The 58021-nt window shown below is 38.9% G+C and overlaps 2 protein-coding genes across 3 annotated transcripts; one reads left to right on the forward strand and one right to left on the reverse strand.

Moving 5' to 3' along the window:
- Positions 1 to 7562: 7562 nt before the first annotated feature.
- On the forward strand, positions 7563 to 31092 carry b4galt6 (UDP-Gal:betaGlcNAc beta 1,4- galactosyltransferase, polypeptide 6). 2 transcript variants are annotated; one of them, XM_026146993.1, is made up of 9 exons: positions 7563 to 8328; positions 13556 to 13672; positions 18776 to 18889; positions 19005 to 19186; positions 20220 to 20336; positions 24912 to 25099; positions 25221 to 25343; positions 27299 to 27400; positions 30731 to 31092. In XM_026146993.1, the coding sequence occupies exons 1-9, from the start codon at positions 8214 to 8216 to the stop codon at positions 30876 to 30878; spliced, it is 1206 nt and encodes a 401-aa protein (XP_026002778.1). In that variant the 5' UTR covers positions 7563 to 8213; the 3' UTR covers positions 30879 to 31092. The 2 variants fall into 2 exon arrangements, with proteins under 2 accessions (XP_026002778.1, XP_026002779.1); XM_026146994.1 differs by having other exon boundaries at positions 7564 to 8328; positions 19062 to 19186.
- A 6513-nt stretch (positions 31093 to 37605) lies between these two features.
- On the reverse strand, positions 37606 to 55749 carry LOC113009371 (desmoglein-3). Its single transcript, XM_026147635.1, has 14 exons — positions 54984 to 55749; positions 54606 to 54731; positions 53821 to 53976; positions 52618 to 52756; positions 51999 to 52168; positions 51503 to 51637; positions 45907 to 46092; positions 43922 to 44493; positions 42796 to 42938; positions 41373 to 41594; positions 40218 to 40463; positions 39773 to 39906; positions 39252 to 39560; positions 37606 to 39136 (listed from the first exon to the last, which is right to left on the reverse strand). Exons 1-14 carry the CDS (start codon positions 55023 to 55025, stop codon positions 38375 to 38377), a joined length of 3342 nt encoding a protein of 1113 aa, XP_026003420.1. The 5' UTR covers positions 55026 to 55749; the 3' UTR covers positions 37606 to 38374.
- Positions 55750 to 58021: the final 2272 nt, after the last annotated feature.

Genomic DNA, 58021 nt, shown 5'->3' on the forward strand with positions numbered 1-58021 from the left:
TTCTGATTAAGACTTGGGTGCAGTGCAAGGGCGTAGATTTGGCATGGACGGAAGGGACATGTCCCCACCAATATCCAGCGATTATTGAATTGTCCCCACCAATAATTTGATCTCTTCGAGTAAAGAAAAACAAAACCGATAGAAATTTAAAAAAAAAAAAAAAAAGCGATCTGTCAACGTCTCATTCACCCAGCGGTGCAGAAAGAGTTAAATTACGTTCTCTACTGGAGTCCTATATCATGTGACAAATATGGCCAATGTGATTGGCTGTGCCTTTCAGGGAGCTCTGTTTAGTTTTAGCAGCGGCAATCCTGCGCTGCGAGCAGGAGAGGAGGATGGCAGCAAAAAGAACCTGGATATAAGAAAGTATTTTTCAAAGAAACCTGTAAGTCACTTAAAGTCAAGTTCACTCATAAAACCTGTACATCATAATAACGTTACAGGCAATGCAAGGCAATACATGCCAACCCTCCCGTTTTTTCTCGGACAATCCCGAATTTCAGTGCCCCTCTTATTAGGGGAGACCGGGGATAGTTGTAACGTGGGTCAGTTGTAACACTTCCAATTTCTCCAATCAGGGCTAAGTTTCAAATGATGTGACTCATCCTGTGCATGCCCAATTCAGTTCTGCTATCACACGTGAAAAATCAGCACATTTTGTCAAACACAGACAATTTAACATGAAAAAAAGTAATTTGTATGCCAAAAAGTAAGTTTTTCTACTTTATTTCAATTTGTGATAGCATTATCTGCTTTGCAGTTAAACTCATCAAACTTAAATTATGTTATTTGTATGTCTGTGGGGATATATTCTGTGTAAGTCTTTAGTGCTAATGTTTTAGCCGTTGGCTGTAATGTTAGCTAGTTCATGGCTATAGGAGTCTGGGTCAGTTGTAACAGCAACAGTCTGGGTTAGTTGTAACAATAATGCAGATGTTACAACTTGCCACACTATTACTTTAACTTATATTAAACAAGTTGGGGCAACGACATCAGCAGAGAGAGGTTCACTGGTCGCATTTGTATATGCGGTTAATGCCATTGGCAACACAATTCCTCCACTGTTTGTGTTCCCACGCATACATTATGCAGACCACTGTGTCAGAGATGGACCAGTAGGAAGTACTTGGAGTCTTCTCCCACCCCCATTCTCTGCGGCCTGCTGGAGCGGGAGGGCTAGTAGGAGGAGTTGGCCGTCCGACTGCGGTCTGGGGTGTGGGGCCTCCCTGCTGCTGCGGAGTCGGGGTGGTCTGCCTCTCCCCACCGCAGGGAAAAGGGTAACACCACCTGGGTCTGGGTGCAATTCCCTCCAGGGGCGGGGGCACCTAGACCCGGTTTGTAGAGTACGCTTGGGGAGTGTGATCGTGTGTACAGCGTCTCTTTATGTCTGTCTCCACGTTGGTTGAGTGTGGAGTGAGTGCACATGAGAGCATGAGGGTGGGAATGGATGTTTGTGTCTGTGTGTGCCTGTATGTCTGTGTCTATATGTCAGGTTGGGTATCAGACGCCACCTCTCTGGGGACATCTTAGGCCCTCCAAGGTTTGGAGGCCTATCTCCACCCACCACCACTTCCCCTGCCGGTGGCGGACTCCCTCAGGTGTCGGTGTGTTGGTGGTTCTTTGTGTCTGGGGGTGGGCGTCCGGGTACACACCGGCTCACTCCTTGGCGGCCGCTTGTCGGGTCCTGGGGCCTGGGGCTCGCTTGGGCCCCTTTGGAGGTGGGGTGCCCCCGGCCTCTCGGCCTGGGGCTCGGTCACTCAGGCACAGCTGGGGGCCGGCGGAGCTCACGGGCGCGTCACTGCAACTCCCCCTGACTTCTGCTCCGCGGCTGCTGGGCGAGCCCTCATCTGGGACTCTCCTCAGCTCTTACTGGAACAGTGGCGCGGCTGCCCCTCTGTTGGTCTTCCATGGTCTCTTGTGTTCTGGGGGCCTCTGGATGTCTGGAGTTTTGATCTCCTCCATACCCGCTTCACACCCTGGAGGACGGGGCTGTGGCCCCCCCACACTCCCTAGCAGATCATTACATGGAGAAACCTTTGGAATGCAAGCATGCTGATCCACACAGGTATGCACACATGGGTATTCACAGACGCGGACTAAAGCTTTCTTGGCTGCTGCCTCAAAGCACACTGTGCGCTGTCTATCTTGCGTGCTGCACAATATCGTTTATTATTTAGTAAATATTGATATCTATGACTAGCTAGTTTATTGTGATGGTGCTTTGTTTTCTCTATTATTATGTTGCTCTTTGTTGTTTGCTGTCTCCTCTGTTTGTTTTTTTTGTTTGTTTGTTTTTTTTCTCCATACAGGTGACCCAGGAGTTCTTTTTTTTTTTTTTTTCTCTCTCTTCCCCCCCCTTCTCACCGTCTCTTCTCCCCTTTGGTTTTCTTTCTTTCTCTCCCCCTCTTTCTCTCATTCATTCCCCCTGTCCTATTTATTAAAAAAAAAAAAAAAAAAAAAAAAAAGTGGAAATAAATCAGGATGGGTGCAAGAAACAGATTCCCTCATCTTTCTGAAGCACTTTGCAAACCACACCAAGGTAAGCCATGATAAAAAGTAATGGAATTGCGATGCTGGTGAACAACTACATTTTTTTCAGCTTCATTGTTATGTTCAAAATTGGTGCAAGAGTTGTAGGTTATAATGCCCACTGAGCCAATGAGGCCAAACTCAAGGAAGACCAACCAAAATTAATGAAATATTCAGTTGCAGAAAATTCCATAATTTGTCTTTTTTGGGGGGTTGGAATATGTTCAAAAGCTAGATTTCTGCATTCTGTCACACACACACATAGCTACATAAATGGATGTAAGTGCATTCATGTGTTGAATAAACAAAGATTACATGTTAATGTTTTGTTAGTACCCTTATTTCATTGTGTTACATTTTACCCCAGGATGTGTTACAACTAACCCAGACTATGGGGTTAATTGTAACATTTCACTCTTTGTGTTTGAGACCATACCATGCAATGGGTAATTGTGCTGCAGAGAAAATAACTGCACTATTTAATAGTTGAGACATGTAAATACTTTGCATTACATTTTGAATCCACTACCTTAAAAGAGCTTCAATTTACAGACAGAAATGTGAAAAATGTTACAACTATCCCCGGTCTCCCCTACTCTTTCTGGGTTGCAAAATAAACTTTTAAAAAATTTTCAGGCGAGAATGTAGCTGTGCAAACTTCAAATATCTGAACCGGGGAGAACAGCAAACTCCCGGCGCATCGTTTTAGGCTTTGGCCCACATCAGTCTAAAATTGTATGTAACCATGAATAACCTGTTGCCATGTCCACCAGGAGAGACTGGACAGTATAGATGTAAAACAAATATGCCAGCAGTTTCTCAGTTAATGAGAGGAGCAGGCATGTGTTTGGCTCCTTCACATAGTGGACATTGAGTTGTTGTGTGGGACACCAGTAGTCCATGTCTGTTGCTGTAACAGTAGTTCATGTTTAGAGTAAAACACCCCAGCTCACTGACTTGATAGGGGCAATAGTGTGCCTAAAATGTTGCATAATTTTGCTAAGAGATCTTTTACTTTGTGGTAATTTTAGATGAGTAGTTTTATGGACAAAAACCACCAGGTCATTCAGTGTTCCCTTAGTGCTAATGTATCAGAGATGTTGGTGTAGTATAACTGAAGTAATGTTGTTAAGTCCTTAAAGTCATATTCTTTTATTGCCATGACTGTATTTTAAGCTATTTTTATTTTTGTATGATATCTGATTTATATGAAATATGGTTGAAGTAAACTAAAGTATAAAATACTTAGTCATTTGTTTAATAGTAACTTAACATTATATAATTCACATATAAAACTATGAATTGTAATTTTAAATGGTTTAAAAGCACGTAGAATAGCATATGTAGGCAAGTATATTTCTCCTTTTTTTTTTTTTTTTTTTTTTATTAAATCAAGAAGCAAAGACGAAAAGGGAAAAAAAAAAAAAAAAAGAAACGGGGCAGGGTTCGGTGGTTGAATCATCCGTCCCCACCAATGCCAAAACCAAATCTACGCCCTTGGTGCAGTGGAAGATTTATGCAAAGGAAACCTGCATTACAATATTACAATAGTGCAAACTATTCCACCATACAAACCTTAAACAGCTGACCTTTATTTTTACTGCTTTCTACATAGTAGATACATATTGAAGACAAAGATGTGAAGCAAGATACATGGAATTATGCAGCACAGAAAAAAAAAACAACTAAATATCAGAAAACGTTGGAACAGTATGGTAAACACAAATTTTTCTTTAAAAAGTTTTGCCTGGTCAACTTCATTTGTAAATGTTCATCCTTTCCTGTCATTCAGACCTGTAACACATTCCAAAAAAAGGTTGGGACGGGAGCAATTTACAACTAGTAATCAGGTAAATTGGTTAAATAATAATGTGATTTGAAACAGGTGATGTTAACAGGTGATTGTAACTATGATTTGGTACAAAAGTAGCATTCAAGAAACATCTAGCCCTTTAGGAGCAAAGATGGACCGAGGATCGCCAACAAATACGTGAAGAAAATTATTGAAATGTGTAAAAACAATGTTCCTCAAAGAAAGAAGGAAGAGATTTGGATATTTCACCTTCAACGGTGCATAACGTAATTAAAAGATTCAGGGAATCTGGAGGAACTTCAGATTCTCAAGCCCACCACTAATGCAGTAAAACACATCACACAGAGGCACAGTATTACTAATGGACTGGACTTCCACAGCTCTGACATCTTCATTATTAAAGCAGTGTGGGATCATCTTGACAATACACAGAACAAAAGGTGGTCAGCCTCCAAAGGTCAGATTTTCAATAACCTTCAAGAAGTCTGGAGAATTATTCCTGAATACTACTTAAAAAAAGCACAACAAAGTAGCCAATAGTCAATTCACTCTGTACATGACGGAGGTGGCAAAAAATGGTCAACGGCCTGTATTTGTATAGCGCTTTACTTAGTCCCTATGGACCCCAAAGCACTTTACACCACATTCAGTCATCCACCCATTCACACACTGGTGGCAGCCACAGCTGCCCTGGGGCGCACTGACAGAGGCGAGGCTGCCAGGCACTGGCGCCACCAGGCCCTCTGACCACCACCAGTAAGCAACAGGTAAAGTGTCTTGCCCAAGGACACAACGACCGAGACTGTCTGAGCCGGTGCTCGAACCGGCAACCTTCCAATTGACAAGACGAACTGCCAACTCTTGATCCACAATCGCCCCAGACTTTCTTTAAGTAGAAGTACTGATAGCTGTTTTAAAAAAATACTCCAGTAAAAAGTTGAAATACTGAAGCAACTTCTTTGCTCAAAAAAAGTGAAAAGCACAGGCTCTGAAATGTACTCACAGTAAGAAAGTAAAAAGTAGCTTCTTGAAGGACAATTCTACTAAACATCTCTGTAAAAATTTAACTTTGTGCTATGTTAATATAATAATAAAACAATATTAGATAGAACATGATACTACAAATGTTATTCAAATCTAAATTCTAACTCTAAGGACTGTACTCAGCTTGAATCTGTAATGTAGCACACAAGCAGTGAAAGGGAATTTTAAAAAATAACAATTTTCTGCTGTCTACATTGTATAGGGTGACTTTGCATCCACACCTTAAAAGTAAAATGAGTACAGTCAAGGGCTACAGTGGAATTCAGCAGGTAGGGGAACCCTAAGATCTGTGTAGTAGTTCAAAAGAAGGAAAAGAATCACAACTCCAATAATTTCTTATAAGAGCTTCAGCAGATTTTCTTAGTGTACAGGCTGTGATCAGGTTACCCCCTCCCCTTTTTTCTGCTACACTTGATGTAACCTAAATCTGACCACGAGGACCACAGCCACTGAGCACCAGTCAAACAAACAGCATTACCGTGAATTCACCACAGGACTGCATATATTTTTGAATAACACAAAGCTGGTATAGCTTAGTTTGATTTGCAAAATTGTTTACAGCATAAAAATACATAATTTATCAAAACACACCATATACAGATCCAGTACATGGTTAAATTGATGGCTTTACATGCAAGCTTAACATATGCAGTTTATCAAGCATCACTGAGCAGTCCTTACCATTAAATCTAACCTCTCTTCTTTCACTCCTGTCCTCTCTGTCTGCAATCATTCTGGTGCTGTGCAAGAAAAAAGAAAACACAACACAAACACCCTCTTTAACCCCTGACTATAGCACATGATTGTGCGTCTTTGATCTCTTTTTATGCGACGTCCCCTGGTGATTAATACACGAACAGGATTGACTTTCACGTGTTACTGTTCAGGCTTAAATCAGTTTGATTTTTGAAGGCCCGCAGTGACGTGAAATAATGACTTCTCCCATATCCCTTAAACCAAAAATAATGAGCCTCTTTTAAAGCAGTAGAAAGTACAGCTATTTGTTTAGAAATGTAGAGAGAAAAGTAAAAGTAAAAGCTGTCAGAAAAACTCAAGTAAAGTAAAGATACCTGAAAATTCTACTTAAGTACGGTAACAAATACTTTGTTACTTTTACTGGAGTATTGTTTAACAGTAGTATCTGTACCTCTACTTAAGTACAGAATGTCTGTACTCTGGCCAGCACTGTGGAGAACATCCTGTATTGTGCCGGTACAAAAAGTCTCCGGCTGAACTGAACGACTGCAGACCAGTAGTCAGGAAAACCTTAAAGCAGCTGATTATGACACCAACTGAAACTCGAGGTAAAAACCAGACTTCCCCTGCAATCTGCATACAAACAACACATTGAAGTGAATGATGCTGTCCTCTACATGCTTCATCATGTCCTAGCTCATCTGGAGGAATCTGGCACTTTTATGAGAGTTCATTTTTCAAACGCTTTCAATACTATTCAACCAAATATACTCAAAGACGAGCTCACAGAGATGGGAACAGATTCTTCCTTTGTTTTCTAAGTCACAGACTACCTGACAGAAAGGCCACAGTTTGTGAGACTGGGGAACTTTGTTTCTGGAATGTTAATAAGCAGTATGGGAGCGCCACAGGGGACCGTTCCAGGTCTATTTCTTTTTCACATTTTATACAGCACACTCCTGCCACATCCAGAAATACTCAGATGATGCTGCCATTAGTGGCATGCATCAGGAATAGACAGAATCTAAATACAGGGATCTTGTAAAAGCTTCCAGTGACTGGAGTCACAAAAACTGCTATTATTTTGAACACCTCTAAGACGAAGGAAATGATAGGAAAGTTCTGAGCAGTAACAAGTATAAATATCTACGTTTACACCTAGATAACAAACTAGACAGTTGATGCCATCCTGAACAACTCCAATAACCCTATTTATAACATCTTCATAGACGAAAAAAAAACCCAAATCAATACTGGAAGTCGCCCGTCTTTTTGTTGTCAAACGGAGAAATACAGAAAATGATTCGCCCCCACAGCCATCAGGCTTTTCAGTTCTCATACAGTTAGCAGATATATGATTTTTCCCTCTGAGATCAATAGTTATTCTTATTATTTCTTATTCTTATGGCCTGGATGATTGAGAACCGACACAGACACGTCACGCTCATTGGTTTTCATGGAAATGTGGAGGAGCACACCCCCCGGAAACAGTGCAGTGCCAGCAGAAAATGAATCGGAAGTATTACTTTTCTGTTTTCGTGAGTTTATTTTTCAAATCATTCTGCACTTAGTAGTGTTGAATGCCCCAGCCGTGCGAGATCACAGTGTCGACAGTTTGTGGAATGAATAGGCTTATCAGCTTGATTTGATGAAACAGGGTGCCGACTGTGTGGAAAACGTTGCACCGGCTGAGAGCAGACTGATGGAGAAGGCAGAGCGGTCCTGCCCCCCTCAATGACCATCTTCAGCTGCTAGCGATAAAAGTTCTCGCTGGCGACACTCTAACTATGGGCCAGTACCATGAAATCCCTTAACTACTGCTGCCACTAAGTCGGTCGTGGAACTCTTTCACAATGCCCGGCTGCTGGTACAGCTGGAAGCTCACAGTAGCCTGATAGTAACGTTACAGGCCTGCTTTTACCATCTCGAAATTTCTTGGCAGGTGAGAGCAGGCCAGCTAGCACTGCTAGCGTTAGCCTTTTCCGCACTGCACCTGTAGTTTTTGATAGTGCAGTTTTTTTCCTCTGGCCACACCTGTGCATTGACATCTACCAACTGGAGGAACATTTAACTTCAAAAAGTATTTTTATGGGATTCTTATCGGCGAAGAGAGAAGCGGGCATAAGCTAAAATGGTGAACTGGAGGCGGCTGCTGCGAATGTCCAACCGATCATTTTTGGCCTTCATATTCATCTTCTCCATGTCCACCACTTGTCTCTACTTCATTTACGTGGCTCCCGGAATAGGTTAGTAATCAGCAGTTTACGCTAACTACCTAAGACGGTAACAGTTAATTTAATTACGTTTGAAATACCCTCTGCACCTTAACCATCTGCTGCTGTTGTAGTTGATACTAACGGTAAACAAGGTCGCTAACAGGCTCACTGTTTCAAGTGTGATACCAGGCTCTTAGGTTTATTTGGACTTAATAATTTTGCTATGTTAATCAGTCAAATGTGTCTATTGAATTAAAACATTGAAATAATAAAATACGCACAAGAGGGTAATGTTTTGATACTAATTGTCACTACATTGCTGGTTTATGAATGGGATGGAATGATTATTATTTTATTTGTACTATTTATTTTGCACATAGTGTTATTTTGGTGAAATTGAAAAAAGTATTGTTAGGTATGGGCGCTGAATTCTGGAACTGTGTTGTAATGTTTGTTAAACTGATTATATTTTATCCCAGCATTTGAGCAATATTGCTTAAGACTTTCCAAAACTGCCTTACCTGAAAAAACTTATTTCAATATTCTGTTTAGATCTACTTTTGAATGAAGGCAGATTCCAGACTTAATCAACTTAGTAGCATATTTCCAGTCCTTTTATGTATCTGACTGGTTGTATAGTAGCAGCACCACCCCTTTCATGCTAACATGCTCGCACCTAGATTGGGAAACCCTTACTTAACTTACTAAGCTGGCAACCCCCTTTGCTGACAAGTTGATAACTACTTCTGTTGGCATAGCTGAAGCCAGTTAAGGAAAAGAGATCCTGGATATTTTGAACTTGCTCTGTAGTAGGGCTACATCTATTGACTATTTTAGTAATATAGTATTCTATCAATTATGCAATTGATTGAGTAATCTGATAAGAATTACTTTTGTGTTATTTGTGAGCAATAATAAATATTCAAAGAGAAAAAACACGGGTAATGTAAAATCGGCTGCTCATATGTTTGAATTTTAGAAATTGCAGTGCATACATTAGTGTATGCACTGTGGTTTTTATTGAGGGGAACAAATTCTATTTTTACCTCGCTTTAATTGTTTTTAACTACAGCTTGCTTTAAATACAACTGTGTTGACTAGAGAATGGGCTAAATTATTGAAGACCCAAAGTATCAATAACCAACATTATATTGAAAGCACTGCTTTTGTTAGTGGAGAAATTAAGAAAACAGATATATTATCTCTACATAAAAGTTGTCAGCATAAAAGAGCCTGCATGTGAGGGGCGGGTGTGGCACAGCTCTGTCTCACACACACCCGCAGACCCTGGTCTTTGTGAGGATGGTGGAGAGAATTAAATGTTCAAAAGTTTGGTTGTGCTTAGCTGGAGTCAGTGCTGACAGTGCTTATTGCCTCAAATGCAACAGGTCATTTGTTTGTAAAGGCAGAAACACAAGTATTCTGTGGAAACGTTTAGTGAATGTCCATCATATTCAGTCTGAGAAATGTCGTTTTTGACTGCCTACCTTGTAGTCCATCTGGCATTGCTCCAGGTAAGTTATGTTAGCCACCTAGAGCACATGTGCACAATTAACTATATTACTGGTTATTTTATCTAAAATATAAATGTGGTTTATGGTTTAAAAGTAACTACTAGTAGGTTGATTCTTATGAATACGTACATTCAGTATGAGATGGTCAAAATGTCACCTGAACTGAAGTTCAATACCCAATGCCAGTTTCAGATCACTCAGTGATTTGGAGGCTGCAAAGTATGACAACATTAAGCCAATGCATCCCTCTGTTGTGTTTTTGTTTGTTTTTGACAACACAATGATTGTGTCTACACACATACACATCATGAAGAGTAAAGAGGTGAAGCAGGTATTGAGACGTTGAGCTCAGGTGGAGTGAACTAAAACAGTTTTTTTTTAGGGTCCAAAACAGGGGTACTGTAATCACCATTAAAGTTTAGTGGTGGTGGTAGGCCTTTATCAAATGTAAAATTTAAAAAAGCTAACTTTGTAGCTGGTCCTGTCCACCACGTTTAGTTTTACACAGGGAAGATCTACAGTAAAGCTACAAAAGTTGGATTAAAATATGCAGATCAACTGATACTGATTCATCTGATGCCATGTTTAAATTAGCTGAAGGCCAACGACAGCCGCAATGACACCTGCTGACAGACATGTCATGAACACACACCAGTTTTATCCAGGATATAAAATATTGTTTATTTTAAAAGATCTATTTTTTCTCTTTTGAATATTTGTTCATGCTCATAAATAAGACAAAGGTCTTTCATGTCTGATTATATCAGACTCAAATCTTCATGCTTGAAGCATGAACAGGCTCTCAATGCATCTAACCTGGTGGCACACGACATTGCAAAGTTAAAGAAGCCCCATTTGTGCGGCAGTATCACAAGTGATGGTGCTGCCTCCATAACAGAAAAAATCTTGGGGTCATAAGGAGAATCCTTGAGGAAGGTCCAAATGCAACTCGGAACCATTGTTTTCTGCATCAGCAGGCCCTGGCAACAAAGGATATGGTTCCCGAGCTTCCAGAGACATTAAATGATGTCATCCAAGTGGACTACATTAAATGGAGCTTAAGATGTTTTTAAAACTGTGCCAAGATGTTGGCAATGAGCATGTGCAGCTCTTGTATCATGCAGAGGTATGCTGGCTTTGGTGGGGAAAGGTGCTGTCCCGTTTTTATGAACTACAATCGGAAATAGCGGTCTTTTTGGTGTAGAAGAGTTCGCCTCTTGCAGATCTGTTTGGTAATACTGTGCAGTTCAAGCTGCACAACATTGTCATTCAAAAAATTTGATGTTGGAAAATTTGGGGTCGTAGTTTGTCATATGAAGGTGATGGTGGGTCCAAAAGCCAGGTAGAGAACCACTGATCTGTAGAATACGAACTTTATTAATCGATAGCTACTACCCTAAAATGTTTACTTTTAATGTTACATGTTTAATTCTGACTCTGCTGATATCTTACAATAGAATAGAACTTGTTGTTGTTGAACAAGGAGGCACTCCTTGTCTATTGCATAAAAATAACATTAAAAAAAATTATGATGATTTTGGGTTGTTGTTGTTGTTGTTATTATTAGAATATTTTATTTCAAATTTGAATACATTTCTAGATTTTATAAATTCTGTGTATTACTCTAATAATTGCTCAATAGAGAAAAGCGAAATCATAGGTAAGACTTTTGACGCCAACTTCCGATTGAGTGAAAGGTGATCTTCTCACTCATTTCTCTGCATTCAAACATCTTCAGGAAAGGGGCTTCAGTTGTCACGCTGTTAATATCAAGCCACTCCTGAAACAGATGATATCAGAAGTATCTCACTCACAAAGTGGGCTGTTGCTCAGTGATCCAAAGTCATTTTTTAAGATAAAAGTGTATTTTGTGTTCGATTTGGAAATCAAGGTAATGGAATCTGGAAGAAAAGTAGAGCTATCAGGAGATTTTAGACTTCATGTGTCCATCTGCTGACAAATTTTATTAAGATGGTGATTTCCTTTTTCAGCAGGACTTGAACAGAACTACCATAACTACCCGAAGGTTACTGACTATATTATTACTATATTATTACAACTTCCATTAGGGATTTCTGGGACTCTTCACCATGTAGTTTTAGAACTGAAGAAGCTTCTTGGATAAGAAGTGAAACAGCTTAAAGAAGTCCAGTACTCCTGTACTCACTCTACACCTACGACTGCACAGCGACTAACAACTCCAACATCATTGTGAAGTTTGCGGACGACACTACAGTGGTGGGTCTTATCACCAACAGTGATGAGACAGCTTACAGGGAGGAGGTCAGCGCCCTGACCCACTGGTGTCAAGACAACCATCTCACCCTCAACGTCGCAAAGACAAAGGAGTTGATAGTGGACTTCCGGAGGTGCAGAGAAGTACACACCCCCATCACCATCAACGGCGCTGCTGTGGAGAGAGTGAGCAGCTTCCGGTTCCTTGGCGTACACCTGGCTGAGGATCTTACGTGGTCAGTACACACAAACAAAACAGTGAAGAAGGCGCAGCAGCGCCTCTTCTTTCTCAGGAGACTGAAAAGATTCGGCATGAGCCCCCGCATCCTCAGGACCTTCTATCGCTGTGCCATTGAGAGCATCCTCACTGGATGCATCACCACCTGGTATGGCAACAGCACCGCCTACAACCGCAAAGCTCTCCAGCGAGTAGTGCGGTGCTCTGAACGGATAATTGGAGGTGAGCTTCCCTCCCTCCAAGACATCTACAGGAAGCGGTGCCTGAGGAAAGCGGGGAGGATCATCAAGGACTCCAGTCACCCCAGCCATAAACTGTTCAGACTGCTTCCATCAGGAAGGAGGTTCTGCAGCATCCGGTCCCGTACCAGCAGACTGAGAGACAGCTTTTTCCATCAGGCCATCAGACTGCTGAACACGTCATAGACACCTCAGCTTCACTACTGGAACTTTAACATTATGCACTCCACACTGTACAGTAATGCCACTGTTTTGCACATGTCTCACTCTGTATATTTTATTTTATTTATTTTATATATTCTATTTATTGTTTACTCTATTTAATTTGTAAAATATGTGTACACACACACACACACACACACACACACACACACACACGTAGAAAAATATTTAGTATACACATCCGGAAATGCATATACTATTATATATTGTACATATATTTATTAGTTTCAGATGTAGCCATTCTTGTATTTTGCTTGTTTACATTATTGTATTTTGCACAACTCTGTTGCTTGTGAAGCTCACACACAAGAATTTCACTCACATGTGCTGTACCAATGTACCTGCACATGTGATGTGACAATAAAAGTGATTTGATTTGATTTGATTTCAGTGGCTTTCTTTCAAAGCTCCTTAGACTACCATGACTTGGATGACTGAGAACCTATGCAGACATATATGGTGGAGGAGGGGGGGGGGGGGGGGGAATTTCATCAGTGATCTAAGTTCCTTCTTATTAGACTTTGTAATGGACAGGCTGACAGATTAGGTCAGGTGTGAGTCTCCATAGACTATGATGTTTGCAGAGAACATTATGATCTGGAGTGAGAATGAGAGTCTGGAGAGGTGGAAGTATGCACTGGAGGTAAGAGGTGGGCAATAGCAAGAAAGGATACCAAGAAAAGTGAAAGCAAAGATTTACAAGATGGTAATTATTAGTATTTAAAAGTTTGAATGTGTAATTTTTTTTTAATTTATGTAATTCACTAAGTCAATAACACTAAATTCTATATGTCTGCTCTTTCCATCAGCCAACACATACTTCTTCATGGTGCAGGCTCAAGGCATCATGTTGAGGGACAATGTGAGGACCATCGGCCAGATGATCAGATTGTATACAAACAAGAACAGTACTCTTAATGGGACAGGTGGGTTGTATAAGTGCTCACTTTGACTTTGTATCTAGCCAAGAAATGACGTGTCAAAAATCAGTATATAGTTTAAAGAGTGTAGAGCAATTGTTTGCATAATGCTGACTGTACAGACATAGCCACTTAAAATTGCTGGGTGGTCTGTGACAGGACTTTAACAGATTCTTGCCCAATTCTTGGCTGATCCATGGCTGGTACATAAGCAGGATTTTTCTATCCACTTCTTGGATCTACATGATGAGTTCCACAGCTTTAGAAGTAACTCAATAACCTTTTAAAACTTTCTTGATTAACAACGAGTGTGGCAGTAATCAGGCCTCAGTGTGGCTAGAGAAATTGAACTCAGCTTTCCAAAGATGCGATACACCACAGATAATTTATGTGAGAATAGGAGAAAGCAATCACGTTTTCCACCCAGTGTGTTTTTCCCTTAATACTAAACGCCTTCAGTTTGAAACTGAATTTTGTGTCAACTTGTGTTATTTTTGTAATATTAAATTGGAGATTATCTGGGTCTTTATGTCTTTAAGACATTCCTGCAGTTCATTATTTGGTGTTTTAAATCTGGCTTCATGGATGGATAAGTTTGGGTTTCATCTGCATAGCAGTGAAAAATGTATGCTTAGGGAATCATGTAATAATATAAATAGAATTTGTCCTGGCACTGAACCCTGTGGAAACCCATAATTAACCATAGTGTGTGAACAGTATACCCTCGATTTACATGAACAAATTACAGTCTGTTAGATAGATTTGATTCAAGCACTGCAGCAACGTAACTTTAATACCTACACCATGATCTAATCACTGTAATAAAATATTACGGTCAACATTATTGAACTCTGCACTGCTATGCTACTATGAGTCTGCTCTCAGAGACCATAAAACCTTTAGTAACCTTCACTGAAGCCGTTTCTGCACTGTGATGACCTCTAAAACCTAACTGAGACTCTTCAAATAACCCATTGCTTTGCTGATGATCAGTTAGTTGTTTTACGACCATGTTTTACCATTTCAAGAGTTTTTGCAATAAAAGGAATGCTGGAGAATAGCCTATAAAGCCCTTTTTCCATTAGTACCTATTTTGTTCGACTTGGCATGGTTAGCCACAGTTTTCAGGGTTTTCCATTAGGTCACTTACTTTTTAGTACCTGCTTGGATCGCTTGGAACCCCAGGCAAGCAGGTACTAAAAAGTAAGTGACCTAATGGAAAACCCTGAAAATCTGATATCGTCAGACGATTGGCTGGTCATTAGCATCACTTGATGAGTTAGAAAATTTAAACTGTCATTAAAACCCGGCAACGAGGGAAAAGGCTGCAAAAGACTATGCCATGATCCTCAATATTGACAAAAAAACAACAGATCAAGCAGGTATATCAGGAGGTATATTCTTTCCTCAACCTCCACCTTTTTTGTAGCCTTCGTGTCACATATTATTTACATCGTGGGACGTTGCAATGACAAAAGCCATGCGCGTTAGGTAGTACTGGATTATAACGGAAAACCAGTTGATCCAAGTGAAGTTGTAGCGATCCATGGTGAGTCAATCCAAATAGGTACTAATGGAAAAGGGGCTTAATTAGCAGACATCTGGGTCAAGTGATGGCTTTTCCAGTAACAGTTTAACTACTGCCAGCTTGATGGCCTGTTGTACATAGCTGATTAATATAGATCGGTTGATTATATTTAAGATTGTAGCTGTGGGCCACTAGTGTGTCATTGTTCAGCTGGCATGGTGGTGAGGCAAAAGCTAAAGAACTCATAATCATCACTTATAAGGTGACAAGTGATGCCAAGATATACCTGGTAGGGCAGGGCAATATGGCCAAAAATATTTATCGTGATATATATTTGAAAATTTGCGATAATGATATAACTGACGATATAATTGATGCGAGACAAAATACTTTACAACTTTACAACTTTATCAGTGCAAAAAAACCCCATCAATGTATTTTCACTTAAACAAGCAGCTGCTTTTTATGTGGATTAAAGTTATATAAAAATTTAACAGTCCAAATGCAAATTCCTCGCTGACAGTTTAACCAAAAGGCATTTCCAGTGGAAATTGGCCAACATATCCTGATCCTCATAACCATTTATAATATATCCACAAAACTTAAAAAGAGGTTATACACACACAATACGGTAATATTATGTTGAAGCACAGTACGTATCACTCCGCGAGGCTCCTGCCTACGGTAGCCGTAATGCTCCGACAGTCCATCAAGCGGTGCTTTGGTGTGTATCTGACGGACGAAAGCCAAACCAGTTCCACACCACTGAAGGTGCACCATTTTTACAATCCAGTTCTGGTTCGTCTGTTTCATTCAACGATCCGCTTTTACCCTTCTCATTCTTCGTTGCCGCCATGCTTTTTCCGCCATGTGCGTATGAAAACAAAGGCACTTCTTACGTGCGTTTTACCCATATTCTATCATGATATTTCATTTTCTTATCATTGCCTAACGTTATACTGGTATTACCGTGAACGGTATGATATGGCCCAGCCCTAATACCTGGTATATTTAAGGTTTAATTAATGGTTGGACTTTTTTGAGCAGTCTTGTAGGAATGGGGTCTAAAAGACACGTTGATGGTTTGGAGGAAGTAATTACTGAAGTTAACTCAGAAAGACCAATTGGAGAAAAGGAGTCTAAATAAATATCAATGATATTGAAAGTAGCTCTAGATAATGTTACGTCTGTGAGATGAGTATTTGTTTTCTCTAATGGTTACTATTTTATTTGTAAAGAAATTCACGAAGTCATTACTAGTTAACCTTAAGGAATGCTTGGTCACAAGAGCTTTTGTCAGCCTGGAGCAATCGGGGACCAAAACCAAGCTTCTGATTTGTAGATGGCCTGCTCTCCTGAGCTACAGCCACGCCTGCAACTAAAAATTATTTTGGTTCCAAAGTAATCTTGTTGATTTATTTATTTATTTTTGATTAGTCGATTAGTCCTATTCTAGGCTCCAGTATATACTTTATCTCACCTTTTCAAGTCTGCCCACCTGTTAAAATAACCTTATTGTCTCTTCCCACAGCAAACTAAAGTAATCACCCATGAAACATTAATTTGAAACTGATCAGCACCTGCCATGGTACAACAGATGAAAATTAACCTGATGGCTAAATATGACATGTTAAATTTGATTTTAAATGGTCATTAATATGCACCACTAATACTTCAATTGAAAAAAAAAATCATACTTCATTAATTATCAACTGATTGTGTGAATCCTGTTAATTGTTCGAGCTTTTTGTTGAATCACATCCATTCAAGAGTGATTCAAGAGCTCATCAGCTCTCCTATCACCTGATTGTAGATTGTAGGTTGTAGCTTCATCAATCTTGTTTTTCATATTCGCTTCCATTGAATGCAGGGCAAAAGTTTTTATTTTATTTGTGGGTCCAGATAATCGTGGGTCTAGAGCAGCAGCAGCAGCAGGTTTGCTTGGGTTATCATCTTTGATGATGACTTTCTAACCTCAGTTTTATCTGAATTAAGAAGCAGAACATTAGAGTTCATCCTGGTCTTTATGTCTTTAACACATTCCTGCAGTTAAACTAATTGGTGTGTGTTATCTGGCTTAATGGATGGATAAAGTTGGGTGTCATCTGCATAGTAGTGAAAATGTGTGCTATGCCTTCTGATGATACTGCCTAATGGAAGCATGTATAATGTAAACAGAATTTGTCCTAGAACTGAACCCTGTGAAACTCCATAATTAATCTTAGTGTGTTAGTAAGACTCTCCATTTAAAATGAACAAATTGGAGTCTATTAGATAGATATGACACAAACCGCTGCAGCAAAGTACCTGTAATACCTACAGCATGTTCTAATCGCTCTAATAGGATATTATGGTCAACAGTATCGAATGCTGCACTGAGGTCTAGCAGGACAAGCACAGAGATGAGTCCACTGTCAGAGGTCATAAGAAGATAATTTGTAACCTTCACTAAAGCTGTTTCTGTGATGAGCTCTGAAATCTGATTGAAACTCTTCAAATAAGCCATTCCTCTGCAGATCATCTGTTAGCTGTTTGACAACTACTCTTTCAAGTATTTTTGAAATGAAAGGAAGGTTGGAGATTGGCCTATAATTAGCTAAGACTGCTGGGTCAAGAGATGGTTTAAGTAATGGTTTAACTACTGCCAGCTTGAAGGCCTGTGACACATAGACGATTAATAGAGATTGAAGCATTAATTAATGGTTGGACTTATTTGAGCAGTCTTGTAGGAATGGGGTCTAAAAGACATGTTGATGGTTTGGAGGAAGTAATTACTTCAAAGTCAGAAAGATCAACTGGAGAAAAAGAGTAAATAAATATCAATGGTACTGAAAGTAGCTGTAAGATAATGTTACATCTGTGAAATGATTATGAGTTTTTTTTTTTTCCTTTAATGGTTGGAAGTTTATTTGTGAAGAAGTTAATGAAGTCATTACTAGTTAATGTTAAAGGGATGGTTGGCTCAACAGCGCTCTGACTTTTTGTCAGCCTGGCTACAGTGCTGAAGAGAAACTTAGGGTTGTTCTTATTTTCTTCAATCAATGATAAATAGTATAAGGTTCGAGCTTTAAAGAGGGCTTCCTTATAATGGAACAAAATTATTTCTCCAGGCTAAATTATGATCTTCTAAAATTGTGATATGCCATTTTCTCTACAACTTCTGAGTTATCTGCTTTACTGTGTGCATTTGAGAGTTATACCAGAGTATGTGTAGAACAAGGTGACTGTGGCCTGTTGTGTAACGCTCGGTAGCAAAATCCCCAGTAAGACTAGGAAAGATGCCGAACTATTCTATTGTATTGCTCTGTTTCATTGAGTCACACAAGCAACACTAATCACATTTAGTACAGAAGAGGTAGTAAACTTGTAGTACTGGATAACAATTGTACAACAGCAACCGGTTGCGATTGCCTCAGTCATTGTTGTTCATAGTAGTGCTTTTACTTCTTCACTGGAACATTAAGTATATCAATGAGCCAGTGAAAGGGTACTGCTCTGACGCATTTAGCATTTGCTTCGGGGGCCATATTACTATGTAGCTGGGATAAAGTTGTACCTTATTTTGGTTGTTTATACTACAGATTATCCTGATGGCACTAACTCCAGTGAATACCTGGCCCAACCAACTACTTACCTCCCTGAGAACTTTACCTACGCTCAGAACCTCCCTTGCCCAGAACGATTACCTTCTATGAGTGAGTACATTGATATCAGAAGATAAGTGTTAAAGTGGCTCAGTAAGATTTTGGGGGGGAAAGGGGAAAAAATATTTTGTTGTAGTTTTTTCTTTTTTTTTCTTCTTTTTTTTAGTTTTTCATTCCAAGTATATTTGTGGAATAACCTCCCGCTTAAAAATAATCTCCTCAGAGGGCCTTATGGAAGTAAATATGACAGAGGTCCCTATGGAGGTGATAGAAATGAAGTTCTCCAAGTTTTTTGGCGTCGAGTTTGGAGGCCAGTGGAAACCAAAGGACTGTAGACCTCGCTGGAAGGTGGGTTTTACAAGTCTCGTAATTGTATATTGTAAAGACTAATGATGAAACGTACTAAAACATTTGTATTGGCTGGTATGGCTTCTGGCGGAACTGCAGCTATAGATGATTGTAGTAATCAAATAATCTATCAACTATTTCATTGATTAATCGAGTAATTCGGGAAGAAAGGCATTAATGACAAATAAGTGAATCCAGCATGTGTCACAAAAAACAAACCTTTTGATTGTGCTTATGTGGCATATTAAAATTTAATTTTCAAAAATAAATTTAGTATCTTGACTGGAAGTTGGAAGCCGGAAGTCTGCTTTTCTTTTGGCTTTGGATAATTTTTTGATTTGCCTCAGTTGTGGTGGTATATTTAGCCAAAATGATCACCAATTCTTCCATTTCCAAATTTGTCCAGATAGTTTTCTTGGCTTAAAGTGGGCTATATGTAACAGTAAGCATGTGAAGTGTCTATGATGCCTTATTTGACTCTATTGAAAGTGTTTTCCTATTAATTTAAATTAAATAAAATTAAATTGAATTAGATTAAGGAATAAAACATTCAAACAGTCGATGAACAGCAAATCAGTGACAGTAAAATTAATTTTTGTTCAAACTGTGCAAAATCCTGCATGTTCTTTACATGGCACGAGAGATTGTTATTCCTGCTTTGTATGTTACTATTAGTAAATACTCTTGTGGTTGTTCATGTCACATAACCAAAGAAATATTTTACTCTCACAGAGAATAAAAGTAAAGATGGTGTCCATGTTATGCATGCTAATACCTTATTCTACTATAGATATAATCCTAATGATTTTCCTACAAGAAAGCATTTGTTGATAACAGGCAATAAAAACTCCCTTTTAACTGAAGGAAAACTCTGAAAGATCCAAACTCAAGGTGGACAGGCATCTGCCACAAACTTGGTGGGGTGAAAGAGGAAATGAGTAGTGAGAAACTATTACTGAGAATATTTGTTGGGCTACTAACTTCAGTTAATAACTGCACATTGTTGTGCTGATTCTTACCCTGACACCTATAGGTGGCCATCCTTATTCCATTTAGAAATCGCCATGAACATCTTCCCATCCTTTTCCAACACCTTATCCCCATGCTTCAGAGACAGCGACTGCATTTTGGCTTCTACGTCATTGAGCAGGTACAGTGAGTTGTCTGTTAATTGCACTGAAGGGTATACGGTTATTATTCAACTGAATGTGATTCTTCTGAGCTCAGCATGTGCAAAAAGCATTTTCCAAGGAATAGCTCCCAATGAAAACCAATTGTAGGGATGAACCATTACCACATGACATTCTTGATACTAGGATTGCAACTTTTGATTGTAGTAATCGAAATAGCAACAATAAATATTCAAAGTCTTTCAAAGTGAACTTTCCTGGTTGGGTTAAACTTTGTTGGGTTAAATGTTTTCTAAACTAGTTTCCATTTTAGAAATTGCAATGTTTAACTGCATACATCTGCCAGAAAAGTAAACTCCTTGATTGTTCCATATCATTTTTTTAAAGAAAACATTTTCTTAAATGCAAAAATATGTAAATAAAGTACAGTCAAAGGTCTAAGTCAAATATAATAATAAATATATGCAATAGATTTTTTTCTTCCTTTTCAAAATCCTGTTCTGTCTGTCTAAGGCAGAACGGGGGGTAGTAGAGTGGCAGGGGGTAAATGGATACAGATCAAGGACAACCGGGCAATCCGCAGCCCCCAAGAGTACCTAAAACCTAAGGCCATGCATCTCGGCGATATCTGTGCACATGCATCTGAGCAGGAGTAGGACGGGTGCCCACAGCCAAAGGGTGGGAGTCCCAGACAACCAGAGGTCACGGGCAGCTGACTACACTAGAGGCCGGCCACCCTGGTGGAAGCAGGGTCCCAGGGCTCCAGGCGCACAAGAACTGCCTGATACTCACCTTCATCTATGTGCAGGGCATACAGGGAAATATTACAGCCGACCACCTCCACAAAGTAATGGGATTGATCAGTAGGGATCAGAGAGGAACAAATTCTTTCTTTTTTTTCTTTTTTTCTTTTTTTTGAGGAAGCAGATGTTCTCTCCAGACTGATGTGATCTATGAGTACATATTTTTTTATATATCCAGTTCATAATGATAGTTTTCTTAGCAATGCATAAGAAATCAATCAATCACCTTTATTTATAAAGCACTTTAAAACAACCACAGCTGACACAAAGTGCTGTACATTGGAACCATAAAATAAAATTACATAAGATATAAATAAAAGCCAAATAAAAAGAAAAAAAAAAAAATTAATTAAATAACTAAGTCTCACTGAGGTTAAAAGCCAAAGAATAAAAGTGGGTTTTAAAACGTGATTTAAAAGTGGACAGTGAAGGGGCCTCTCTAACTTGCAAGGGCAAGTTATTCCAGAATTTAGGAGCCACGATAGAAAAGGCTCTGTCCCCTCTGAGCTTCGTCCTGGATCTCAGTATGCCCAGGAGCAGCTGGTCAGCTGACCTAAGAGACCTACAGGGTGTGTGGGGATGAAGAAGCTCAGCGATGTAAGGTGGGGCAAGATTGTGAAAGCATTTCAAAACAAACATAAGCATTTTAAAATGAACTCTAAAAGATACAGGCAGCCAGTGCAGTGAGGCCAGGACAGAGGTTATGTGCTCTCTTTTACGAGTTCCTGTTAGGAGTCGTGCAGCAGCATTTTGAATCAGCTGCAGACATGAGAGCAACGACTGACTGACCCCCACATAAAGCGCGTTACAGTAGTCCAGGCGGGAAGAAATAAAAGCATGGATCACTATTTCAAGGTGCTGCCTCGAAAGAAAAGATTTTGCTCTTGCCAGTTGCCTTAAATGATATAAACTGGACTTCACCACTGCTCTGATTTGGTTGTCCAACTTAAAACCAAGATCAGTAACAACAAGTTTAAAATAAACTTCCAGAGGTCCCAAATCTGCAGAGGAGGACTCACAGGGACCACTGGGTCCAGTGGCAAATAAATTTGGCAGTCATCGGCATAACGATGAAATGCGATCCCATGCCTTCTAAGGATAGAACCCAGAGGCAATAAATACAGTAGTGGCCCTGAAATTGAGCCCTGTGGGACACCACATGACAGAGGAGCAGAGGATGATTCGGAACCAAGAAGGCTGACAGAGAAAGTTCGATCTGACAAATAAGACTTAAACCAATTGAGTGCAGTGCCACCAATACCTACTACATCACTTAATCGAGAAATTAGAATATTGTGGTCTACAGTGTCAAAAACAGCAGTTAGGTCAAGCAAGACAAGGACAACATGGTTACCAGAATCGCATGCCAGAAGGATGTCATTAAAAACTCTTAATAATGCAGATTCTTTGCTATGAATAGTTTTAAAACCTGACCGAAAAACCTCAAAGATGCCGTTATCATCTAGAAAATCTTTCATTTGACTAAAAACAGTCTTCTCTAAAATCTTGGAAAGTAAAGGCAGCTTGGAAATAGGCCTACTTTGCTAAAACTGAAAGTAAGGGAACATGTCACATAGATCAGTGTTTCCCAACCTTTTGGAGCCAAGGCACATATTTCACATTAGAAAAATCACATGACACACCACCAAACCAAAATGTGGCAAAAAGCATATTGATAATGTTTCCCTGCGCACCAGGTATCGCTGAATTGGCTTGGTTTGTCCCCAGTATACCATTTTTGAACACACAGTGCTGTCGGCCAATGTTAATTTGGCCGACAGCACTGCACATAAAACTGTACACAACGGTAGACTGGTGCATAATAAACAAGTGAATAATGCAAAAAATAGAGATTTCTTTTATGGTAAACTGAGAGAGAGAGAGATGTGCAAGAAGTGTGATTTTTTTATTGTGGTGGAAGCAAAACAGCGAAGACAAAATTCATGACAATGTTTTTCAAATGTAAAGCGTAGTTTTGATCTTCTAATGCTGCTGGTTCAGTGAATTCTGGTCACAGTGATGAAACCTGCAGCTTCAGAATGTGTGAGATATCTGCTTTCAGCACCGACGACGTGTCCGTGTACGTGACCCGACAGTTGTTTTTACATCTGTTTGCAGAATCTGTTTACCTGCTCTTTAATCGTTTGCTGTTTTTGCTGTTTAGTGGTTGTCAAAATAGTTTTGTGAGCTTTAAGCTGAGATTCTGATGTTTCTGGTAAAAGCCCACCCCTAGTAATTGTCCTACAGACATGTCTATTATGTAAAAGTAGAAAGAGACGTATGTGTAGATACAGATCAGCTGACTCAATACAGCCATGCCGTGTTGTTTTAGTAGTGATAAACCTGCTGCTGGCAGAACTCCACGTGCAGTGTCTAAAAATCTTTATGCAGGATTTCCAGGAATGCAAAGCGTGCGTCAAAGTTGGACTGTTTTTTTGTTTTTTGGGTCTATGGACACCAAAATGTCCACCATGTCGCCATTTGGTGGAGAAGCTGGTTCTGGTGAGTTTTCAGGGGGGCTTCAATTCGAGGACGCTGTTCCTGTGCTGCTGGAGGGAGTCAGTGCCTTGTTACCTGGTTTTCCCATAACAATGCACTCAACACTCGTCAATAAATTGCTGCAAACTGTCCAGGTCTTCTTTACAATCCTCCTGAGTGGTTAAGTCGTTTAGATATGTATGCAATCTAAACTAAGGCATAAAGAAATGTACCTTTACTCTGTCTTCTTGGAAGACTTACTTACTTCAATAGAAGGCAAAAAGTGTTCTAACAATGTTTTATCTCCTGGTAGATTTGTTTAAGTGTGCTAGTGAATGAGTCAGTTTGTGTCTGTAAGCATTTAAAGGTGTGTTGTAGCTGCAGTGAAGAAAAGTGAGCATATCAGTATTCTGAAGTTTTTGTGCAAGACATTACGATAGTCTAGATGTTATTTAAAATTAATAATAATTTAGTGTCCAGCCTAAAAACCCAGTGTCTCAAAGTTTTACTGGCCCATGTGCATTTTTGCTGATCTGTGAAGAAAGTTTTATTTTCATAGATTTAAATATTAATGCAATTTAATTAACGCTGTATTTTTATATTATATCACTTTCAATCTAAAAAATGTTGGGAAAGCTTGTGAAATAAATATGGTCTAGTACACCCATGCTTCCATTTAGAGTTACTCCTGTTTGCTTCCATGTGAAACAGGATAGCAAGCTGTTAACCGTTCATCTGCATTTTTCAATACAACGTCGGAGGCTTACTGTAGATTGCTCTCCGTTCTCTCTAAGAAGTAAGCATTACCTAAGTGCTGCCATGGTTGCATCGGAGAGCACCTTTTTGCTCCAGAGGATACACCAAACATCCTCTTTGCTTTTTTCCCTCATCAGTACCAGCTATACTACTACTTCTTCTCATGAACTGCTCTTTGTGTCGTCCCTGACCCAGGACCAATTTGCCATGGGAGACCCCCCCCAACTATTATAAATACTGTTAAAATCCATGCATCCATCCTCATAGTAGTTTGAGTACAAGTGAGATGAAAATAATCAGTTGTTACGTTTATATCTGTTAAAAAACCAAATGTACTGTCTGCAATAACTTGTCTGATGTAGTGCAAAAGTTACATATAGTTAGGACTGATAATGTTTTTTTGCCTAGTTCATATGTTAAAGTTATTGTTTTACTGTGAGCTATGCAATTTGCTAATTGCATTGTTTCAGATCTCATTTGCAATTCAGTGTGCTTGCTTTAAATAAGTGCTAATGTAGAAAAACTGCACCATGCTCACCAGAAATGTGTACTTTTTAGAGTGGAAGCCAGCCATTCAACAGAGCCATGTTATTTAATGTGGGATTCATGGAAGCTATGAAGGACTTGGACTGGGACTGCTTGATTTTCCATGATGTTGACCATATCCCTGAAAATGACAGAAACTACTATGGTTGTGGTCAGATGCCACGCCACTTTGCTGCCAAGCTGGACAAATACATGTACATGTGAGTATGTGGAAAATTTACCAGACTGGTAGGATAATAATTTAATTGCAACAGACCTGGAATTATTAACCAACTAGAAAGTTTCTGATTTTTATTAAACGTGTTCTTTTGTTGTTTTCAGTCTTCCATATAGTGAGTTCTTTGGTGGTGTGAGTGGGCTCACTGTGGATCAGTTCTGGAAGATTAATGGTTTTCCCAATGCATTTTGGGGTTGGGGTGGAGAGGATGATGACTTATGGAACAGGTGAATTACCAACTACGTTGTGTTCTTACTTTACTAGCTACCGAGGAAGCTGCTAGATAAAATGCTGAGTTTGCAATGTGTGAGCTACTAAAAATCTTGGACAAGTAGCCACTGTCCAAAAAATGACTTTGAAATGCCTTCATAAAGCCTGGACAGCACCTAAAGAAACTAGGTGAAGTTCTGGCCTCCATGTAGCAAAATATAGAGAAATTTGGGGTCATTCAAGACTTTTGCACAATATAAGAGTCTGAAGAAATCTAAAAAATAAAATATTAAATTGCAACCTAACAGAGAAAAGGAAAGAAGGACATACTCATAATTGAAACTGAAGTCTGAAGAAGTAACAGCCCAGCAAACAATAGTCTCAAAAATAACCTCCACATCTGGTTTGGGATCTATGAGGAAGCTTCTGTGCAAGAATATATATTTTTTCTGTATTTAATTTTCTTTTAAATTGTATCTGTTTATTAGATTAAATTAAAATGGAACACAAGGAAAAGCTGTTTACTGGAAATAGTTTTGGTGATTTGCAGTGTAAAATGGTCAAACTGCCTGTTAAGTTAATTTTACTTTTTTTTTCTTTTTTTTTTCTTTACAACGAAAGCTGTCAAAAGAATGTGAAATTCAATTTTATTTATATGGACTCAAAACAGTGGCCACAATGTGCTTTCTATTATAAGTAGGGCTGTCAGCATTAACACGTTAATCGTGATTAACGCTGTGTGTGTGTGTGTGTGTGTGTGTGTGTGTGTGTGTGTGTGTGTGTGTGTGTGTGTGTGTGTGTGTGTGTGTGTGTGTGTGTGTGTGTGTGTGTGTGTAAAAAAAGAAAAAAATGTAAATAATGGTAAATGGCCTGTATTTATATAGCGCTTTACTAGTCCCTAAGGACCCCAAAGCGCTTTACACATCCAGTCATCCACCCATTCACACACACATTCACACACTGGTGATGGCAAGCCACATTGTAGCCACAGCCACCCTGGGGCGCACTGACAGAGGCGAGGCTGCTGGACACTGGCGGCACCACCAGTAGGCTACGGGTGAAGTGTCTTGCCCAAGGACACAACGACCGAGACTGTCCAAGCCGGGGCTCGAACCGGCAACCTTCCGATTACAAGACGAACTCCCAACTCTTGAGCCACAATCGCCCCTAATATATATTTATATATAATATATATATATATAATATATATTTTAACGTAGTTAACCCATCTGGAGTGCAGAATGACTCAAAATCCCTGAGAAGTCTCTGTCAATGCATTTCGGGCAGTTGGTCCATTCTGTGCTCCAGATGGGTTGTTTGCGTTAAAAAAATTTTTAATCGCGTTAATCATGATGATGGCATTGATACGTTAACACTTACAGACCTAATTATGAGGCAAAGACCCTACAGTAATACTGAGAAAATCATCTGCAGCTAACTATCCAAGTCAAAGTTTTTTTGGAAGAAATCTCTTGGTGACACTCTGCAATTAAGTTAAAGGGGCTTGTTTATAGTGGAAAGTAGATACGCACCAAAGGACGGAGGAGGGGACTCCCAACCACTGACTGCTAGCTGAAAGTCGGCTGTCAGTTAACAGACAGCCGACTGACGTCTGGCTGAAACCGGCAATTTTGAGTGGCTGTTTCTATACCAGGGATTGAACCACCAACCTTCCGACTGACAAGCCCCTCCTGCAGTGATGTACTGAAAAACATTTGTTCACACAATTCAGCAACGTCGTTGACATAAGTTCTGAATGTTTATACATTTTGCATGCACGAGATAGAAAACGGAAAAACATATTTTTGATTCCCGTGCTTAAAAAGTCCAATATAAATTCAAACTTGTGCACTCAATAATTAAAATAATAATAACAGGAATAATTAAAAGCCCATAATTATTATTGATGTTATGTATACACTAATATTGGTTTTAATTCTGTAAATAGTGATGCAGCTTGATTACCTTGCAGGGTTCAGTATGCCGATCTGAATGTGACACGACCAGAGGGGGAGATTGGCAAGTATAAATCAATTCCTCACCATCACAGAGGAGAGGTGCAGTTTCTTGGGAGGTAAAGTTTCTTTTTTCATATTAAAAAATACATTTACAAAATGTCCTAACTCTAATGAATAATATCTTTTTTAAACAGCATTAACCCTTTAATTTTAATTTGAGTTTATTTTGTTCTGATTCTAACTGCAGCAGATCTAACATCCTCTAGATAGTGCATACAGTGGGGCAAAAAAGTATTTAGTCAGCCACCGATTGTGCAAGTTCCCCCACTTAAAATGATGACAGAGGTCAGTAATTTGCACCAGAGATACACTTCAACTGTGAGAGACAGAATGTGAAAAAAAAAATCCATGAATCCACATGGTAGGATTTGTAAAGAATTTATTCGTAAATTAGGGTGGAAAATAAGTATTTGGTCACCTCAAACATGGAAAATCTCTGGCTCTCACAGACCTGTAACGTCTTCTGTAAGAAGCTTTTCTGTCCCCCACTCATTACCTGTATGAATGGCACCTGTTTGAACTCATCATCTGTATAAAAGACACCTGTCCACAGCCTCAAACAGTCAGACTCCAAACTCCGCCATGGCCAAGACCAAAGAGCTTTCGAAGGACACCAGGAAAAGTATTGTAGACCTGCACCAGACTGGGAAGAGTGAATCTACAATAGGCAAGCAGCTTGGTGTGAAAAAATCAACTGTGGGAGCAATCATCAGAAAATGGAAGACATACAAGACCACTGATAATCTGCCTCGATCTGGGGCTCCACGCAAGATCTCATCCCGTGGGGTCAAAATGATCATGAGAACGGTGAGCAAAGATCCCAGAACACACGGGGGGACCTGGTGAATGACCTGCAGAGAGCTGGGACCAAAGTAACAAAGGTCACCATCAGTAACACACTACAACGGCAGGGAATCAAATCCCGCAGTGCCAGACGTGTTCCGCTGCTGAAGCCAGTGCATGTCCAGGCCCGTCTGAAGTTTGCCAGAGAGCACATGGATGATACAGCAGAGGATTGGGAGAATGTCATGTGGTCAGATGAAACCAAAGTAGAACTTTTTGGTATAAACTCAACTCGTCGTGTTTGGAGGAAGAAGAATACTGAGTTGCATCCCAAGAACACCATACCTACTGTGAAGCATGGGGGTGGAAACATCATGCTATGGGGCTGTTTGTCTGCCAAGGGGACAGGACGACTGATCCGTGTTAAGGACAGAATGAATGGGGCCATGTATCGTGAGATTTTGAGCCAAAACCTCCTTCCATTAGTGAGAACTTTGAAGATGAAACGAGGCTGGGTCTTCCAACATGACAATGATCCAAAACACACCGCCCGGGCAACAAAGGAGTGGCTCCGTAAGAAGCATTTGAAAGTCCTGGAGTGGCCTAGCCAGTCTCCAGACCTCAACCCCATAGAAAATCTGTGGCGGGAGTTGAAAGTCCGTGTTGCTCTGGGGCGACAGCCCCAGAACATCACTGCTCTCGAGAAGATCTGCATGGAGGAATGGGCCAAAATACCAGCTACTGTGTGTGCAAACCTGGTAAAGACCTATAGTAAACGTTTGACCTCTGTTATTGCCAACAAAGGTTATGTTACAAAGTATTGAGTTGTATTTTTGTTATTGACCAAATACTTATTTTCCACCCTGATTTACGAATAAATTCTTTACAAATCCTACCATGTGGATTCATGGATTTTTTTTTCACATTCTGTCTCTCACAGTTGAAGTGTACCTCTGGTGCAAATTACTGACCTCTGTCATCATTTTAAGTGGGGAACTTGCACAATCGGTGGCTGACTAAATACTTTTTTGCCCCACTGTAAAATATGTTGTACACAAACATAATTTAGAAAAAAGAGCAGAGCAGGCCATCCAGTAATTGAAACATAGGTTTGTTGGATTATGGTTTCCACCGGTCTGTATCTTTGTACCCTGATGTGTTCACTTGTCTATGGGTCTGTTTATGAGAGGAAACTGTATGCACAATTTAAAGTTGCCACAAGAGGTGTTTGTATTAACTTCAGACTGTCTTAAGTCACACTATTGGTAATGGTGTTGAGGTCTTAGAGTACATCTACTGTATCTGCCTTTACGCTGATCTGCACACCATCTGAACTACACACCAGTGTAACATGGCGGAAATGTTATGGCCTGGGAATGTGGAACCATGTGAATTTTTTAATAATCGCATAATAAAATAATGCGATTGCTGATGGAAGTAGCAGGATGAATTCTGAAGTATACAGGGCTATACTCCCTGCTCAGATTAAGCTAAATACTGCAAAATGTAACAAATGGTGCTTCACAGTACAAATGGATAATGACCAAAAGTCTACTACAAGTAACCCAAGAGTTTCTTAGGGCAAAGGAATGAGATATTCTTTAATGATCAAGTAAGTCAACTGATCTCAGTCCAACAGAGTTTATGATTTTCAGTGACTGAAAATAAAGCGACACAGTTCAAATAGTCAACAACTGAAGCTGTTTGCAGTAAAGGCCTGCAACCAGTAATCATTTTCAGTATGATCAGTTTCTCTAAGTACTGTAGAAATTTGGCCGTCTGTACCTGACGTTGTTGAGGTTCGGAACATTTCGGTCAAGTTCAGATCTGGACTTTTATTGGGCTGTTGCAATACCGTGGTTCCTTTCTTTCATTTTCAGTCATTCTGTTCTATATTTAGTAGTCAGAGGGAGAGAGCCCCATGTTTGACTCTAGAATACTTTGCTATACAGAGGAGTTCATGGTTGACTCACAAGTCCTCAATCCTCCAAGTCTGTACTTGATAGTGTGTTTTTTGTTAATATGCTGTTTTCACAAAATTTGGCCTTGTGAATTAGAGCCAATCATCTTCACTTTTGGTCTTATCTGTGGTGTGTTTATATCTAACTTTGCAAAACCGAGCCATGTTTTTTTTGTTTTGTTTTGTTTTTTTTTAGAGAGAGAAGGGGCTTTCTCCTGGCAACCCTTCCAGACAAGCCATACCTGTTTAGTCTTTGTGTAATTGTACTGTTATGAACTCTGGTATTTAACAGTAACTGGGGCCTGTGGAGTCCAAGATGCACCTGAGTGCTCCAGACCAGCAAATTGACTAAACATCTGCTTTTGTAAATGTGTTCACATTTGCTGATGATCAGTTACGCAAGTATATTTGATTAGCAGCACCTGTTTGCTATGCAGTCCATTGGGGTGGTGTAGAGAGGCAGAATTACAAAAGTACTGACCAAGCACTTCCGGACCTGACTATATTTAGATAACCGTTACCTCAATGTTGGACCAGTTTAGATACTTTGGGTCTAATAACCTGATGCTTCAATCTCGTAAATGCCCAAATAGGAGTAGAGCAGGTAGAGTGTACTGATACTGTGTCACTTTTTTGTTTGTAGGTATAAACTCCTAAGATATTCCAAAGAGCGGCAACACTTGGATGGTCTCAACAACTTGCGTTACAGTCCACACATCTCGCTTAGTAGTCTCTACAAGAACATCTCTGTGGACCTTTATCCTGAGCTTGCCCCTATCACAGAGTACTGAACTGACCCAGCCACATCTTCCTGCACTCCCTGAGCTCACCCTGTTCTCTTCCAGTCTGACCTCCTGGTGTTATCTTCAGCAGTTCAGAGGTAAAGCTGTGGAGAAGAGGTGGCACAGGCTCTGAGGGATAAAGAGAAGCGCCATATAATGCTGCCAAGAAATCTTGCTGTGGAAAAAATCCAATCCAAATAAAAAAGTTTTTTTGCGTTTCAAAGGCAGTGGCTAGTTTCTAAAGATGAACAATTCATTCTGTGTGTCAGTTGAAAAATGTGTGGGTGTGCTGAGTGTGAATTGATGGGTTTGTTGCTGCATGTCATTTTGTTTGTACCAGCTTAACTACAAGTCGACATTAATCTTGAGCAGCAGTGATCTCAACTCTAATGTTTACTGCAAAGCCTTAATGTGGCAAAACCACAGCTCCCTGCTCTCGGCTCTGCACTGCTTCACGTCTGATGTATAAAACCATCACCTTACAAGCCAATAAACATGGTTGTTTTTTTCTCAACTTTTATTTCATTTGTTTGATACATATCATTTTATTATAACAGTAATCTTTTTAAAAGAGGGACACACTGTTAACATTTATATACATATATATGTATGATGTACATTTTTTTTTCTTATTTTGATAAATTGTATTTATTTTCTGTTTCAGGATGTTTAGTATTTCTCTTTTGTCTTGTTTTTTCTCCTGCACTGCTGCTGAATCTGCATGAACATGTATGTAAATATCAGCCTCTTAATGATCACAGAACACAGATATGTAAATAGTCTTTGAATGCTTGAGCAAATACAGTGATATTCCAGTGGACATGAATTTTATTTTGGCAGCTACCCTTGATTTGAGTATTTAATAAGAGTGAATCATTCCTTTCCAGCTGGAAGTTCTAACGATGTAAGATGTTTGGGTCAAAAAGCATCCACATCTCATTATTTGTTAGCATCTTTTGCATGCCTTAATTTTTTTTTTTTACAATTTTTTTCAAACATAAATTAATTTCATCAGGTAGAGATCTGCGTATTTAAATGATTTAATTTCTATTTTTTTAAATGTGCACTGTACAAATAAAGGTTAGATAAAGCATGACTAAGGCGCTCCATGACTTTGTAAAAAGAGCATGGCTGGCCATCGTGTCCACACAACATGCTCAGTACAGGTTCATGGTTTCACATAAGTCTATATTTTTTGTCTCAGATGTTTCTGTTTTTTATGATTTTCTATGCTTTTTTTTGTTTGTTTGTTTTTTCCAAGTGCTGGACGAGATGATAGACCTCTTTATTGTACTGTACCATGTAATGAAGCATGGCAATTTGATGTGTGGATGATGTGTCTGGACTGTGGCTTTAAATGTTTTGGGGCTTTTTTTTTTTTATTTCTTCCAAAGTTGCCAAGCAGTGAGAAGAGCCAGAACGAGAGAACATTGGTGTGAGCTTCTCATAGGTATTCATGCTGTGAAAACAGGTTTTTTTCTAAACCTAAGCACTAGAGAGCGTAATGATAGAAATGTGTACACAGAATTTTTGGTGACATGTTGACCGTTATGATTCTGTGTCGCTAGGATTTAAATTTGACCATGATTTGTATGTTTGGAGATTTTATGTTGTTAAATAGTTCTCTGCCCACGTTTGTCCTGGACTTTTTGCTGATTATTGAATCCTGTTAAACAGCTTCAGAATGAACCTCTTACTCTCCTATACATGTGTCAATTTGTTTTTTGGTTGTCAGCCTAAATGGTGTTCCTGCTTTGGATTGCCCACTAATTTAGAGCATTGGTGACCAAATATGTTTACCTCTGTAACTGCGATTCATGCCTACCTAGAGACCAGTTAGTCAGAATAAGATATGAACACAAACTGTCCAGCCTGATTTTGTGTAAATGGGTACCACGTAAGAAAAAAGACCAAATCAGTGATTTGCAAATTAAACCTTGGATTTAATGCAAAATTGTACAACGGCATATCCATATAGTATAACTAATTTTAGTGTTTTGGTTGGCTGGAAATTGTTGAATGTTTCAATCTGTAGATCCTCAGGCAATATTGCAATAAAAGCACACAATTATTTAGGGAAAAATCAAGAACGCATCAGCATCAGATTCATTTAAACGAAAATCAATTCGTTTAAAACTTTTAAACATATACATCGTTGCGTTCTATTTTTTCTATGTGGTTTTCAACAGCTGGTGAGGTTTGCCTCTTGTAAAATTGGAAGTGGAAGGAGATGGCTTATATTATGTTAAAAGTTTGAAATCTGCAGATAAACTGCGTAACAGATGTTTAAGGTACTTTTGCTAAGAAGTAACTCTTAAACAAGAAAAAATTAAAATACATCAAAACAACTGGCAACAGATGATGCATTATTGTTTGCATATTTATATTTTTTTTAAGTTCATAGAAAGTTATCTTGATCGCTGAAATTAAAATATCCCACTGATGGAGAGAATTTTGTTTTATATTTTCTGTATGTTCCATGTTTTTGAGCTGGAAAGACTAGTGAGAACCTACAATCCCATCCAGGCTCAGGTTTCAGAAACACTCTGCTTTATCACAGAGTAGGATCTGCAGGATCTAAAGGCATGCACTTGTCTTTCTTGTGACTCTGCTGTCATGTTTTGTTTTTGGTTATATTTTGTATTAATGTGATCCTCCAGTGACAGTACTAATGCCTTAATTTCCAACTTGTAGAAAAATATTAAAATTTTGGGAAGCAGTATTCAGAATAAAAACCTTGTTTCACATGGGATTGGATTAGATCTGGTACATTACCCATGTCCATTATCAGTGTACAACTGAAGTTTATACCCCTTTGCTGGGATATTTTTTGTGGTGCTAAAGCCTAACACAAGCATGCTAACTGGAAGGAAATGGAAACTGTATGCAGTTCAAACAGCCAGATAGACTAAAGACCTATAGGTAGGTGTGGTTGCTGGCTGAATCCATTGCAAGTCTCTAGTATGTTTTGTTTTTTGCTTTAAGTCAGTCTGTGTAATAAGAGTATTTTCCATTATGAACTAAGAGATGGTCTGACAGGGCAGCTAACATATAGCTCCTTTAGGAGGTGACTTGACTGGCCAAAACTGATCCATATACAGAAGTAGGTGAGAGTTTTCTTGATTGTCAGCTCACTGGGTCTCAGTATCAGGTGAAACTGACTTTTTCATCACATGATTATCAGTAGTCTAAAAGTATGTAAGGTTGTTCAGGTAATGTGTTCACCATTGGGCAATGGTTATTCTATTTGTAGTATTTGTGCCTTGAGTTTTTATGTTACTTTAGGACTTTACATTTTTAGCATAGATATTAAAAAATGTTCTATTTTACTGAATTATCAGTGATTTTCACCCTTCATATTAATTATATGAAGTCTAAAAGAATATGCAGTATGTTTTTCATGTTTCAGATCCAAAAGGTTTTGATGGAATGTTTTGCATACTTTGTCCTCTCTTGCCTTGATGTCCTGTCATCCTTTAATGATCTACCATGACTAACTGTGGGTCATTTTTAAGAAAATCTTGCCAACGATGCACTAAGACTGAGCTGTCAGGGCAGTGGACATTTTATCCATGTCCTTTGTAGCTGAGGTGCCTTTAAAAATGATAAATAAATAAACAATCTGTGTTTCACATCCTTCCAAGACAATATAGTTTGAAGGCAACTACATATTTTGTGCAAAGATCCTCAAGCTTTGAGGCTAATCAAAACAATGGCTACACCTTAAAACATATTTTATTTTCTTCATTCTGTATGGCTCGGTCTTAAAATTCATCTGTGCACAAGATATTGTAGGCCATAACTAGTTTCCATGTGCATGAAGACAAGCAGAAACGAGGTTTTGTTGCTTTTATGGCTGGCACAGGTGGTAACTTTCCACTGTGTAGAAAGCGGTTACTAAGAACCTGATGTGATGACTTTATGACCTTGACAGTTTGGGACGTTCATACCTCTTTGGGTGATTGCCAGTAAGTTCACCATTTTAGTGATAAACCGTCAAGTTCGTTCATATGGTGAAAAAACCCAAAATATGTTAAGTATCTGTTGTTTATAGCTACAGTGGTTGTTATTTCAGAGTTGATAAAGTAGAGACATTTTCTAAATAATGGCCCAATTGTGTCATGAAACTAAGAGTAATAACTGAAATATTAGAAAGAAAACAAAATCACTCCCTGTACGGAAGAAGATTAGGGCCACTGGAAAAAAAATCTGAGAAAAAAGTCAGAATTCTGACTTTAATCTCAGAATTCTGGCTTTTTTCTCAGAATTCTGACTTTTTCATCAAAATTATTTTTTTTTCAGAATTCTGAGATTAAAGTCAGAATTCTGATTTTTTTCATCAAAATTATTTTTTTCAGAATTCTGAGATTAAAGTCAGAATTCTGATTTTTTTCATCAAAATTATTTTTTTCAGAATTCTGAGATTAAAGTCAGAATTCTGACTTTTTTCTCAGAATTCTGAAAAAAAATAATTTTGATGAAAAAGTCAGAATTCTGAGAAAAAAGTCAGAATTCTGATTTTTTTCATCAAAATTATTTTTTTTCAGAATTCTGAGATTAAAGTCAGAATTCTGACTTTTTTCTCAGAATTCAGGAAAAGAAAAAAGAAAAAGACGTGCCCACTTATTTTTTTTCCAGTGGCCCTAATCCTCTTCCGTACTCCCTGCCATGCTCAAGTTGGTCTGAGTATTTTAGATTTCATCCCAGTTTCATCTAAACAAAGTAGCCTGTGTTCTTTGTAGCTCTTTGATCCTAACTGTCTAATTGTCACGTTTTTCATGCCCACATCTCTATAAAAGAACAAATGAGCCAAACCTGTTAAAATGTTAATGTAGCACCTACTCCCTGGAGTTGTGCCTCTTACTAGCAAGTGCTAGAGCCCTTCATATTGTCAGATTTCTGCGGTCTTTAGTTCCAGACAGTATAAAACAATTTAAGTGTTTTATGTTGTTACTTTGTGAAAGCTTTTTTTTTTCTGTCAATCAAAAAGTAAATAAACACATCAGCATATTCTGGAAAGTGAGCTGTCTCATCTGCTTTCTTGTCCTCATAACATTACATGTATTTGTTGTGACATTTATCTCCAGACTGCCTTGGTGAAGAATGAACTTTAATTGGACTTAGATATGCAGATACGTGTGTGTGTGTGTGTGTTTTAACAACGAGTCAGTGTTTGACTTTGTACAACATGAAAGTAGATTTGAAATCAAACAATGAGGCAGGGTCTGTCCCAGCTATCAGTTCAATTCAGTTTTATTTATATAGCATCAAATCCCAACAAGAGTCACTTAAATGTGCTTTACACTGTAAGACAACTTATAATCAGACAGGGATATCAAACTAATTTTACTTTCTTAAGTGAACCAGAGCAGTGAAATTCCTCTTTTGGTCAATGTAAAGATATTTAACTAAACATTTAATCCCTTATATTCTAATAAAAGAAAGTATAAGTACACTTGCAGCAATACGTCTCACAAGTCTGCTCTCTCATGCATCCATCTGAGTATGAAAAAAGAAAGAAAGGACTTACAGAGAAAGAGCATAGGAAAAAAGTGCTGCCATGACTGGGTGAATGAGTCAAGGTGTGTACTCAGAGTAGAAACGCGCTATATAAGAAGCAGTCAGTTTACCAAGTTTAAAGATATCATTCATCTGCTCTTCTTCAGTGCCTTGTGCCAACAGAGTGCAGAGCAGCTAATCTACAGAGGTTGATTATTTTGTTAATAATTTTACATCTTCATTGCCTATAACTCTGGATACTGTAGCTCTTATGAAAAAAGGGAACCTCAAATCAGACGTACTTGACTCCCTGGTTTGACTCTCAAATGCGCACCTTAAAGTAGATAGCTCATAAGCTGGAGAGTACTGACAGAGACTAGAAAGAGAGATCATATTTGTCCTATATTCATTGACTCCCTGTTAAATGAGAGCACTATCACATAATGAGAAAACAAACTCTTGGGTTCAAGAAACATCCATCTATCCTTTGCATGCTAAATGCAACAATCACCACACCTTTTCCCCCGCATTTATATTTTTGGGATCAGTTCATCCTGCGCATGCATTACAGAGTGGAAAATCAATCAAGCTTATTGATTTTAGCTCAGCAACACTCCACTGGGTTCACTGTCATTTTCACTAAGCCTCAGGTTCATGATGAACTCGTTTTGATATTTGATTTGATTTGATATACCTTTATTAGTTTTATAGAAATTTCACAAGGCTGCCGACCTATTGCACACAATGGCGGCGCCATCTTACCCTCCGACCATACATACATTACACAAAACATCATGTGGGGAAGACAGGTCAGAGAGGTATAACAATGGAAAAATGCACCACATGAGGAAAGATAAGGAGAAAAAAATAACTCCCCCCAGACTGAGCTCCAACAGGGAGATCAGTTTGAGAACAGAAATAAACACCTCTGCACATAGCAAATGAAAAAAACTCTTAATACACCAAAGAACACATGACAAGCAACAGGGGTGGGTAAAGGGTGAGAGACAGCTGAATTAGACAGTACATCCGGGCCTGCACCCTTTGCGCTGGTCTCCATGATCCACCGTCAACATCGGAAGGGAATAAGCATCGAAGGCGTTTGGGAAGGGAGGGGGGATGAGTGTGTGCATATCAGTGTATATATGTATGTGTGTGTGTGTGTCCAGAGTTCAGCTGAGACAGTGTCCTTCGCCCTGCCAGGCTAAGTAAACAGTCTTCCAGCCAACCCAGGTGGCCTTGCATGGAATGGGAAGGAACAGTCTAAACACAGTCGTTATCAGGGTGTCGCTGAGAGGGTATCCACGTGAAGTGATGGTGCTTTTTACTTTAGTGCGAACAACTCATATGAATATGGTATTCCTGCTCGGGGCCCACTCGTTCCCATGAGCACAATTGCAATGAACATGACTGGCCTTTAAAAAAAGATTTAAGTTGATGTTATGAGCCAACTTCCAGTGTCAACTTTCACATGAATGCAATTGTCATGCAAGGTTTTTATATTACTATATTTGATGTGACTAGTATTATTTATTTCTTTTGCTTAAATACTGTTGTTGATCATATGACCAAATTATTAAGCTTGAAACTGACTTTCACACAGTCTACCACTCCTTCATGTGTTTTTGGAATACAGTTGACAGCTACTGACAGCCATTGTTTACACCAATGGCAGATTTTCTTGGAGCAGTGTTATGCTGATTTGATCAACTACGTCTGGACAAGTCTGCCTTGTTACTACCACCATCACAAACCTCTTAAAACATAGAATGGTCCTAACCACATCTGCCCATGTGTACTCCATGTGTCTACATACTGCAACAACAACAACCACCACCAACTCTTTTTTTGTTTGTTTTTTTTGTTTGGCAAGAAGATGTCCTTGTAGGCTATGATGCATACTGGACTGCCAAATCTAACACACTCTGAAGGGTTCTTTAACCAGAATAACACCTCTTGTCAAAATGCCCTGAGATGAGATTGGTTCCAACTGGCCTTCCTAATTCCTACTTTTGACTACTTTTATCCTTAATCGGCATACAATGACCATTTAGCTGCATTAGTTTCCTATCCTTCGTAGAGCCCAGGGGCATAGGTGGGCTTATGGGTAGGAAGGCAATGGGGCTGGTTGGAACACTGTGGCTAGCAGGATTTCTTGACCTCTCAATGTCCTGGATAAAAAATCGATTGGTTCCGTTGGAGCCATCTACTAACAAAAGTGTGTTCTGTAGATGTGGTTGAACTACATATTGTATGGGTTGTGATACAGAGCTGGTGTAGTAAATTGGTTCCTGTTGTAGTAAGACAGTCTGAACTGGACTGGGTAGTTTATCATAATGACTAATATGAGAGGAACGTCTGACACTAGTACTCTTAGAGGTAGGAAGTGTCATAGATCGGGCAGTACTTACAGTACCGACAGATGATTGTAGTATATTTGTATTGGACGTTACTCTTTCTGTTTTTATGTCTGCATGCTTTGTTTCAACAATGTGCTCCTGTCTGCTCTTAAAAACTGGCTCGACAAAATCAGCTGTGCTTTTGATAGCACCTGCAACATTTTGTGCCAATATGGGTTTGGGGGACACTGTAGGAAACATACAGATCTCAGCCAGAGTCTTGAACTTTGGCCCAAGTTCAGTGAGGAAATCTAAGTCATTGTCATCCTCCAGAAGGCTGCAGCAACCCACAGAGCCAGCAGAGGAGCCCTGGCCCTCAAAATCATATTCCAAATGGGAATCCTCCACAGGAACAGCACATGCCGCTTTCTGTTTGAGGCAAATAAACAAAACAGTCAGTGGCATCAAAAGCTTCATTACACAGGAGTCCAAAGAGAAGATACTGTGACAAATAATTGCATGTATAGCTATTATACCATAGTACCTGAGAGTAGTAATCATTGAGAAAAGCATCAGGAAGGGCTATGTCCTCATACAGGGCTTCTGTGTGTTGTATACCCATCACTTTTCTGTTGAATGACGCACGCCCTCTGCCAAGGTTCACTGATTCCCTTGAAAATGTGTAAGCATTGTCAACCTCCATTACAGTCTGGACAGCTGCCTGATATTTCTGCTCGCTGCGGATTTGTATCTCATCAATTTCCATTATGTTTGAATTTTTCCTGTTGAAATTTGATGACTGTCCCATCTTAACCTTTTGGAGCATAACAGGTAAACTTTGGAGTGACATTTCCTAAAAGTAAAAGAAGAAGAAAAAATTATCTTTGAACACAACTTCTGTACGAAACGACATTGATTTCAGTTTTCAGAATCATGTTTTTAAAACAAAATTGAATCAGGGATGACTGACAAGCTATCGCATTCCTCCTTAAAAATCAGTTTGTTTTCTACATATCCACATTAAATAAAACAAAAAAAATTTCCCAGACAAACGTGAATGCCCACCTTATCCTCGCCTCTGCCTTCAGTATGATAGGATATGAGGTTTTCTTTGGGGAGAAATGGTAGCTCATTAAATTGGTCAGGAAAGATTTTGTCTGCCCCTGCATACTGACAGACCACCAGAAGAAATGGGATAACTGCACAAATAAAACATAGATAAAAACATTTAAATTCAAATGTAAAGATTCAAACTAAAGCATAAAAGTTTGGGCTTTTCATGTATTTAAACCTTTTTTCTGTTATGCACAGTACTTTTTCAGTATAGGTAAAAATACAATAGGTTGCAACAAACTAGTATTATATTTAAATAGAACTTAATAATACTATAGAATAAATAGCTGTACAGACACCAAATAGTCCTGAATATGTATTGAAAATCTTAAACACATGTTTTTCCCAACTAGGCCTGTTATACATATCATTAGTGGATGTTCTAAAATCAACTCACATAGCAGTAAGCAAAATGCCAGTAACAACAAGCCAATGGCTGGTGTAGCAAGCTTAGATGATGTAGTTTCTAGTCTTGCTGTTCTCAGGCTCAGGCTGCAGTCCTCTGTTTCCGAACAAGTACAAACATTCACCGTAAAAACTTCCTTGGTTGGACAAGACAGACCCTGGGCATCCAACACCTCTACCTGGAGATTATGTTGTCCAGGCCAGAGTGGCACATGAGAATGAATAGCAGCGCTTGTCTCTGGAGATAACAAAGCACAAAAAGTTTTCAAAGACAATTTCCCTCCACTACACTGCAACTCAAGCTTCGAATTAACTTTACTTCAGGATTTATTCTGCCTCCTCAAACAAAGCAAATACTTTGGAAAGGAAAAACCAATTACATTACATTACATTTAGTAAAAACAACATATAAAAATTTGCCCAAATTTCTTTTCTGTAAACTAGCAGCTAGTTTATTTTACTGCATGATATTAGAATAGGGTGAATTGATGCCACTGTAATAGGATTAGAGGAAATAATTATTGTATTGTAACTGAAAATGTACACTATATTTCCCAAACACTTTACACACATATGAACTTGAGTGGCATTGCATTCTTAATCCACAGAGTTTAACATCATGTTAGCCCACCCTTTGCAGTATTAACTCTTCAGGGAAGGCTTTCCACAAGGTTTAGGGGTGTGTTTACTGCGCCCATCAACTTTTATGGAATTGTTCTTAATCTAAATGTTTGGTTTATGATCTCTCTCTCTATTAAAATGGAAAAACTGTTCATTTCTTTGTAAGTGAGCAAACTTGCATATTCTCAGCAGGGGATCAAACACTCATTTCCCCCACTGTATAGATAAGGCTTAAGTCTTTACGGTAAATCACTATAATAATAAAATTAGTGCTACAATTACTAAGGCAAAAATAAATAAATAAATTAAATTAAAATGGTAAATGGCCTGTGTTTGTATCGCGCTTTACTTGGTCCTCAAAGGACCTCAAAGCGCTTTACACGTTCAGTCATCCACCCATTCACACGCACATTCACACACTGATGATGGCAAGCCACATTGTAGCCACAGCCGCCCTGTTGCGTACTGACAGAGGCGAAAATAAACGTTTCCATTTTTTCTTTTGACCCAAACCAGATTTTCTTACCATTGATGACTTCTACAACCCAGCTGCCTTGTGTCCCATCAGGTATTATTCTGAACGTGAATGGAGCAGCATTGGGACTAACATCTTCATCAATGCCCGTAACGTAAACAGATTTCTGATCAGAGCACAGACTGGCATGGTTTGTAGTCAGGGTTGGACAGTGGTCATTGCCGTCAGTGACTTGAATGGCTATTGTTCCTGTTGCTGTCTTTGATGGCATGTCTGAAAAGCAGATATGGTAAAAATGTCAGTAAGAATTTGAAGCAAATGCCGTGATTGCCATTTGCTGGACTGGTATACATAGCACCTTTCCATTTAATAATAATAATAATGATGGATTGCATTTATTTAGCGCTTTCAGGACCCCTCAAAGCGCTTTACAATACCACTATTCATTCACTCTCACATTCACACACTGGTGGAGGCAGCTACAGTTGTAGCCACAGCTGCCCTGGGGCAGACTGACAGAGGCGAGGCTGCCATATCGCGCCATCGGCCCCTCTGGCCACCACCAGTAGGCGGTAGGTGAAGTGTCTTGCCCAAGGACACAACGACCGAGACTGTCTGAGACTGTCCGAGCCGGCAACCTTCCGATTACAAGACAAACACACAACTCTTGAGCCACGATTGCCCTTCCTTAAGTTGAAGGAAGTGCTTTCTACTTTCTAATTTTCAGTCATGGGTACATATAAATGCTTTATACCTAAGCACCTGAAAAGTTGATTCTTTTCATCTGGACGTAGCATTTTCAGTGTCCAGATCAACAGAATCAGCTTTTTGGGACTTCCTTACCTGGATGATTGAGCATGCATCAGGACTATACCTAAACATTTTTGAATTAGGTTTGTAGAGTTTTAAAACATTTTCTTGTTGATTTGAATTCTACTAGTATTTCAGTTTCTGGGTCGGCCTCCTGAACTGTCTCTGTGGACTCTGTTTGGTTATGCTCCCAGCTGTGTCTCCCTCCGGTTTCCCATTCCCTGATGACCTTTAATCCATTACTAATTATTCATATGTTCAATTTAGACTGGTGAAACTAATATTTTAATTAGATTCCACTTATATGTTGATCATATGAAATAAGATAATAAAAGCTTTTAAAATCAAATCCAAAATGTTTGATGACATAAGGGCTTCATATGAAGGCAGGTTACACATTTGTTTTGACTGCCTTAAATATCTTGGCTACAAGCACAACCCAGTAATTCTAGGGGCTTGTTAACCTGATAGGTTAAATACCTGATTCTCCTTGGCCCTCCACAATGAAAATTTTCAAGTAAGATCTGAAAAGTTGTTGCTACCAATATTTTATTGGTAGTTAACTGAAATGAAATCCTTCAGTAGGGAAAAAGATAACCTTCAAACCTAAATATAAGAAGTGGAGGAAGCAGCAGTGAAGTCTTAGTGTTGAAAAGAGAATTACCTTTGGGTATAGCTAGAATCTTAGCGATATAGGTACCATTCTTCAAGTAAGGTGACTCCCTGTCTGGTGTCCTTTTGAGTTTAATTTCAGCTGTTTCTGCATCGATTGTAAACAGGTTATCTGGATCATAAGCTTTGGCATAACTGGAATGAAAAAATATATATAAGAAAGAAGAAAAAACATCAGTAAAGTAAAAACGAGCATCAGTGAAGTAAAAGTTTCCATTTACATAAAACACCTGCTCAACATTATGATAAAGATGAAACCTTCAAAAACAAACAAAAAACCTCTAACACAAAGTAGTTTTTAACTATTTTATTAATTATAATAAATAATAATCATACCTGGTAATGCTTTACATTAAAGACTTTATATTATTAACATAATTTGTGTCTTGATAGGATTAAACAGACCCATCAAAGATATTTTAAATGCTAAGAAGAACACAGCTGTTAACGTTGTTTTATTGTTTTTACAGCTACCCCTGCTACCTGCTACGATTAGTTAATGTATTATTACACCAATTGACAACTTTTGCTGTTACCAGAGTAAAAGTAAGGAAAGAGCCCTCATTAAGATTAATACAGCTATTCAATTTCTTCCAATTCATTTTTGTTCAAATAGCACCAAGTAACAACAGAAACTATATTTTATTCATTTTTCTAAAACTTTAATTTATTTCTTGACTTCACTAGGATACTTTTCTTGTATATTATAGCTAAAATCATAAAATGTTACCAAATTTAAAAATAATTTAGTAAAGTTTAAAAAATGTCATCATTGATACTTTAGTTAACCAGTTATAGTCTTTTTGACACATAATATTTACACATGTGTTAATAAATATCTTGTAATGAATTTTAACCACATTACTGCCTGTTCTTAGAAAACCTTAATGTAAAGCATTAGCCATTATATTATTATTGCCATTACTGCAACACTCTGCTATACTTTGATCAAATGAAATAGGTGTTTGTTGAGTGACATTTTTATATGAATCATATCATTGGTAGCTTTGCCATTAATGGAAATTACTGAAAACTGGATCATTATGACTAGGTCAAAAGCTGATGACTGTTCAATTACTGAACATAAGTCTCACAGATTTTACTGTATCTTGACAAACCTGACATCTTCAGCTGTTTTTCCTGTATCTGGATCGGTGGCAGCAAACACAGCGATCTTGCCATCTTTAGGTGCTTCCTTTGGGTCCTCGGATACATGAACAATCTTGGTGTCAGGTATAAATGCTGGACCCTCTGGTACATTATTAACTGATATTTTAATGGGGTAGCTTTTTGGTGCATCTGGCTTCAGCTTTGTTCCTGGTCCTGGTTTAAGCTTCACATCAGTGCCCACTTCAGGTCCAACTCCAGGGCCAGCCTCCACCTCAGGTTTAAGTCCTGCATCCAACCCTATATCCCCCTCGCCTTTCAGATCTAGGCCCACATCTACACTCACGCCTACATCCAATTCCACATCTACTCCCAGCTCTGTCTCTGCACCCACACCGGCACCAGCACCAGCACCAGCACCAGCACCAGCTCCTGCCCCGGCACCAGCTCCAGTAACTAGAGGGTTACCCTCTCCAACATGAACATCCACATCCATCTGTACAGCAGTACCAATCACAAACGGAGCAATATTCTCAATCAAAAGGCCAAGCTCAAGCTTCTGGACTTCTTCAAAATCCACAGGCTGCAAAATAAATGATAAAAGATAAAATGAGTTACTTGAGAGAAAACAGACACACACAAAAAATGAAATACATTCAAGAGACAAACCCAGAACTAGCTGCAAATTAAAATGTTTGAAGTGAGTTTATACAAATACATAGTGTAAAACATTGAACACGTCACCAATTTCATAAGGTGCTACTGTCATGAAATTCTCACCAGATGTTGAGAACAACCAATCCACCAATCCACACGTGTAGAGAAATCAAACTATAGATGTTCATGGTTTTAAGTTTTAAGTATTGAGTTATGTGTAAAAATGAGAAATGTGGTAACAATAAGAACAGTGACAGACTGAACTAAATTATATTAAATCTAAGAAAGAGCTCTAGTGTATACAAACCGCTCAATATATAAAGACCCATAATATTACAGTGATAACATATATATGTGGTGATATGCAGTGCTTTTTGACCTCCAAACATGGCATCGGCAGACCAGAAGATATTCTCTCAGGATCTCACGAGCTTGCCTAAATGTTGGTCAGCAAACTTTAAATGCACTTCAAGATGTTTTTTCTTCAGTGAGCATGCCTACAGGCCATAGTTCGAGTGCATTACTTGTTTTCTTTAAAACAATTCAACCTGCTGATTCCAGGTTTTTCTGTAGCTCTCAACAAGTGGACAACTCTGCTGATAATTCTTTTTACTCTGTCTGAAATCTTGTGGGGGAGCACCTGGTCATGGCCGGTCTATGGTCTTTCCACTCCCTGGTTATGGCCCTAGCAGTGCTCACTTAAACATTCAGGCAGGCGGGCAGGATTGCTTCTAAGTACCGACAGATTTCAGCTGGTGTCATGACTTTCCATTCCTTTTTGCACCTCCCTTTCTTCATGTGCTCAAGACTTTTTTCGCGGTGTCCCTGCATCTGTGGTTTGTTTTCTTTGCAGGTATGAATTGCATGGGTCAGGTTTAGGGTTGGGCAGTAACACATTACTGTAATCTGATTACTTTTTTCAAGTAACCTTTGAACGGATTACTATTGCAAAAAAAGTAATAAGAGTACTGTTACTTTCCCTTGAGCATGCTGCAATACTGCGCTACTAAACCGTGATTGTGTTTGTTATAGTGTCTCTAATATTACATATTCTGGTTGTGTATCATGTTTTTTTTAAATTGTAAGTAAGTAATAAAGTAACTAATTACTTTTGAAAATATTTAATCAGTAAAGTAACAGGATTACTTTCTTGGAGAAGTAATCAGTAATTAGTAACTAATTACTGTTTTCAAGTAACTTGACCAACACTGGTTGCGACTGACATCTGGTGAAAATGCTTTTATAGCTCCTTTAAAACTAACAAAGGTGCTACTGAAATATCGAAAATATTGAAACTTGGTGACACGTTCAGTAGTTGTTTACCCGCTGTATTAAATACCTTTATCAACTTTAAGATGCCCTCGTTGGTTTCCTTGTCTGTCTCAATGGAAAAGAGATTATCTTCATTTCCTTTGGAAATTGTGAAGCGAGTCAGCCAGTTGTCTGTGTATTGTTGGTCTTTGTCCAAAGCCTTGATTTTCATCACCACGACATTGTCAACATTTTCATCCACTGAGCCAGAATACTGAAATTAGAACAGCGTGATAAAGATACACCCCATTATGAAAATGTTTTTGTAATAATACGATGTTAAGTGCCTGGAAATAATACATGATTTTAGTAATTCAAACTTATCCTATTGTCATCTTGTACCGTTTTTTCTTTATCATTGTGCTTACAGTGCTCAAAAGACTAGAAAAACATTGAAATTATATGAAATGATAAACTGTACATAGTTCCTTCTTAAATTTTCTATAGCTTTCTGTAAGGTGGTCTCTCACAGTTAGCATTCTTGTTAATTTTAGATTAAATGAAATCCTGCCAAAAATTCATGCACCGTTTTTTCAGTGTCATTCTGAAACAGGATGTTTTGTATTTACCAGATGAAAAACGGCAGTTCTGTTTTTTCACCAATAATTATCATAACCCCAGTGTTAAGCGATCCATCAGTCCATCCTTCAGAATGCCATGCTGTGAACCACTGCAGTGGAAGCTGCAGGTCTCCACCCGATGAAGCTAACAGAACTACATCATCTACAAAAAACAAAGATGAAATCGAGCCGTCCCCTCATCCTCAGACTCTGCTTCTATTATAGAAGGCCTGAGATGAGATTGATGAGATTCTCAAAGTATTTCTCCAACTCTACAGGCCTGACAGGCCAGGCACCAGGGTAGGACCCAGGTAATCCTGTCCCGCACAGTGTACACTGGACCCTTGATTTATTACAACGTAAATGGGTTATCTGAATCGCTCTTTGTCTGCTTTAAAACATGCTGCAGATTAATAGTGGTAATAAAACAGTGATCACTGACCTTTTTAGGGCATTTTTAGAGCAAAGAATTAAAGACAACAGCCTTAATGAACACAGTGTAGTTTGTACTCGGGAGCAGGGTTTATGGAGCTGTAAGAGGCTTGTTGGAATCTCTGAGCTTATGGTGTGCTCATCCATAGCAGGAGGCACTAATACTGTCTTGCTTGGAAGTTTTTCTCCTGGCTTGGATGCTAGTTTTGGTTAAAAGTTAAAACACGATGCATGCTTTATAAAAACTGAACAGCAGACATCGTTACATATTTAGTACACTATAATACTGAGTAAGTAATAGGGATAATAAGTAATAAGGTAGAGCTGACTTAAAAACTGTTTATAACAGTAACCTGGAACAACATGAACAACTCACATGACATTACAATGTAAGTATGCTTGAAAACATGCACTCCTTCCATTTTATTGAAAATTGGCCCATGCTCAACAAAGCAAACTTTTAGAGTGAATTGTTAAATGTTTGTCATTTTTATGTTTACCATTTGTACATCGTTTTAACTCTGATGAAAGAAATTCCACTGTCCTTCCCCCCAGATTCTCGAGGTTCTAGGTGGGGGGCTGTAGTCTTTTATCACAGACACATCCTTGTGCTTTTGATGTAAGCTTCCTGCATTTACGACCCTTTGGTCAGCAGGAGGTCTGACACACACACACACACACACACACACACACACACACACACACACACACACACACACACTCTTACTTAAATACAGAAGTTCACACATATACATACAATGCCTGTCTAACCAAGGGGGCGTGGCTTTGTTCTGACGTGTTTTGTGTGAACTGTCTCTCAATAAAAGGCAGCAGGAGGAGGTCAGATCTGGAGGTCATTTTCATGGTGGACACAGTCGAGGCCTCCCTTGCGCAAATAATCGATCGATTGACTGTCTTGTTTTCTTCATGATGAATAAGTCTCTAGAATTAGCGGGGCTTGTGGAAACACAGACCCAACACAAACATTAAAACTATATTGAACTTGAGCTCAGGAGAGAAATTGTCACGATCCTGGGTCTTTGGACCCAGCGTTTTGAGTTTGAGTTTATTTTGATGGTTAAGTTCATTGGGTTATCTAAGTTCATGTGTTTATTAGATTCCCTTGTGTTTTCAACCCGTGTTAAGTCTTCCTTGTCCTTTATGTGTTTCATGTCTTTTGTTGTCAAGTTCATGCAATGGCGTGTCCAGCGGGGTGGCCAACCAGACTGGCCACCCCAGGTGCCACCCCAAAGGCAAAACAATACAATTCAATCAAATATCAAATGTCCGATTATGTTTTCACGGTGAAGCTCAGATATCCGAGTGTAAGTGAATGCAGCATCGGCTTCTGCGCTATGTGCATCACGTTAGCAAAGGTAGGAGAGCCAAGCGCGAAAGATGGCACTGCAGGAAACAATTTTTCGGTGAAAGAAAATGAGGACAGAATAAATGTCCCGGTAAGTAATATTAAGTTTGTTGAGTTTAGTAAACTTCGGTGAAATTAGAATACCAAGGAAAAAATAACACTTAAAGAATTATTGCAGCCCTCGAATATTTCAGACAGTATGCTACTGAGGGGAGCTAACATAAGAGTCATGAGTTATAAGATATCATCTAAGTCGTAACATTGCTGTATGGAGCTGCAGATTTGGTTGCAGGTTAACATAGCTGGACTGGCCATCGGGCATACCGGGCATATGCCCGGTGACTTATTTTTTATTTTTATTTTTATTTTGTAAGGGCATGAACAATGAGAGGTGGTGGATTGGCCAGATGCAGGTCGATGTGTAAAAATAACTCAGTTGTTTGGTGGTGGCTATGGCGGGGTTTCCACAGAGGCAGCAGGTGGATGAGGGAAGGGGAGGCAGGAGGAGAGCCCCGAGGCAGCCGCCAGTCCGAGTGTCAGGTGAACTGAACTTCAGGTAAGAAGTTATGACCTGCAGTCTATCTGGGTCAGATATAAACCAAGTTTAGGTGGAGTTTATTTTTGTTGTGCTGACTTTTTACCGTCAGTTGCAATAACTCATACTGCCAGAGCTAGCATGACAGAGTTTCTGTACAGCTGTTCAGTTGCTATGATGTTACTGATAGTGAACTTTATTTTATTCATAAGGTTAGTTAGTAGAGTTGCCAACGGCTCCTTAAAAATGGAATGGTCCCTCAATCAGAGAAAATATTATGCATTTGGTATTGAGCTGAGAAGAGACACAGTTTGTCCCGAACTTTAGCTAGAATGGAAAAAGACACAAAGCTGGAGTTATTCTGTCGTTACGCTGCACAGCTGCCTCTTCTCTCATTCTCTCCCCCTCCCTCTTCTGTTGCTACTTCAATCATGAAACTGATCAATGATCAGCTGATCAGCTTTTCTCTCTTGTTTATTTATCGCCCACTTTGTGCCAGAAAGAGGAAACCAGCGGATGTCGCGCTAAACAACAGCAGCACGTTTAAGCTTGATCAGCTGTTGTTAGAATTTATTTAATATTAATTTCCAGTATCAGCTGATGTTTGCTGGAGCCACAGCTGTAAAGCTGCTGGTCATGATGTCAGTTTGGATATGTGGTGAGAGGGAAACATGAAGATGAAACCAGGAGATGTCCTTACTGAATCATCAGAGCTGAACAGGTGATGGAGAAACAGGTTTAGGTGACATGAATGAGTTGAAGGGAAGTTATGAACTGTTTCTGAGAGACAAATAACACCACGATCCTTTTTTACGTAGCTGACAGCTGGTAACTGTGCAGGGGCGGGTCTAGCAAAGTTATGCCAGGGGGCCAGGTAGGGCATTAACAGGGAGAGGTGGGGCACAAAGAAATACTTTTCTTTCTTATTCTCATTTAAAATATCTCGCTTTTATTAAATAATTATCTAAATCTTACAACCAAAGTTTTTATCTGGTGTAAAATGTATAGAAATCATACATATACCAACAAGACAGTGTACATCACTGTCACAACAGCATTTGTTTTCATTCAAAGGCTTTATGGTTTTAATACCTGGTGGGCCGGTCTGTAGTCAAAATGCCCGATTTTCTGTCCCAGTCCAGCCCTGCAGGTTAATACTGGCAGTGTCACCATGCCAGCTGACTGTATTTCATCATCAGCCAGTGTTGTTCTTTATCAATATTACCAAAGTTTACCATAAGGCAGCATAGAAAGTATTTACTTGCTTTCAGGTTTCATTCAAATGTTAGTCTTTTCAGTTGTTTCCCCACTTTTTTCCTGTTTCAAAATCAAACACCAGTTTGTGAGAAGATTATCTTCTTTTTTTAACAGGCAGAGAAAGTTTTGCATTGGAACTGGCTAATTTGTCAATTGTTTGTTACAAATGTTCGTATTTTAATATTCAAAAATGTTTTTGCCCAAAACATACGTATGTGCACTACATGTCAGTAAAAATACTATGCAAATATTGCTGTCCTTGAATGCTGAGTAAACACTGACAAAGCACTGATTGTATCTCTTGTACTTTATCAACGCAGTATCTAAAAACTTTGCACCGTAGTGGTTAAAATCTCATTCTAATAAGAGTTAAAAGCTCATTCGGTTATTAGGTTTATAGGATTATTGAATTATGGTTAATGGTTGGTAGAATTTTTTTTTTAAACATTATCTGCCAATTACATCTGCCACCCTTCTCCAAATCTGTGCCCCTACCTGCCCCCCCCCAACAAAAAGTTTCTAGACACGCCACTGAGTTCATGTTCTCATGTCTGTATTTCATTATGTTTCCTGTTTTATTTTGAAGCGGTCCTGTGTTCCTGTGTTCATTGTGTTTAGTTTTACTCTCCCCTTGGTTATGTTCATTTCTTTCAGCTTTTTTCCCCATGTGTTCCCACTTCCCTCATTACCCTCCTGTGTGTACTTAGTCCGTTTGTTTTCAGTCATTCCTTGTTAGGTTGTCTGCTAGTCCACGTTGTGTTTCCAGGTATCCATGCCAGTTTTCCATGTTTTAGTTCACCCAGTTTAGGTTTTTGTTTAGTTTCACCCAGGCCTTAATAAACGGCTTGTTTTTGTTTATCCACGTCACTTTTCACGTTCTGTTTTGGTCTGCATTTGAGTCCTTTTCACAATACATGCAGTCTGCCTCAGACAGACTGTGACAGAAATATTTTCTGAAGTAATAAATCAACAACTGAAACTGGTTTTTGCTACCAAGGGACTTACCCCATGGCAATTAGAAAGAATGCAGGGTAACTTTCTTCCTGTATTACTTTTCAAATCCATAAGCTATGTCTAAATTACATAGACAGTCCAAAGGAGCAAACTCCAGAGCTTTCCAAAATGGGCCAACACAGTTTAAGAATTTTTTAAACACCATTTTGCCACAATTTGTCTGACACGCAGATGAATACTTTCATACTACGAAGATGGAAATGAATCTACGACTGCTTCTCAAAACTCTGGGAACAGGTAGCGTGCAGAAGTAACAGCCTTTTACTGCTACTGGATATTCCTAAACTCCCTGCAGCTTGGGCCACCAAAGCACACTTGATACCACTAACGTAAAGTGCATAACTCAAGCCATCCATAAATAATGAGACAGACACAGCTATGTACAGTTGTTTTGAAAGTGATTAATGATATAAGAATAAATTTGGATGCCTTAAGAACAAGTAAAGGCCATATTCATCACCTCAGATTTTTCCAGAGTAGGCATGTTATCATTGATGTCCAGGATCTTGATCTCTACAGTTCCAGTTCCTGTTAGTCCACTTGCTGCTCCTCCCATATCAGTTAGTTTTATAACCAGGCTGTAGAAGTCATAAGTCTGTGAAAAGGAGGTGAAAACGCATGACTTATATCCAAATACTTCAGAAGAATTGTAATCATACTAAGCTAAGATGAGTCGGACCAGTCGGTCCTGTTTTCCTTCCACGATGAGAAAATCACCTTTGCGCGTTTAGCAGGTATGGTCCAATTATGACATCTGCACACTGTCTCTCTTAAGAATATTTTATTTTAATTACATTTTCAGTCCAGGAACATTGTTTTATTGTACCTGACAAAGATTGCCTGAACCAAAATGTATATATTTAAGAAATATATTAAGAAAGCTAAGAAAGAAATTCGTGCAAAAATGCAGAAGCATATATGTGTCTTGCTGTACGTGCAGTGACTGCTAGCCTCACCTCTCTGTCCAGCGTGGGCTCTTTGACGTACAGTTTTCCAGTCTTTTCATCTAAATGGAACATGTGACCTGTGCCTTCTGGCTTCTGACTGACGATGCTGTAGGAGATCTCTGCATTAATTGTTCCAGCTTGATCGTTGTCTTTACCCTTAAGCTGCATGACAAAGGTTCCTGCAGTGGAGCACAACAGCTCAACATGATCATTTGACAAACAACTTTCACATACATAATATATGCAGACTGTGTTTATATGCGACAAAAAAGAAGGTTAGAGGCTGATTCGCAAAATGAATGTCAACTGGATCTTATAGAACGCAGACATATTTTAACAGTTTTTAAGATGTAAATATGATGCGGACGGCTGTGACTAAGCAAGTCGAAGGTCGTCTGTGAAATGTTAAGCTTCTACCCCAGAGTTCTTCTGTTCTTCTTTTCCCCTGTCTGTCATGACTCCCCCTCTCTCTATTGCTCGTGCAATATCATCTCACTACTCCTAGGCTGAAGAAATATCTTCAGAAGAGGACAGATTTCAGGGATTTTCTCACAAGAACTCCATAAAAGCTAAAATGCAATTTGTATCCCATCACATATAGAAAACTGTGTTTAAAATCCATCATTACCTTTTTCGCTTGCCTCATTAATGTTTCCAGTATGCAGCTCAAAAGAAGGAGCATTGTCATTTTGGTCCTGGACTGTTATAATCAGTGGGATGTTATCCTCTGCCGTGGTCCCATTCCTGTATCTAGCGATCCCTGATAGCTGTGTAAATTGTGAATGACAGACTGAGATAGTTTTAAAATGTAACTTTTAATATGTAATACAATTATATATAGAAACTATATTAATGACTTTGGAATTTCAGATCGTACCTGGAGTTCTATGGCCTAAGATTAAAATTGATCCTTCAAGTTCAACTTTAAAATTCAACTTTTACTGAAGAAAAGACATTTCTTTTCTTCAGTAAAATTTGCAATCTGGTATTAATCTGGTGCGATAGGGCCCTTCTCTATAAAGGGGAGAGTAAGAATGAGTTTAGGGAGAAAAACAGGAAGGAAGGAGGCTATTGGACACAGTTGTGGCAGGTTGAAGGTGGTTGAAATTAAACACTCCGGTGAGAGAAAAGGACATTTTAAAGGAAAATACTTTTAACCTGGCCTGAGTAGTTTTGCTTTTAAAAATAATTACATTTTATCAGAAGGAGGATTGATTTTAGATTGGATTTATGTGGACTTGTTGTGATAAAAGACTGGACTGGAAACTGTTGGTTTTGTGGCCTACTTCATAAAACAAGCTGCAAAGCAAGTTTGCAAATTGGCATCAGTGAGCTATCACCAGCTATTAGCAATCAGAAATTGTGTAAGCTTAAGATAAGCCATGAAGAAGGGACTGACTTACAATTGTAAGAATGACAAATCAGCTGGAGCTGCCTGTCATCCAACAGCAGTATGACCAGCAGTCCTGGCCACCAGCTAATGGATGGCAATGATTGACTCTAATAGTTTCGGTGAAATACAAAGGCCAGAAATAAATGCAATGACTGTACTTCTGTTTGACATTCATAATATATATTTTAGCTGCTAGTAGCTAATGTTAGCAGCTAATGTACATTCCTTCAACCATACAAAAATGCTAACTCTATTTTTCTGCGATTGCTGTGGATACGTTCCCTGAGGTCTGTATCTCACAGAAGTGGAGCTGAGACCAGGAATGGAATTCCATGATATTGTTTGGTGTTACATAATAGAGAAAATGGTGAAAGAAAACTATGCAGAGTAAAAAACAGAAAAGAAAAAATGAACAAACAAACATCAAAACAAACTTACATTGTAGGATGGGCAGCTTTCCCGATCCAGCAGATCAGTGATACGTACAAAACCAGTCTCTCGGTCCACCACAAAGAGGTTTAATGGATTTTTATCTGCCCCTTCTCCAGAAAGGAAATATTGAACTATCTCAAATTTGTCTTTATCAGAGCGTATCTGAAATAAAACAGGGGGAGCATTTACTGTAAATTACATAGTAAGACTTGGTAAAATAGATGGTAAACATGTAAAAAATTGTTCTCCTATTGAAGTTGAACTTAAGTCTCAGACAGTGATGTCAGGTTGGGGTGCTTCTTAAATATTCCTTGTTATACTTTTTAGCAAGAGCAAGTATGTGTTCAAGAACTGTTTTTCACTCTCTACTGGAATTGTTTTTGTAATAATACAAAAACTATGCCAAAGCACTGCAGGTACAACAGATACTGCACAGACATAGATGATGTCTAAACTTTTAATTTTACTATTGAAAAGAAAGAGTATATGCAGAACTTTACAAATGTCTGCACCTGAAATGTATCACTGCGATCATATTGGATTTGCAAATCCTTTAACAATTAGTTTTTAATAGGAAATCTGCACTGACAGCAAACCTATGACTTGTGGTTGTTTTCAAGTGTTCAACTGTGAGTACAACTGGACTTTTTTAAAGGAATGTTCATGACATGCTATCCTAAAGTAGCGGAAGATAACCAAATGATGTGATAGAAGCCACTCAGCCACTGCTTAAAAATATAACGTGCATATAACATGTGTATATGCTATAAAGATTTCAATGAGCTGAAGACCTTTGCAATGTGTTCCAAATGGGTGTAGTCGATGTTCTCCATCAGCTTTGTAGCAGGAGGAATCCACTCTCTCCGATTCCTCCTCAGTTTCTTTACCTTCTTCTCTTTGGCCTCAGAACTCATCATCTGTAATGACAATAGTACAGTTAAATCCCTCAGACCACAACAAAACGCTGGGCGAGGCTTTCTTATTTTCCTTACACTGTGTTATCTGCGAACCGCCAACTTTGATTGTAGCATATAAATAATAATCTGTGTTAGGCAGTAAAATAAATAATATCTGACCGCACCACTTCATGGTGCTGTTTTGTCGCTTTAAATAAGAAGAAGGATGCCCTAGCATGTTAATGTGATAATAGTTTAAGACTGAATACTCACTAAGGCCAGTAAAAATAGAAGCAGTAGTCTCAACTCCGCCATGAGTGCAGAGATGCGTTGGGATGTGTTGAGTCAGGTTTTCAAAAAAGAACAAACCGATGGGCTGTATGTAATCTAATAATGTAATAATGTAAAGACACACCCACATCACGTTTAAGTCCGTCCCTCTATAGGGCTTGGAAACATGATGTTACCTCACAATGTGCTGCCAACACACTCTGTGATGTGCAGGCCCTTTCTATTTAGCGTCCTTATTTAACACAAGCATGTACAGCATGTACTTTTGAGAGTTAAAGGTGTGTCTTATCAGCACAATAATTTTAAAGGTAATCCACACCTAAAGCACACTTCAAAGGCATTCCGTGAGAAGAGACTACTTTTCAAAAAGATAAATGAATAACTAGTTTAGCTTTTTTCAGTGTTTTCCATGGTAAAATTTAAATAAGTTCTTTGATTTTGGGAAGAGAGTCTGGCAAAATGAATTTTGAGTTTTCCTGACTGTCTTTGTGCAGTTTATGGAAAATTAATTCCGCCAGATTGATTCCAGATGTTGGCCTTCCACTAAATACTTGTTACCATTTAACATTCAAGTAAAGGATCAACTGGGCTGAAAACTATCAGAGAGAGAGACTTTAGACTTTGTGAGTGGCCAAATCATCAATCTAGAACATTCATAAAAGAAAACTGCAATATCAGATGAGGGACTGTTTCATGTATAGGGGTTTTGAGTAGGGCTGGGCCATATTATACCGTTCACGGTAATACCGGTATAATGTTAGACAACGATAGGAAAATCAAATATCGCGATAGAATGGGAGTAAAACGCGCATGCGCAGTGCCTTTGTTTTCATACGCACATGGCCGATTGTTGAGTGAAACAGATGAACCAGAATTGGTTTGTAAAAATGGTGCAACTTCCGTGATGTGGAACTGGTTTGGTGTTTGTCCGTCAGATACACAACAAAGCACATTTTTTTGCAGAACATGCAAGCAGCCGTTGTTATTGTCGTATTTGTCGGACTAAGATGCTCTTAAATCTGGGAGTAATCTGGGTCCTAAACTCCGTATGCTTCAGGTCAAACAACACTGCAGCATCACTTAGAGTTAAAAACTGTCTAAATTCTTTCATCTTTAATAAAACGATCAGCATTACTGCTTTACCAGGTGTAACTATAAAGTTTAACTTCCAGGCATCCATGAAAACAAAAGTTATTACATTTAACGGAGTTAGAAGTTAGCAGGAAGCTAGCGGAAGTTAGCTCGCTAGTTTCGCTAGTTACCTAAGCATGATATAGCATGTTCTGACTGAGAGATTTCTGAAAAAAATCAAACGTACAGCTCTGCTATCACTTCCAACATAAATGAAGACAGGAAACGAAACAGCAGTGACGTTTGTAGGGTTACTGAAGTTGGGCTAGCTGGTATATAATGATGTGCTACGTGATCGCTAGCGACACAGCTATGTTAGCATAACATAAACAGTGAAGCTGGAGGACGAACACTAACACTTTTCCACTTATAAAAGTTAACGTGAAGGTTCTTCATGGTTAGAGACAAATGCAATCGCATGGCAGGATGCTGTAAACGGACCAAACTTCAGTCAGGAGAACAACTGAGATAATCCATCCACAATACAAGGTTAGTCATTAATATACTGCAACAACATGGGAATAGAGCAGCTGCCAGAGAATTCAACATTAATGAATCAATGGTACAGAAGTGGAGGAAGCAAGAAGAATGAGTTTAATAAAGTTTGATTTATCTGACTGCTTTGTTTCGCTTAATGTGCCTTATAATCCCGTGCACCTTATGGTCCGAAAAATACGTACTGCACACTGCAGTTTAATGTTGCAAAGCACCTCTTTTTAACTTCAGTGGATATTATACATGGTTATGCTCAGGATATGTCAGCCCATTTCTACTGGAAATGCCTTTTGGTTAAACTTTCAGCAAGGAATTTGCATTTGCACTGTTACATTTTTATAAAGCTTTAATGTACATAAAAACCAGCTTCTTGTTTAAGTGAAAATAAATGGAAGGTTGTCTTTTTGCGCTAGTAATGTTGTGGAGTTGTATTTTGTCTCGCATCAATTATATCGTCGGTTATATCGTTATCGCAAATTTTCAAATATATATCGTGATAAATATTTTTGGCCATATCGCCCTGCTCTAGTTTTGAGTCCATCGACCATGGCGCCTATGATGTCACCATTTCATACTGTAGTCTTGTAATCTCTGTAGTTTGTTGTTGGACAGTCATCTGTAAATCTGCAAGTCATCTGAAAATTAATTCATATGAACTTATATCATTGTTGGAACCTTGTATTTTGATCAAATGACTGGTGCCTACACACATACTGTGAAATACTCCATTTCAATCATGGATCAACATTTAGACTGATGTTGATATCCATAAAGTTTTACTGAAATGATGCAAATGGCGGTGTTAGCGTGACAATGCAATGCACACAGTTTGCCTTTGGGCACTTTAAGGCGTTCTCCAAAATAAAGGAAAATAAATAAATCAAGTCAAATGACTCCAGGGACGCTATCGTCAATGCGTAGTGTGTTAAATGAAAATGCTAGTCCTTCTCATTAATGTTTTAGCCTCAGGCAAAAAGATAAAATCAGCATACTGCTGGTTTAAGACTCTTATTTTTACATGCAGGTACAGACAAGAACGCTCTCACATACTTTCGGTGGTATATCTTTCAACCAGTTTGAGAGGTCAAGATAGGTAGCGTAACAACTGTTCTCACACACACACACACACACACACACACACACACACACACACACACACACACACACACACACACACACACACACACTTAAAAGGATAAGCAGGAGGAGATGGATGTATGGAATTTTACTATTAACAATAACACAGCAGAAATAAGCATATAAATGGAAATCAGTCAACTATAACAAAATAATAAAGTAAAGTGAGAAGAACAGATTGACAGACATTGCCTGATGTTGATATCCATGTGTTTTTACTGGAACTATGCAAATGACGGCGTTAGTGTGACACTGCA

This window comes from Astatotilapia calliptera, chromosome 17 (assembly GCF_900246225.1).
Source record: "Astatotilapia calliptera chromosome 17, fAstCal1.2, whole genome shotgun sequence".
NCBI lineage: Eukaryota > Metazoa > Chordata > Actinopteri > Cichliformes > Cichlidae > Astatotilapia > Astatotilapia calliptera.

Bases quoted from the DNA above. Each gene is read 5' to 3' on its own strand.
- LOC113009371 (XM_026147635.1), bottom strand. From the start codon at position 55,025: ATGGCGGAGTTGAGACTACTGCTTCTATTTTTACTGGCCTTA. The intron at 53,977-54,605 runs GTCTTCAGCTCA...GTTTTATTTCAG, and splicing joins ATTTGGAACACATTGCAAAG to ATACGCTCTGATAAAGACAA. The intron at 44,494-45,906 runs GTATTTAATACA...TTTATTTTGCAG, and splicing joins GCATCTTAAAGTTGATAAAG to CCTGTGGATTTTGAAGAAGT.
- b4galt6 (XM_026146993.1), top strand. From the start codon at position 8,214: ATGGTGAACTGGAGGCGGCTGCTGCGAATGTCCAACCGATCATTTTTG. The intron at 18,890-19,004 runs GTGAGTACATTG...TCTTTTTTTTAG, and splicing joins AGAACGATTACCTTCTATGA to TTTTTCATTCCAAGTATATT. The intron at 20,337-24,911 runs GTACAGTGAGTT...TGTACTTTTTAG, and splicing joins GCTTCTACGTCATTGAGCAG to AGTGGAAGCCAGCCATTCAA.